At 34.8% G+C, this 72089-nt stretch overlaps 1 pseudogene; it reads left to right on the top strand.

Annotated features, from left to right (window-relative positions):
- Positions 1–33354: 33354 nt before the first annotated feature.
- Positions 33355–57188, top strand: LOC100916587 (annotated as a pseudogene).
- Positions 57189–72089: the final 14901 nt, after the last annotated feature.

Raw genomic sequence — 72089 nt, 5'->3', positions numbered from 1 at the left:
ATGATGTTAATAATTGAAAAGAGTTCTATCAACTGTTACCTTTGTCTTGATTAAGCTTGGGTGAGAGGAAAGTAAAACTTCCTTCAGAGTTGGCAACTGAGGCAGGGATATTCTCTAATCTTTTGTATCTTTTCTTAATTTCTTAACGAAAGAAACCCCCAGTTTTCTCATTTTTGACGTGCTCTAGGCTGGAGTCTTTCATATCACAGAGTTCAGTGGTACATGAAGGTAATGGAATATTATGGTTCTATAAAAAATGACGAACAAGCTGATTTTAGAAAGGCCTGGGAAGATTTGATGATGCTGAGTGAAAGAAGTGGAACTAGGAATCCACTGTACAAAATAGTAGCAAGAATATATGATGATCACCTATGAAAGATTTGGTTCTTCTCAGTGGTTCAGTGATCCAAAATAATCCCAATAGACTTTGGACAGAAAATGCCATCTGCAACCAGAAAAAGAACTATGGAGAGTGAGTGTAAATGAACACATGCTATGTTCACTTTTTTTTTTTTAATCTTTCCCATGGTTTTTCCTTTTTGTTATGATTTTTCTTTTCCAAAATGATTCATAAAGCAATGTATATCAAGATAATCTAATAAGTAAATGAATAAAAAAGAAAAAGCCAAGTCCATCACAGTTGATCATCACATAATCTTGTTACAGCTGTGTGCAATGTTCTTTCTCTTAGGTCTATTGACTTAGAATCAGTTCATGTAAGTCATTCCTGGCTTTTCTGAAATAAGACTGCTCTTCATTTCTTATAGAACAATAATATTCCATAACATTCATACCATCACTTATTCAGCCATTCTCCAACTGATGAACATCTATTCAATTTCCAGTTCCTTATGACTACAAAGAGGGCTTCTACAAAATTTTTTGCACATGTAGGACCTTTTTTCCTTGGTTTATGTTCTCTTAGGGATATAAACCCGGTAGAGACACTACTGGAACAAAGGGTATGCACAATTTGTTAGCCCTTTGGGCCTAGTTCTAAATTGCTCTCCAGAATGATTGGATCAGTTTTCACACCTCCATGCACAATGCATTAGTGCCCCAGAAAACCGCATGTGGTAAAGCAAAAAGAACACAGATCTTGGAATTTTAGATCCTTGGATTAAATTATGCCTCTGCTGCTTTCCACTTGTGTAAACTTTGAAATAAGTCACTCAATTTTCCATCTGTGAAATAAGAGGTTTAGAGTAGATGGCCTCTGAAATCTCTTTTAGCTAATAAGTCTTCTTTGTCACCTCCTGGTGCCTCTAATTCTTTATGTTCTTTCTCCTTCCTTAAATATTTCATCTGTAATGAATTTAAATATTGACCTACCTCCATCATGGAAGATATTTGCAAGTAGGATCTAATTTTCTCTGTTATCACTGAAGTCTAATATAATGCCTTAAATATAATGTCTCCTTAATTAATGATTGCTGAATGAATGAATAAACAAATTAGTGAATGAATGAATGAAGTCAAAGGATAATGACAAAGATCTTAGTTTTCATGTAATTTAAAGCCTTTGTCTTCTAAATGAGAAAATGGGGAACCAGAAAAATGCAATGCCTTCTTCAGGACATAATTTGTAAAGGGTTGTAGTATCTTGACTCCTACTTGATTTTCAGCTCCATATCTATTCATACCATGAGATTATATAGTCTTTAAAAATAGAATTCTATTAATTTAAAAATAACTTCTACTAAAACATTTCCTGAAAAATCTATTAATTTTCAAAAGAAGTAACAGCAGGCTACCAATCATTATTTAAACCATTCAGATTTAAATAAACTGAAGCAGAAAACTGATTACACCAGGGTCAATCACCAACTAAATGACATTGTAGATAAACACTAGATTTGTAGCCATGAAGACCAGCTTTCAAATCTAATCTCTGATATGTACTAATTCCATAATAATGGTGGTCAAGTCATTTCATAAAAATGTGGATAATAAGAAGACCTGTATCCCAGAATCCTCACTTATTAGGGAGGATAAAAGAAATAATATTTGTAAAGCGTTTTTCAAACTTTAAAGAGCTAGGTAAATGTTAACTAACTATATAAATGTTTATTACTACTTCTGCTATTACTATTAGAGCACTGCTACTGCTACTACTCCTACTAGTACTACTACTACTACTACTACCACTTATGTAATTTTTATTTGCTGACCTTCCAAGACAGTCCATTCTACATTCTATCTTTGGACAGTTGTTCTTGAAGAACATTTCATTAATATTATCTGAAAATGTGCAAATTTAGAAACATCTCTACTCTAAGTGCTCATAAAGATGATTTGTGCCAGATCAGTAGTAGGATCTTTCAAAAGAATATTGCTCAGATTACTCATAATAAGAAACATTGCCTTTTGACTTCAATGTGATAGTGTCATTTTGGTCCTCTGAGTTTGAAGGACAACAACCAATTAATCAATCAATTAATCAATCACTCATGATGAGATTGAAGGCAGCTTTAATAAATGTTTGGTAAACTGAAAAAATCACTAAAAAGATATTTAATCTAGTCCTAAAAGGGGGGAAAATCATCAGGAAAAGTTATAGGAAGAATGAGTTTCAGACATGAAGGAGGATTTGCCCAAATGCCATTGTTGGCAGAATGTGAAATGAGATTGGAAACAATTATATAATTAATATTTCATTTGAATAGTGATGAGGTCCTGAAATAAAGTAGTGACTGTTTAAAAAAGACAGGAAAAGACTCCCTGCAACATGTTAAATCTATTTTTAACATCAATAACTTTGCTTTTGTAACTATAATCGAATATGAAATCATAATTTTGGTCAAAAGTGAGAGAATCCAATCATTTCCTCAAAAAGAAAAAAAAATATGCATCTGCATCTATGTCAACATTGTTACTCTAAAAGGAATTCACATTGTTTTTTTGTCAAACCATTTGAAAATCTATGCGTACTTTTTTCTCCAAAAATTGACCTATAAAAGTAACACAATTTGAAGACAACTGAAAGCATATATAATTGATACAAGGAGGTTAGCTTTCTGTTGGCCTGTAATTTGGCCCTACTGCTGGCCAGTTAGTCTTTATTCCATTAACCAATGATGGAGAGCCACACCAATGAAGGTGTTCTCCAAGCTCTCATAGTTCATTTCTCTAAACTGTCCTCTCTTTTCTCTAATTGCTTCAATACCAAGTTAGTCATTAATCTCTTTTTTAAATGTTTCCTGGCTTCTGTCTCCCAACTAAAGAAAGTAGGCCTATATCCACCTTAATAGTTACTGTCTTTTGAATCTGCTTAGAACGGAAAGAAACTCATATTTGAAAGTAATAAACAAATTTATTATGTAAATAGTATCCAGTTCCCCTGTATTGTTGATATAACACATCAGCATTTAGCATATCTTTTCCAGATGAGAATTGTAAGTTTAGCACAGCTCTGTGAATGTTTTGGACATTCACTCCTCACTCCCACCCTGCATATCCATCCTTAGAAAATATTGTCTTTGCAAATGGTTTCCTAGCAACAGCAAATTTATCATTCACTAGCAGCCAAATGACAGATTGCCATTTAGATGCACTAATTGTGATTTTTTGCTGAGAAGGAAATAGCATCCACTTGAGACAGAGAAGCACCAAATGTAGAGGATCTGTACCTAAAAGGAATTAATGATAAAATCTGTTGGAAAGGAACTAATCATACCCACATACCATAAGGATGGGAATCACTGTTTCATCTTAGCACAACTATCAGAATGCAATGGAATAGCAATAGTTTGCAAACAGTCTCTGAGTATTTGGCTTTGTTATAAAAAGCAAGGGGACTTGAATTTCTGAAAGCCAAGATGGTGAACTAAGCAGTAAAATGTTGTAATTCTCCCATATTCACTTCCAAATAACCATAAAATAATACCTTCCAAACAAATGCTGGAATAATAAAGTCAGCAAAAAACAAACAAACAAAAACAACAACTAGGTGACTCCATGACTCCAAATGTGACTCCAAAAAACTGGAAGATTGGCAGGAAAGGTCTCTCTCACTTGGGTAAAAGGGAAGCCCAGTCCAGGATAGGAAGCATCCCAGCAAGCCACACCTTAGCAAGCAGCGGTACATCCTGAGCCCCAGGGCAGTGGAGAAGGTGAATACCATCACCAGGATTCCCAACATGCCCCAGGTCTGAGAAGCCCACGTGATTTAGAGGAGCCCCACAAAATGAGGATCCCTCTGGAAACCAGTGGTCCTGGGCAAGCTTCCAGGATCCAGAGCTCCATAGTGGAGCAACTCTGACCAAACAGCTCGAGGACCAAACATCCCTGGGCAAACTGTTAGGGCTTGGGTCAGTAACAGACAAGATGCCCACATCCCTCCAGCCTCCACCTGGGGCACGAGACATGGGGAGCCCTTTGGACCTTAGAGCAATGTGAGTGCAGCACTCGGTAAACAGGATTGTAGCCCCTGGCCCAAGAGAGCTGAGGCAGTGCCACTTCCACCCCGGCAATAAACCTTGGATTTAAAAGAGAGGGAAAAGGCCGAATAAGATGAGCCAAAAATAACAAAACGTAGAATCTGACCATAGAAAGTTATGATGAGGCCGTGGAAGATCAATTCACAAACTCAGAAGAGGACAACAATGTAGAAACATCCAAAGGGCTATGTAACTGATCTAGAAATGCCACCAATAGATCTGTATCCAAAGAAAAGATCATAAAAAGGGACAATGACCCACATGTACAAAATATTTACAGCAGCTCTTTTTGTGATTGTGAAGAATTGGAAATTGAAGGGATGCTCATCAATTGTGGGAATGACTGAACAAATTGTGATATACAGATATAATAAAATGCTGTCATGCTATAAGAAATGATCAGGAGGATTTCAGAGAAACCTGGAAAAACTTACATGAACTAACGCTGAATGATGTGAATAGAACTAGGAGAATATTGTGCACAGAAATAGCAACATTATCCAAGACTAGTGCAAAAGACTCACGATGGAAATAAAGGTTATACACATCCAGAGAAAGAATGATGAACTCTGAATTAGATCAAAGCATCTTTTTCACTTATTATTTTTAATGTTTTTTTCTGTTGATCTTTTTCTTCTTTCACACTGTGACTAATATGGAAACATTTTTTACATGAAAGCACATATATAATCGATAGCAAACTCCCTACCATTTTCTGAGGAAGGGAGGGGAGCAAGGGAAGGAGAAAAAGTTGGCACTCAAAATCTTGTAGGAATGAATGCTAAACTTTTTTTTAAACATTCCTTTATTAACTATAAACTCATGCAGATTGGAACTATAAACTTTCTATCTTGCTCAATATCTAATACAGCAAACTCTACAAAGCAGTTATTTAATAAATGCTTGTTGAGTTGATATTCTCATCTATAAAAAGGAAATCATGATATTTCCATAATCTCCAGCAGAGTTAAGAAAACTTTATCAAATTAAATCTTTTATAATAAAATGAAAGTAATATGATTTTGATGTGAAACATTTTTTGTTTTTATTTTAGATCTGGTCCTATTATGTAGTTAGTCAGGACTCCCAGTGTGGAAATATCCTTTACCAAATCAGAGAGACAATTTATCGATCAATTTTAGTCTTTGGAAATCACCAACGAGTACTGAAGGTTAAGTGATTTGCCCATAGTCAGAAAACTTAACAAATATCCCAGACAGAATTAATTTTGGCTTGAAGACTGATTCTTTTCCCACAATGTCTTGGGGTTGCCAATGGAAGACTTAGAGCTCTGAAGTGTGACATAGGTTATTTCATTAGCTATGCTTTCATACTAAGTATTGGCATTTGATGTAGACTAATTCTTTGTTCAAGAAACATCTGATCTTAAAAATCAAGAGTAATTTCTTTTGCACGCTCTGGGTTTACATGTCACTTGAGGCATCCTCTCAGAGCTACCCTGTGCTCTTAATGATCCATGAGACAACTGCCAGATGGTTTACGGGTTTATCCATTAAAAGACACACAGTTTATTAAAAAGAAAAGGGGGAAAAACAAGTTGCTTTCAAAGCAAAATATTACCAGTATGATACCAAAGCAGAGACTTCTTCATCTATGCTAATCACCACTTGCAGTTATATGCTGAATTGGGTCTCAAATGCTTGATAGTTAATCAGGGAGGTAAGTGACGCATGTCAGGAATTCTCATGATTAAATATTTTAAGAGATGGACCTTAATGTCTAAATCTGCCTTGCATTTAAGCCAATCACCACTCATCTCTCACATGAATGAACATATGCCATTATCCTCAGAGGTGCCATGTACTTTGCAAAACTGGTACAGTGTGAGCATTCTCAGGGAGAAACACACAAAAGAAAACGTTCTTGTTTCATCCAAGCTCTGCTGCCTTAGAAACCATTCAGTCTCAATTCCAAGAGCGGGTGAGTTTCTTAGAAGCAGTTATATATTTTTTAATTCATTTATTTATTTGTTTGCTTGCTTATTTATTTGCATTTGAAGATTGTAAAAAAAAAAGCTTAGGGAATGTGAATTTCCTTTTGGGAAAGGCAAAAAAAGTGCCTATTGTGCTTTCTTCTTTAGACAAGCCTGTCACTTTGTGCTATCCCAAGGGTTCTTTATTTTTCCATTTCCTTAGTTTTTAACAGAGACTGAGCCAACCATAAAGAAGTGTGAAAATAATAGAATTGCTTTTCTTTCTTCTTATTCTGTTGTCATTTAATCAGTAGGCATTTATTAATTACCCACAACTTGTCTTGACTTATGCCAACTGCTTATCAAATCTAGCAAGACAGTCTGTAGTTTATTCCAGGAAAAGAATTCTTCAATTTGTAATCCATCCTGCATAAAGACAGGTTAGGAAAGTGAAAAGAACATTCAACTAGCTAGAGTGAGGAAATCTGGCTTCGGTGCTAGTTTCCTTATTAACTAACTCATCTTCATTTTCTTGCCAATAACTAGGGGAGTGGTGACACATGGACATCACCATTTCTTCCATCTAAATGTTTGTGATTTTGTGAAACGGAAAGGAGTGTATGCATCTCAAAAGCATATTAGATTATAAATTTCTCTACAAAAATTATAAACTTCTTTAGCTAAGCCATCATGTTGGAATTATTCAATTTTGTAATTCCCTAAGCACTTGACAATGCATTATGGATATTTTTCTTGCTAAACTTTTAAAAAGATGGCATTTTTTTAACTCGAGGCAGAGGATGTATATTATAAAGAGTTATGAATTGTGAGGTGAGACATGGGTTATTCTTTTGCCTCTACTAATAACTCAATTGTCACTTTGGGCAAGCCAACTAATACCACTCATCCCTAAAGTCCTGACCTATAAAATGATGGGCTGGACTAAATGTTCTCTAAGGTTCTCTTTAGTACCAATACTATATGCATTGAATGTATGTGTAGAGAAGGAATAAAAGAACTCCAGAATTCTATTCCCCATGATGCTTGAGTACCAGAGAGCATCACTATTGAGATGATCATGTCTGGCCACAAATAATGCATTTCACTGGATGAAAGCATTGGTGAGGAGTTTCTTGGAACTGCTGTGGATGCCAGAGGGCATTTTTATCTGAATTGGGGAAAATCACTTTATAATTAGAGTGTGAAGAGAGAAAAGAAATGTATAGAGAGGTATGACCATAGTTTACTTTGTTTTAATAGTATTTTATATGATGATAAATTTAAACAACATTAAGTCCTAGGGATGAATTTGGGGGCTAGATATTATGTAACACAAGGAAACCATCATTACTAAATTATAAGAACAAAGGAAAGACAATTATTGGAATGAAGAAATAGAATAACGAATCACATTGGGCCAGTTTGGGGTGCGGAAGCAGGATAACCTGGCAGAAATAGGGTGATAGGCAACATATGGCAGAGTAAGGGCAGCAGGTTTCAGAATAACTATTGATTGAAACAGTGAGGGAAGAGTCAGAGGGAAGGACAGTGGGGCTCAAGTTAAAATGTGGAAATCTGGGAACAAATGAGCACAATAGGGAACAACGGAGTAAAATTACCAAAAAGAGGTCAAGAAAATATTCTTCCAGGAAAGCAAACATACTTCTCTATATTCCTGATTCTGAATTTATTGTCTAGGTTTCTTAGCCCCAAGCAATGCTTTTCAAAGTCTGAGTGTTTTGAATCATTATAATTGCTTCCCCAAGAGATCATCAGGAATGAATAGTGGTTGTAGGTTCTGAAAAGTCTTAGGATTCTCTTTATCACTTTCCAATTACATTTTTAAAAAGCATTCCTTCTGTTCTTTCCAGGAAGATTCCATTCTCTCTGGTAATCTGCAAAATAGAGAACAATTCTTCCCTCAAGCTTTTTCATCTTCTCTAGTAAAGGGACTAACATGAATTTTCTGCATATATAAATATGACTTCTTATTTCAGAAATATGACCATAAAGCTATTTCTGTTTTGTAGCTCACTGAAAAATTCCCTTTGTTATCCTTATTTACTGAAAAAAAAAGTTCTCCACACTCTACTGTCATGGGTGATAATTCTCAAGATAAACTAGTTGTTTTCCAGCACAAGACAAGTTAGTAGGTCAGCAAGAAAGTCTGTCTAAATCCAGTGAAAGGGGAGCACAGTCCCGCACAGGCTGCATGCAAGCAAGACAAAAGCAGGCCGTGCCCCAGAAAGTCAGCAGAGAATCTAGGTTGTGAATGCAGGTCAGTAGCAATCCCCCAGAATCCTAGGGCCCGCAGACCAGCAGCCAGGTGTCATGGCTTTGGCAAATCAGGTTAGCAGCTAGGCTCTGTGCTCACACGAGAAAAGCTGCAAAGAGGCTCTGTTCCTGTGCAGCAGGACAGCAGAAAGATCCCTTGCACAGGAGGCCAATGGTAAGGCCACAGGTGCCCCTGTTTCTATGCAGAAGAGTGATGGACCCCACAGTCCAGGTGCAAGAAGACACAGATGATGCTCCAGACCTGGGGAGTCGAGCCCACCTTTAAAAGTCATGAAAAAGACTGGAACAAATGAAGGAAAATTTTGAAAAAAGAACCTGGGCATAGAAAGTTGTTATGGTAACAGGGAAGATCAAAACACAAACTCAGAAGACACTCATAGTGTCAAAACAGTCTTAAAGAAAAATAGAATTGGTCTCAAGCCCCAAAAGAGCTCCTGAGAGAGTTCAAAAAGAATATTAATTTTTTATTAAAGAAAGAAGAAAAATTGGGGAAAGAAGAGTGATACAAGAAAATCATTTTAAAAGAGTCAATAATTTGGTAAAGGAAGCACAAAATGGGAGAAAAGATGTACAAATTATTCACTGAAGAATCTTTAAAAAGTAGAATTAAAAAGTGGAAAAGATGGTACAAAAGTCACTGAAGAAAAGAATTCCTTAAAAAGTAGAATTGGGAAAGCAGAGTCCAGATGATTGAGAAAAAGCAGCTACTTACCTGAGCTCTTCCTCAAACCCTTCCAAACAGCTAAATAATATCATAAAACAATTCTATAGCAGCAGAATCCACAAAAGGATGATGTGAAGTAATTTTCCATTCAAAGACAATTAAGAAGTTCAACAGAAAAGGATTGTAAAATCTTAATAAGAGTAGGATACAGTCCAGCACAGACCACACATGCCAGCAAAGATCCAATCCCTGAAAAAGAGGAGCATGCCTTGGGAGTGACAAAGCCTCCAAGAAAAATGTGAATTGGTCTCAGGCCATGGAAGAGCTAAAAAGAGAGTTTGAAAAATTGGTAAGAGACATGAGATGATATAAGAAAATCATTTTAAAAAGATCAATATTTTGGCAAAAGAAACACACAAAAAGTGAAGAAAATAACATCTTAAATTCAAAGTAGAACAAATGATAGGAGCTCCAAAAAGTAAAAATGGAGAATTCCTTAAAAATCATCATTAGGCAAATGGAAAGAGAAGCACAGAAATTCATTGTAGGAAAAAAATAACTCTTTCAAAAGTAGAGTGGGTCAAATGAAAAAAAAGGAGATACAAAAGCTAACTGAAGAAAATAATATCTTAAAAATTAGAATCGAAAAAATGGAAGCCAAAGACTTTATGTGAAATTAAGAAACAACAAAACAAAACCAAAGGAATGAAAAAGTAGATGACAATGTGAAATACCTCACTGGATAAACAACTGACCTGGAAAATAGAAACAGGAGAAATAATTTAAGAATTATTGGACTCCCTGAAAATCATGATAGAAAAAATCTTAAACAGCATCTTTCAACAAATTATCAAGACAAAATTCTCTGATATTATAGATCTAGAGGTTAAAATCAAAATTTAAAGAATCTACTAAATCACTCTCTAATACAGATGCCAAAATGAGAATTCCCATGAATATTAATACCAAATTCCCAAACTTCCAGGTCAGGAAGAAAATATTGCAAGTGGCTAGAAACAAGCAATTCAAATATCATAAAATTGAGATTTAGCAACTTCTGCATTTCAGAAGGCTTTAAATATGATATTTGAGAGGCAAAGAAACTAGGATTACTACTGAGAATCACCTTTCCAGCAAAACTGAGTATAATCCTTCATCAGGGGAAAATGGATATTCAATGAAATAGAAAACTTTCAAGCACTCGTGATGAAAAGATCAGAGCTGAGTAGAATATATGACTTTCATATACAAGACTCAAAAGGAACATAAAAAAGTAAATGGAAGGGGAAATTTAAGAGACTTAATAAGGTTAAACTGTTTACACTCCTACTCAAAAAGATGAAACTTATAACTCATAAGAACTTTTCATTATTAAGGCAATTAGAAGGAATATATAACATAAGGCACATGTGTGAGTTGAATATGAAAAATGATAACATAAAAAGATAAAATTAAGAAGTGAGAAAGAAAAGTACAGAGAGAGAGAAAAGGAAAGTTAAAATAAGTAAATTTCCTGCCTTAAAAGAGGCAAGAGAAGATTTTTACAATTGGCTTAAAGAGGGAATATATTCAATTAGTTATAGAAATCTAGCTTACCTACAAGAAAGGAGGAAGGGAAAAGGGAAATGAGAAGGGGGTGATAATAAGAAAGGCAGATTGAGCAAGAGGTTAGTTAGAAGCAAAACACTTTTGATGAGTGGTAGGATTACAGGAAAGAGAGAACAGAATAAATGGGATAGGAATAAGATGGAGGGAAATAGTAATAGCAACTGGGGGGAGAAGAAAGCAAGTTTCTCTAATAAAGGCTTCTTTTCTCAAACATATAGAACTGAACCAAATTAATAAAAACACTATCCATATCCCAACTGATAAATGTTCCAAAGATATGAACATTTTTCAGATGAAGGTAATGTAAGCTTTCTATAGGCATATAGGACAAATACTCTAACTCACCATTGATAGACACTATATATATATGGTTTTACCCCATACCTATTAGATTGGTTAATAGAGCAGAAAAGCAAAACAAATGTTAGAAAAGATGTAGGGAAAAGGAGATATTTAATGCCTTGTTGGTGCAGTTGTGACTTGATACAACCATTCTGTAGGAAAATTTGAAGCTATGCCAAAAAGGGCTATAAAACTATGCATATACTACAACTAAATCTGTATACCAAAAGAGACTTTTTAAAAAGGAAAATGATCTATATATACAAAAATATTATGGTAGTTTTTTCCTAGAGGCAAAAATAGGAAATTGAGGAGATGTCCATCAAGTGGGGAATGGTTTAACAAATTATTGTATGTGATTATGATAGAATATTTTTCTGCTATAACAAATGGTGAGTTGGATGATCTCAGAAAAACCTAGACTTACTTAAACTGATGAAAAATGAAATTTACTATGTATAATTGTAATAGAAACATAAGATAATTAGCTGTAAATGACTTAGCTGTTCTCAGGAATACAATAAATCAAGACAATTTTGAATAACTTATGATGAAAAATGCTATCCATCCCCAGAAAAAAGAACTGATGGCCTCTGAATACAGATTGAAGCAACTTTATTCAATTCTATTTTTCTTTAGTTTCCTTTTTCTTTCTTCTATTTTTGGTCTATGTTTTCTTTGACAACAGGACTATAAGATAAATGTCTTGTATGACTACACATGTATAATCTATATTGAATTGTACTTACCTTCTAAATGGCAATAGAGGTGAGGAAGAAACAAGGGAGAGTATTTGGAGCTCAAAAATGAAAAAATATTTTTCTTAAAGGAATGTTAAAAATTGTTTTTACATATGATGGGAAAATAAAATATTAAATTCAAAAAATAAGGAAAAGGAAAAAATAGAAGTGAATAAGTGGAAGTTAATGACTCCTTGAGACATTCTGACACAATATCAAATGAATGAAAAAATATAAAAAATATGAAATATCTCCTTGGGAAAAAAAAAAGCTAATCTGGAAAAGAGACCAAGGAGAGATAATTTAAGAATTGTTGAACTTCTTGAAACATGGCCACAAAAAAGGAACTTGACATTTTTTTCCTAGACATTATCAAGGAAAACTCACCTGATATCCTAGAATTAGAGGGTAAAGTAATTCACTAATAATCTCCTGACAGAGATCCCAAAATTGAAAACTTCCAGAAATATCATAGCCAAATTCCAAAGATCCCAGGTCAAGGGGAAAATATTGCAAGCATCCAGAAATAAATAATTCACATATAACAGCAACCCCATCTGGATAACTCAAGATTTAGCAGTTTTTACATTAAAGGATCTGAGGATTTGGAATATTATATTTCAGAGAGCAAAGGAGCTAGAATTATAATCAAGAATCACCTGTCCAGCCAAAGTGAGTATAATCTTTCAGCAGAAAAAAGGATATTCAATGACAAAGAAGAATTTCAAGTGTTCCTAATTAAAAGGCTAAAGTTTAATAGAAAATTTGACTTTCAATTACAAGACTCAAGAGAAGCATAACAATATAAATATGAAAAAGAAATCAGAAGGGATTAAATAAATATAAAATGCTTACTTTTCTACTTAGTCACTACTAAGAACTTTATTATTATTAGGGAAGTGCATATTGACATAGATAATGGGTATGAGTTGTCTATAATAGGATGATATCAAAAAAATAAAATTAAGAGCTGAAAAAGAATGATTCACTGGGAGAAGAGGTCAGGACAGGATAAAGTGTGATCACTTATCTCACATAAAAGAGATGAGAAAGAGCATTTACAGTAAAGGGGAAAATGGGGGTAGTTGTGACAGACAATGGTTGTAACCTCCTCTCATTGGAATTTGTTAAAAGAGGGAATGGCATACACACTCCTTCTGGTATAGAAACATATTTTACCCTGAAGAGACGTAGGAAGCAAAGGAAATAAGAGAAGGGGTGTGTTTGTGAAAGAAAGAAGAGTAAGTTGAGGGAGATAGTGATTGGAACTAAAACGCTGGTAAGGTGGGAGAAGGTGATGGGGTGAGGAGAAAGAGAGAGAGAGAAAGAGAGAGAGAGAGAGAGAGAGAGAGAGAGAGAGAGAGAGAGAGAGATAAAAAGAGGGAAAATAAAAAATATATAATTATACACAGTAAACATATTTGTGGGAAAAAATATAGTGAGTTTCTTTGATAAAAGCCTCATTTCTCAAATACATAGAGAAATGAATCACATTTATAAGAATACAAGCCATTCTCCAATTGATAGATGATGAAAGGATATTAACAGGCAGTGTTCAGATGAAGAAATCATAGCTATTTATAGTCATGTGAAAAAAAGTACTCAATCATTATTGATTCTATAGAGGAATGCAAATTAAAACAACTCTGAAATACCACTCATATATTTCATATTGGCTAATATGACAGAAAAGGAAATCAACAGATCCTGAAGAGAATTTGGAAAAATTGGGACACTAACATTTTCTTGGCAGAATTGTGAACTAAGCTGACCCCTTTGGAATACAATTTGGAATTAGGCAAAAAGGGCTATAAAATGTGCAAATCCTTTGATCCAGAAATACCACTCACTACTAGATCTGTATGCCAGAAAGATCAAAGAAAAGATAAAAGAACTTATTTGTACAAAAATATTTATACCAGTTCTTTTCATAGTGTCAAAGAATTTGAAATTTAGGGATACCCATCATAAAGAGAATGGCTCAACGATTATGGGACATTATTGGGATGGATTATTATTGTGTTATGACAAATAATGAGCACAACAGCTTCAGAAAAAAATTGGACTTACATGAACAAATACCAAGTGAAATGAGAACCAGAAGAATATCATATGTAGTAAGGACAATATTGTAACTATGAAAACTGTGAAAGACTGAGGTATTCTCATGATCCAAGATAGTCCAAAAGACCTGTGATGAAAAATGTCATCCACTTCCAGAAAAAGAATTGAAGAACTCTAAATGATGATTGAAGAGTTACTTTTTAAAATTCCTTTATTATTAGCAATATAGCTAATATTGAAATATGTTTTGCCTGACTTCACATGTGTAATAGATATCAAATTATATTCTTAAGGATGGGGATGGGATGGAAGGAAAGGAATTAATTTGAAACTCAAAATGTTTTAAATATTAAACATTTTTATATATGATAGAGAAATAATTAATGAAAATAGAGTAAAGTAATTTAAGAAGAGATAAAGAAATCCTAACCAGGTAATACCCTCCCTTCAAAAAATTCCAAATAAATTCTTTGAACATTCTATACATCCCAGTGTTGAATGCAACACATGGTATGTCACTGTTCCATCTTCTCTTCATATCTACCTTTTTCATGATTTTTGTAGGATCATATCACATACTTCTCATACATGTTTTTTTTAATTTATTCCTTTTATATATAGTCAATAGATAGAAATTGCTCTATATTTTCTACCCATATATTTCCTTTATCCTTGCTTGATTCAAACTTTTTATTCTTTAGAGAATATGGTATTCTTTGATTCTTAACCAGACAGTATCAATACAAGAACAGTCACTGGTTTGTTTCAGGGGGTGGTGGGTAACACTGCACAGTTTCCCAAACACAGTTCATTTTGATCTCTGTTTTTTATTCCTTTCTGTGTCTAGCTCTCTGTCAATCTGCTCTGTCTCTATACGACGTGTATTCATTGATAAACTTAATTATCTGTTTCAATATAGATATCACAACTTAACATTTCATGAGTGGCTTTATTATACAAACCTGAGCCACTGAAAACTTCTCTAATAATAACTAACATTTATATTCGTTTTAAATTCTTTTCAAACATTATTGTATTTAATTCTCACAACTCTTGTGAAATAAATGCTACAGTAATTATTAACTCCAATTTTGCAGAGGAAGAACCTGAGGATTAGAAAATTTAAATCTGTGTATTAAAGTCTTGTCTGAATTTACAAGTAATACTGGATGTGACGTATGAATCCACGTCTCTGCTGAATCCAAACACAACATTCCCTCTGCTATACCACACTATCTCACACTAGGAGAATTTATTTCCATACATTCCCTCAATCAGCTGCAGAAGGGAGAGTCCCTCTGAAGTTCATTAAAAGTACCTAACAATGCGATATACAAGACACTGCTCCATGTTGTACATCTTAATTGATTAGGATTTTATGAGATGCTAGAAAAGTTCTTTAAAGCTGCCAGATTAATGTAGGATTTAGGAGTTTCAAAAGGGATCAAATGATCTAGGAGTCATTAATTCAAGTCCTCTGGGGCTTCTCTCTTTCCTCCAGCTCCTTCTGTGGAGGTATTTGTTTACTCTGGAGTCCTTACAGTCAAAGGAAAATGGAGCAATGGACAATTACCCATTTCAATAGTCAAATAGGAGTATAGAAGAGTTATCATCTCCCTACCCCTGGTCCTCCTACCTCTCTTAATGCAGCCTAGGAGTACATTAAATTTCTTGGATCTCAGTAAATTATTCTAGAACTCAATCAATCAATCAATGACTTTTTAAGCACTAGCTATGTGACAGCCACTGTACCAGGCCCTGAGGAAACAAAAACAGAAAAGAACAAAACTGTTTCTGTTCCCACACAGCTTATAATCTAACTGGGGAAGATATCACATATAAATATAAGCAAAAAGATATAAAAATAGAAACAAGATCACTTTGGGAGAAGGCACCAATAGCTGCAGCTATTGGGAAAGGTTTTATATAGAAATTTGTACTTGAGTTGAAGCTTGAAGGAAACTAGTGATTCCAAGAGGCAGAAGTGAGGAGAGAAAGCATTTCAGGACCTAGGGAGAACCCCTGTGAAGGCAGAAAGATGGGAAATGGAGAGACAAGTGGGAGGAACCTTAGGAAAGCCAGTTTGACTGGATTACATGTGTATGAAATGTGGATGAAAGGTAGGTATGGAAGTAAAGTGGGAAAGGTAAGCTGAGGCTAATTTGGGACATGCTTTAAAGGCCAAAAAGAGGGGTTTATATTTCTTTTTAGGAGTAATAGGGAGAATTGGAGATGACTGAATGGGAGAACAACATGTGCAGACCTTGTTTGAGTTTTTTTTTAACTTGATAATTATTTCATACCTAGTGAGAAGGCACAGAGAGAGATGGAATATTATGTGAGAGAAAGAATAGAGAGACCAGTTTCACTAGATACTGCTCCACATGATTATTAGATCATGTTGAAGATAAAAGAGAATAATATGTAATAATTATGGAATAGTGGGTTGGGGCAAAATGTAAAGCAATTTATATGCCACAGAGAGGAGTTTATATTAAGCCTAGAAGGAATAAAAATCCCCAATGTCTATTGAGTTGGGTATGAGATAGGGATGAACAAAAACTTTTTCGCATGTGTAATACAACTTGTCTGAGTTAAATGCCTTCTTATCTTAATATTAATAAGGTAAATATTGGTAATAAAATTTTGTGGAACACTATGTAGGCAGCCAACGCTTAGAAGCACGGGATCTGTCCTGGTCTAAAGTTGACTTGAATTTTAATGACATAGTTGTATGACAAGCAAGGATGGGGGGGGTAATCATACCGTGCCAATTAAATGAAGATGCAAAATACACCTGGAAGAAAAGTCACTGACAGACTGCATCATCCGTTATGTTTCATTGCTGATCCATTTGGTCACTTGGAAAGGTTCCACAGGAAAGGAGAAAGAGGGGTTTGAAAACTGGCCATTTTTGAGCTGAGTGACTAAAAAGCATTTTGGAGAATGTTCTTGGAGAGTGCCATGCAAGCCACACAGTCAGCGATCAAGCAGTCAAGATTTTCAAAGGTGAGCTGAGGAGCATGAAATGCTGAAGGTTTCGTTTCACACTCCCTAAAAGAGAGAGCAAACCCGATTCAATTAAGATAATAAGCAGAAGAGGGACTCCCATTTATTTTCTACAAGAAAAAAATGTATTTAATCTTTCATAATTGTCAGTCTACCAAAAAGGTCAGTCTCAGTTGCGAAAATCCTGGTTAGATTAGTCAGCCTTAGCAAAAATCAAGGTCACTAGAGAGAAATCAAGAGCACAGGATAAAACAGAAAAGAAGGATGAATTATGCACTAAAATGCCTTAGTCTCCTCTCTTTGGAAGAATAATTCCTCATGAAACTAAAAGGATTGGTATAAATGAAGATCTTCAAAAGGATATTCCTAGGACCTAACCAGGAGGCTGCTGAGAGTGAATTTTTCTTAAAACCCTTCCTTCTGAATTCCCTCCTCATAGAGACCATTTAATGATAGGCAGGATAATTGCTAGTTTGAATAAGGAAAAACAAGTTCATTCCAAGAGACAGACTTCAAGAAGTCATTTATATGAAGGAAATTATGTGGTTTGGATCTATGAGGTAAACATTTGGCTTAGGTAAATTTTTAGAGGCTGGAGAGGAAGAAAAGTTTTTAAGAGTTAAGGTGCCAACTTGCACTTGATAAGGGATTATGCAGAGAACTGTGTTACTGTATGTGGAAAAGAGGAAGTAGTTCCTAATAGAATTATTAAGTACACAAATTTGCCACCTACTATGAATTCACCTCAACCAATTCCCCATCACAAACCATTTGCAAAATACAAAGAAGGACACATAATATTAGCAGGAAAACTAGAAGAACAGATCTCCAGGCACAGCAGAGAGTAAAAAGTAAAAGCTCCAGAGAAATTTCTCAATTCCACTGACCCAAGTATCATGTGATACTTACATATCAAGATCCTAGACAAATATTTATTTCTTTTAGGCTCCAAAAGGGTAGTTGCTTGTGGTGCAGCTGATAGAATTATAGAAATGAGGATGGATATCAAAGGATAATTAAAACCATCACAGAAGTGCAAGACATTGGGAATTTCAATGTAAACCAGATATTTCTCTCCGTCCTTATGATTTAGATACTTTTTCACTTGTTGTAGTAATGGTGAAGACGAGGCCAAAGAAAAGGGAGGATGAGGAAGAGGAAGAGAAGGAGAAGAGAAAAGAAAATAGTTATAATTAGGAACTTTGTGGTTTAGTGCAAATTCCCTAGGTAGTGATAGTATGGATAACACCCTGAATTCAGGTCTATTCTCTCATAGGTGATGGCTTATTTCAAAGGGATTCTGGACATTATAATCACAGGGGTTTCTAAAAAAGATAAGGATTAGGAGAGGAACGGTGAGGTGACAGGATCCAAGAGGTAAAAATCTATAGATGGTCACATTGTTGTGTAATGCTGGTTAGTAGAGGATCATGAGAAAATGTGCAAGGAAATTTTGCCACAGAAGGCAAATTCAATGTGTTCATTTCCCACTATCCGCCAATGTCATTGCTCTGGTGAAAAGCTGTTCATCATCATCATCAATAAGTTTTTTTTTAATTATTATTATTCATTTTTACTTTCCTTTTTTTAAATTTTGATTTCTGAATTTTCTTTTATCCTCCAGTTACTACCTATCCATTGACAATACTAGAAACATGATATCAATTATACATGTCTAAATAATGTAAAATATTTCCATATAAACCATGTTTTTAAAAAAAGGAAAAATAAATGAAAAAATTAGGCTTTAATCTGTACTCAAGGTTAATTAATTCTCTCTATAGAGGTGGAAAATATTTTCCAACATTAAACCTTTGAATTATCTTAAATTATTCTCTTCATCAGAATAGCAAAGTCATTCAGAGTTAATCATCCTACAGATTTTTTTTTTTTAGTTGTGGTGGTTGTTGTCAATGTTTTCCTGGTTCTAATCAATTCACTTTGTATTGGTTCATTTAAGTCTCCTCAGTTTCTTTTTTCTTTGTTTTTTTGATAGCACAGTATCTTCAATCACAATCAAATATCACAGTTTATTTAGTCATTTCCCAAAGGATGGACATCTCTCCAATGTTCAATTCTTTGACATTACAAACCCCCCCCCCAAAAAAAAATTGATGTATTTGTCTCCATATTGGTTCCTTTCCCTTGTCTTTCAGTTCTTTGGAATATACTATGCTAATAAGCCTAGATATGGCAAGTGATGAAAGCCTATCTTTAAACCTATCCCTTTTGTGGTTTTCAAAGGAAGAAACTCAAGCTATCAACAACCATGTGGGAAAAAATGCATAATAGAAAAATAGAATTTAAAGCAAAATCCTATTTCATATCCATCAAATTGGCAATGATGACAAAAAATAATAAATGTCATAGGATTTACAAGAAAAAGGCACATCACTCCACTGTTTGCAAAGCAAGCTGTGCGTTGTTCCAATTGTTCCATTCTGTAAAGCAACTCGGAACTGTGTCCCAAAATGTACTAAATAACATATAGCATTTGACCCAGTTATAACACTGCCAGTTCTATACATCCAAATAAATCAAAGGGAGAGGAAAAACATTGGTAAGTACCAAAAATATGTAGCACTTCTTTTTGATACTGGAAAAAATTGGATATTATTGGTAATTGGTTAAACAAATTGTGGTCTATGAATATAATGTAGAATTTCAGAGGAAACTGATAAAAAATCTGAATTGATGCAGAGTGAATTTCATAAAACTAATAGTTTATGGTAATACTAGTGTGGCAGATAAAAATAATTTTTAAAGATGTCATTGGAAGTAATTTAAAAATACAAGTTCAAACAATAGAGACGGTTCACTGATGGTATAGGTATGAAATCTGTATTGAACAGGTTGCTCAAATGCCAGATTGGGCTTGATTGAAGAACTCCCTTTTTTGTGAGTCCAGAACCAGTTTTTCCTTCATGCCTTGACTATATTCTTTGAGGATGTTTTCTCTCTTTGGTATGTTTCTGTGTCTATGTGCATGTGCTCAATGCATGACTCCACTTTCAGTAGGAAACATTGTTCCTATAGGTTCAGTCTTTGGTAATATGTTCAGTGGGAGTATGGGAAGGGATTAAGAGAAATATAGTTTCCTCCTCTTCCCAAAGTGATTCCCTTTCATAGTCAGGGTTTATCTCCACTTCTGGCTCTAGTTTCCAAATGGACAAACTCTAAACTCTCATTCTTCTGTCATTGGATTGGCCAGTTACAGAGAGATGATTAGCTTGTTTGATTTGCCAATCATGCTCTTCTCTTCCTAACCCAATTAGAGCAATTTAGATAAAGACATAATAGGTTATAGACACATCTTGTAAATCTACCAAAACTTAAGCCTGTGTGATCATGTAGTCATATTAGTTGAATGAAAAAGGAGATCACAATTACTCTCCTTTACCAACACACACTATGATCATTTTCCAATAAGGAAAATGAAACTCAGAAAGAATAAGTGATTTATCAGAGGTTCCAAAAGTAAGCAGCAAAATTGGGATTCTGTTTCCAAGTCCAGTGGTCTTTTCATTGCAACATGCCCAAGTTCTTACTCTCCCCAGGGACCAGTTCCCTCATCTATAAATTGAGCATGATAGTTATGAAAACCAAATTAGATAATTATGCAAAATGCCTTATAAAACTTGTTTGCTCTAAAAGTATTAACTACTTAAAGCAAACTAGTCATTTGAACCTATTTTGTACACTACAGCTATTGATCTAAATTGGTTAGTCATTTTCCAATTTACTAAGCTCAAAAGGAGAATGGTATAGTACAAGTGAAAGACTTTATGATTAGTGAGATTTGGGGCCAGTATACAAATATTTTTAGACCCTACTTGATTGGGGATTTTAACCTGTGGTCCATGAACTTATGTTGTTATATTTTTTCTCCATATTTATATTTCAGTACCATTGTTTTTCTTCCAATTCTATGAATGTTATTTTATGAACTTAAAAATATTTTGAAATAGAGTCCATTGGCTTTATCAGACTCACTGAAAAGTGTTTCAGAACTCCTCTATTAAAAGAAAAAGTTGGAATATATGTTAATTTTTTTCCCTTCATGCTATGAAACAGCTTTTGCTAAGTTAATTCAGACTACTCCAAGATTCTCACTCAAAATCAGAATGTCATCAATATAAGGAGGGCACGTATTTCATGTCACCATTAAATCCCTTCCAATTTATTTAAAATTTTGCTGTTTCTTTCCCTATGAGGAAAAAAAAGACAACTTCAATGTATGCTTACCTTGATCCTGAATTCACTTAAATGTTCTCTACATGGTATTACAGAAACAGATTTTAAATGGCTTTTGCAGATCATCATAATTTTTCATTCACTGTAAACATTTATTTTCTGAGTTTTAAGCATTTCAGAAAATTCAGAGTTTTATGTATATAACAGATGGTTCAATTTGCTTTACAAAGTTCAGTGTATCTGGGGATAATTGGTGGTGAATAGCAAGGTAATGTGATTGAACAATGATTGTTTCTACCACATAAATAAAACATACCTGCAAAAAATGTTCCCAGCAAGAGTTAATTGCTCCACTAGGAATAACACATAACAGCTGAAAACGTACTGATAGAGCCATTAGTCTGCTAACTCACTTAAAATTGTGTTGTTGTTTTTTTTCAACTTATGATCATATGTCCATAAACAAAAACAAGTTATTGAACTAACTTGATTCTCTGCCTGCTTTAAGGGAAGCAACATATGTAAGTCAAAGCCATAGGAAGACATCTTAAAGACAAAAGCAGAATCCCAGATATTTATGTTTTTTCACTCCTGTCTTTCATTATAATTTAACTGTGTAAGCATTCATGAAACATATATTACAGGCCAAGTTTTTGCAACATGAATGCAAAAATGAAATATTACCAGTTCTCAAATGGCTTAATTTCTATTGGAGTTAAGTAACATATATATGTTATTATTTATTTGCAAAAAACCAATCTGAAAAAATACAATTTGAGAAAAAATCGTATTTGCCAAAGGCTTCTGTACCACTTTTTGTACTACTAAGTAGTGTAAGATGAGCTTTGAAAAAAAGCAGATGTGAGAAGAAAGAAAATTTATGCTTATGTTAGCGTTATGCTTTTTTGGGACCAGTGCTTCATCATTATTAGAAATAATAAACTCTTTTATTTTTAGATAAATAAATATTTATTTATATTTTAGATGCTAATTTATTTTGTAGATTTATATTTTAGATGCTAAAATTTTTGCAAAAGTTAGGAAACATAAAGATCAAAATAATAACAGGGCAAGATGACATGCTATAGAACAACCACTTCCAATAATTAGTAATGTGTTGGGGCTATCGCTTTGGTAAAGAAAGCAGGAATCACATATAGTGGCAGGAAGTGGAAGAATAATTAAGAAGAAAAGATAGAGCAAACTGGTTGACAAAAAAATAAATAATTTATTGAATATTAAAGCAAGGGCTGAAACAATTGTGCTGACAATTTATGGTTAATTAAATCAGACGGTTATACCCTAGTATTATAAGGTATTATAAGATATAAAGTATATAAGTATATCCAATCAAAGGGCTTTAGTTTGAATCCTAACTGAGCCACTTAACACTTCAATGACTTTGGGAAAATCCCTTCATAACTTCTTTGGACTGAAATTTCTTCATTAAAATGAAAAGCTTAGAATAAATGATGTCTGAAGTTCCTTCCAACATTAAATCCTATGTCATCCAATTCTTTTATTTTTACATATGAAAAAACTAGAGGGCGAGAGAGTTTGATTCACTAAATGTGGATGTTTGAGGTGCTCAAAAAAATTTAAGAGATTGGAAGAAGTCATGGGATTAAAAATTTGAAGGAATAACTGAACAATGCAGAGGGAATAAAGGTAACATCTTGTGTTCTAGAACTCAAGCAGAATAACCAAAAGGCTTTTGCTTGGGGATAGTAGAGCTACTGTCATTGATAAATAAATCTTTAATTGGGTAGATTGAAGTTGTCACAGAATTGACTCTCTGCATTGGCTCTTGCTGACTTTAATCTGCACCCCAGGGATTACAACTTCACCTTGGGCATAGTTTAGATTACCTTGCTTTTAGCTAATGGCTTTGTCATTATTTTCAAAACTCGTCTCTCTAAATTCTAAATATTAACTTGCAACATCCAATCACCTGAAACTTTGAGTTGCTGAGCCTCTCTAGGCTAGGATCTTTTAGTGGATCAGTCTACCTGTGAATAATTAATATTTCTCCAATTATTTAGATCTGTTTTTTTCTGTGAAAAGTATTTTGAAATTGAAGTCAAGATTGTCCTTGAATTTCTCTTGACATATAAATGCCCAAGTATTTTATATTCTCTATAATTATTTTAAATGGGATTTCTTGAAATAAGATGGTTGGACTACATTTTTTAATCACAGCTTTCAGGCAGTCCAATAATACTTAAATAATCTCTTCTCAATCTGTTTTTCATGTTAGTTTTTTTTTCCTTTGAGATATTTTACATATTTTCTATTTTTCATACTTTTTATTTTTTCCCTTGATTTCTCATGATGCTGTTAGCTTTCACTTGCCCAATTCTAGCTCTTAAAGTATCATTTTCTTCTGTAAGCTATTGTACCTTTTTTCCAGTTGTTCAATTTTGCTTTTTAAGGAATTTATTTATTTACTGTTTTCTTTGGCTTTTTTCTAAGTTAAATTTATTCTCTTTTCACAATTTCTTATGTCATTCTTTCCTTATTTTTCTTCTACCACTCATATCTTTTATTAGCTCTTTCAGGAATTCTTGTTGAGCTTCTGTGCAATTTTTAAATTTTTTTTTGAGATTTCATTTATGTCTTCCTCTTAGTTTATGTCTTTATCTACACTGACTCTAGAGTAGTTTTTGTGGTCATGTTCTTTATTTTTGTTTGCATTTTTCATCTTTTTTGCTTGATGTTAAACTTTATGTTAAAGCTAGGCTCTGCTCACCTGATGTTCGGTGATGTCCAAAGCTTTAGTTTTTTCTGTGGTGCTGTTTTCAGAACTAGTTCTCCCATGGAGGAGGAGTCCATAAGGTTTTTGAACTTGTGAAGTGACATGATTCAGGGACAGGTGTGATCACCATTTCTTTTTCTATGCTCCAGCTTTTACCCTGGAAGGGTGCCTGCTCTCTTGTAGCAGCAAATGTGAGGGTGCCTCTCAAGGTAGAGGGTGTTCAGTGAAGGCTTGAACATTACTGAAGTCTTTTCAAGGCTGCTTTTCACCTTTGGGGTCTGCCTGATTCAGCCAACTTTCACCTGTTCTAAAAAGTTGTTGTGTACGCAGTGGTCACTCCCAGAAAGCCATTTGGCAGCTGGACTAAGCCAGGCTGAGGGTAATGACTGGGTCTGGAATCCATCAGTGAGTTGGCGGGGAGGGGTGTCTCTACCCCCAGCACACAAAAACTTCCCCTGGTATAATGGACAGATGGGGATAACAGCTACAAAGCAGGTCCTATGAAGTGCTCAGAGCCATCCAAGATGTCAAAGTCTTTCACTTCATCCCAGACCATCACCAGTCATTGTGACTGTGTCTTATCACTGGACTGTGATGATTCTAGAAGAGAGAATGAAGCTGATAACTTTGTGAGACTCTGTCTCCCTGAAGCTCAATTTATGTACAAATCACAAGGCATCACTTTTTTTAACCTGTCTCAAATTTCTGTGGCAGCCCCCATGTGATGAAGCTACAGGGGTGGGTACACTGAGAGCTGCAGTCACTGCCCTGCACAGGTGGTCCTGGACATGGACTTCTCTGCTCAGAACGAGGAAGCAGCAGCCCCATCGGGTGTCTGAGCAACTTTAAAGATTCCACTGCTCATCTCCTGGCATGAGGAATGAGCTAGAAAAGGGTCCTAAATAGTGTTTGTTGTGCGGGAAGCAGCACATAGGGATTCTCCTCTGAGATGCAAACACAACAAAGTGCACAGAATTTTTGCAGAGATAATTCTCCTCACCACTAGGGCATGTGTGTACACTAATGGACAACACAAAATCTAATAGACTCAAAAGACAAACAGCTCTTGTTGTTCTTAGAGAATAGCAGCACTGAGAGGAATGTGAAGCTGGTACAGATTTTACAATCAAAACTAATCTAATCAGCAAGCTTGCACGTCTGTCAAAAAGTAATAAATGACAGATTCATGACAATGTCATTATCCTTTGCAGAAATGTGCCATGACATCATCATCAGTATGTCTGTTACCCCCATGGCAAACCCTGATGAAGCCAAAGAAAAATTTCATGAAAATTAGGATATCAAAGTGCCAAAACAGCAGAGGCTTATGATTCTGGGTGACTTTAAGATCAGAGGAGACACAGACTATTGGACATGGCAGGGAGCCCTGATGGGTAATGGGATTAGAAAGAACAATAGCAATGATCACTTATCCTTGAAGATTTGTGCATTTTATGACCTCATCACCAACACTGTCTTCCTAAATGCAACAAAACTTACCTAAATGCAATAAATTAGGATGTACCCTCACAGCAATCATTGTCATTTACTAGACTATGTCATTGCAAGGAAAAGAGAAAGACAGGCTATGAGATTATGAGAGGGGATGTGAGGATCTGAGTGCTGGACTGATCACAGACTTATCCTGCCTAAGCTATGCATTCACATTCAGCAAAATATCAGCTCCATGACAAGACAGGTACCAGAAGACTTAATGTCAACAGATTAGGGTGCTGTGCCAGCTTTGAATAATTCCTTGTTAAAGTGGAGGGAAAGCTGAGTCAACACTTAGTTGGCAACAGTAGAGAAGAAAAGGAGTGGACAATTTCAGAGATTTGCTGTACAGCACTACATTTATTCATCTGGGATGGGATACTCACAAACGTTAAAAATGGTTTGCCAAAAATGATGGGAGAATTCAGAAGGTGATTAACAAACACATAAAAATGAGAACTTCCTAAAGTTTTATCACGAAATTACTTCTGCTGTCTCTATGAAAAGTATTTAACTCTGTCAGAAGTAAAGTGCAAGTGAAGTTTAAAGAGATGCAATGTGCATGGTTCAGTAGAAAGGCAGGATGAAATTCAGTTTCATGCTGATTGCAATGAAATCAAATTTTATTACGTCCTGAAAGCTATTTAAGGGCCAAAGACCTATGAGGCATCTCAAATACTCGGTGTTGATGAAGGCACATTGATTGCTGATAAGAACATGGTCTTGGAGAGATGGACTGAATGCTTCTAAAGTACTCTAAAGAGACCATCAATCAGTGTTGAAGTCATTGACCACATATCTCAAGTTCAAGTCAATCATACCCTAGCTGAACTTCTTACCTTAAAAATATATTTTGAATGCTATTAGGTTCCTCTCAAAGCACCTGAGGCTGATTCTATTCCAGCTGAGATTTGCAGTGCAGAGTCAAGGAAGTTCACTACTCATACAAAATCTGACAGAAATCTTCCCTGTTAAATGGCAAGAGGAGTATTTCCAGAAGTTCAAGGATGTCTCCATTGTCTATCTAAAGTTGTCCTGGGACAGTAACAGTTGGGGTCCCTCTGTAAATCATTGCTGGCAAGATTCTCCTTGATAGACTAATCCTTTTCCCAAAAGATGGTCATCTACTCCAGAGCCTGGGTAGTTCAGAAAGGGCTGAGGAATGGTCCCTGTTGTTGCCATTCAATAACTCGAGGAGAAATGCCAGGAGAACAACAGAGGTCTGTAGACAATGTTCAGTGCTCTAATGGAGGTCTTTGATAGAGGCAGTCATGGAAGCTTATAGAAAATTATGGCAAAATTTGGTTTCCCAGAGAAGCTCATCAGCCTGATACATTAGTTTCATAAGGGCACGGCTATCCAGGTTCTGGATAATGGACAATGCTCCCATGCTTTCCCAGTCATCAGTGGTTTGAAGCAGGATTATGTGCTCTCTCATGGTTTCTAGAATGATTTTTTCAGTGAAGTCAGAGACCCTTCTACAAGAACGAAAATGTCAAAGTCAGCTACTGCACCAAAGGAAAGTTATTTAACTTGAAAGAGCTATACCCCAAAACTAATGTGAAGGTGAAGTGGGACTCTTTGCTCACAGATGGCTGCACACAAAATGCTGCTTCTGAGGAGGAGACACAACAAAGTATACATGGATTCTCTGCTGCTTGTGCTAATTTTGACTGAACAATGAACACCAAGAAAACGGGTTCTCTTCCAGTTTACACCACACATCTGTACATGAAATCCTCAGTTTCACCAGTGGAGACATTTTGGATACAGTGGATAAGTTCACTAATGGTGTCAGAATACTTTTCGGGGATGGACACATAGATGATGGGTTTGATGTAGCCATTCCAGAGCAAGTTCAATATGGGAGAAAAAGAGAATTAGGCTGAGCACAACTGAAGGTGACACGTGAATGTTGGACAGTACACCGGCCCCATACCAGGAGCCTGAATCGTTCCCTTTGAATTGTCTCAGGAAGGTTCTGATCATCTGGCAACATAAAATACCAGACACTGAGGTCCCTTCTCCGACTAACCTGCAGGCATTGCAGCTCTACTGCAGAGAATGTGGGCCATGTGGTTTACATGCCAAAGTACACCAGTCTGAAATTGTTGGGTGCAAACACTCCTGTGGAATCAGAAGAAGGGACCCTCTGAAGAACTTTGGGATTTACTGTAAGTCATGGAAGGCAGGGGCACAGACTGCCCATGTGCTGTGCTCTGTGGGGAAAGCAGGACCTCAAAAGAAAAATGGGATGTATAACTTAGAGATCTCCACTCCAAGTATTCATATGGACTATCTGAACCTGAACTGTGGTGGAGTCTTTCTGGATCGTATTAGTCTGGGGAGTCACAATCAGACCCATGGTACCTTGACCCCCAACAGAATGATTCACTTTGGTCCTCTTTGAGAGGACCAAAAGTTCTCTAGAACTGCAATCAAGGCTCCTGTTTCCCTGGAGCCATAACTGCTCCTCTGCTATCTGGAATTGTGACTCCGGCCTGCATTTAGACAATGGAACGGGAAAATCAGTTTTCTAGTTGTCTCAGGGCCCAAGACAAGGCCCCCTGCAACCTCTTTCTGACCAGTTGCCTAATTTCTCTACGGGCCTGTGGACCTGGAGCCCTGAAGCAGCTGCTGCTGATGTTAAAGAGTCTTCTAGTGCCCACAGTTGATGAGGATGATGATGAGAATGCTCTTTAATCAATCCCCATCCTGCTATCACAGACCTTCCTTCAAAGTTGGTCCCGAAACAAATTCTCACTCTTGCCTTCTTTTTGGTTTTATCACTGCAGAACTTGATCTGAGTCCTTGTTCTAAAGTTTTTTCTGGAGGGGAATTTGATGGGGTCATTGCCTCTACTCTGTTAGCTCACCTCTTGCCTCTCTTCAATGCAATGTTCCTTTGTAAATTATATCCCTTATGATCCTGTGTGAGACAATAGTAACTCTAATAATCGCCAGCATTTAAACAGAATTTTTTATTAAAGTTTTTTATTTTCAAATTATATTTTCCTTAAGTCAGGAGGACCTGAGTTTTAAATCTGGTCTTAATTTATTAATTAATACTTAATACTTCCTAGCCGTGTGACCCTAGGCAAGTCACTTAACCCAATTGCCTCAGCAAAATAAAAACAAAAACAAAAAGTAAACACACACACAAAAAATATGCAGGGATAATTTTTCAACATTGATCCTTGTAAAACCTGTGTTCCAAATTTTCCCTGCCTCTCCCCTACCCCCTCCTTAGATGGCAAGTAATCCAAAAATATATGTTAAATCCAATATATGCATACATATTTATACAATTATCTTGTTGCACACAAAAAAGTCAGATCAAAAAGGAAAAAAATGAGATAGAAAATAAAATGCAACCAAACAACAAGAAAAAGAGTGAAAATGCTATGTTGTGATCCACACTCAATCCCCAAAGTTTCTCTCTGGATGTAGATGATTCTCTTCATCACAAGACCATTGATTCTGGCCTGAATCACCTTGAAGTCAAAAAGAGCCCCATCCATCAGAACTGATCATCGTATAATCTTGTCTTGCCATTACACAGAATGTTAAGGTTTGCAAAGAGCATTTTCCAATTTATTTTCTTTCTTATTCAAATCTGGAAGTTGCTTTTATTTTCACTTTAGAAGCTGAGGCAGAGACAGTTTAAATTACTTGCCCAGGTTTTAATAGTTAAGGCCTAAAATGGTATTTGAATTCAGATCTTCCTGACTCCAGATCCATCATTATGTCCAATGTAGCACCTAGACTGCTACATCAAGGAAATAATATGTTCTAGGAGTCAAACAACAGTCTCAAGTTAAAAAAAAAAAATGAAGGTTAAAGGATAAAAGAGGAAGAAGTTAAAAATAGGACAAGGAAATAAGCGTCATAAGACTTCTGTACCACCAGAAGTACTATATTTTCACACCCTAAGACATTTCCCTTCTTTTGTTCACGCCATATTTTGGAACACTGAACCATAAGCATTGTTGCAAACATTAAGGTTTCACGCTATTTTGGCAGATGTCAAACTCTGGATTTACTATGATTGTGCCTTGCCAACTCTTTGAGGCTGAGGTGGTGGTTCCGAAGACTTAAAAGACTCCCCAGTAAAATGGTGAGAGCTAATGGCACCCTAGACAATTAAATACAGCAACTTTAATGGTCATCTGATGGGCGTACTGCTTCCCGCTGCCCTTAATGGAACAGGATTAAAAGTAGTGGTACAGGGTCAGACCAAGACTGGAGTCATAAACTTCACTATCCCAATTCCCAGCTGCCTATCCAGGAAAAGGGAAATAGTTTGGATGTTGAAAATGTTTGTTTTTTGATATATTTTCCAATTACATCCTCTACATTTTTATTATATATTTTTTTTCTACTATAAAGACCATGGAATCTTAGTCTCAGAGTTTGTGAGATAGAAGAGAACTTTGAGTGATCTTATCAAAAGTTTAAGGCTCCACATCATCCATTTTTGATCCCTCCACAATTTTATCACCTTGTAAAGCAATCCAGCTACTGTCTTATTGCCTTGCTATGTGATTTGTCTAGTATAATTCTTGCATGACAATACTACCTCCCATAAACCTGTTCTTCCTTATTTTTTCAGTGTTCATATGTTTAGTTATTTTATAGATGAGGAAAGTGGAACCTCAGAGAAGTTAAATAATTTGCAGAAGGTCATACAGGTAATAAATGGTCAAGTCACTATATGAGCCTATTTTGTTAGAATCCAAATCTAGTACTTTTAGAACTATAGCTTTTTTCCTCCTTATAAGTCATATAATTAATACTACCTGGGAAAGGGGGCATGGGTGGTGGTGGGGAGAACAGAGAAAAGGAAAATGGAAGTTCTGAGCAATACTCAGAGTATAAATCCTTTGAGACAACATTAATGTCATTAAATATATTTACCACATGTTTCAAAAGATTACTATTTTGATAATACAATCTTTGTACAACTCCCTGCATGAATTTCAAGTTTCATCTTCATTTCCCAACACCTGAATGCTCAATATATAGTGAAGGAAATATTTTAAACAAAAATCTTGTTTTCTTCTGAAATGCTCTGATTCACTAACTTGGACAATCTGAATCAAAGTCAGTGGTACTTGGTTAAGATCGTGTATTTTAAGATCAGCACGAGACAGGAATTCAGGTTAGGGGAAAATCGTCAGTCTTTATTCTCAGTGAAGAAGGATCGGAGGTGGAAGAGAATCGGCGATAGCAATGTGTGCAGCTGAGTCAAGAAGCTAGCTCGACCAGCAGCCACACAACCAGCAGCTCGGAGTCTCGAACTCAGCCCAATCTCTCCCAGCTTGTCTTCTTCCCTCTCTCTCTGCCTCCACCCACCAAAATCGTCATTTCCTATACAACACATCAGGACTTGCAAGGAGAGTGGGCAGGACCATTCTTAATCCATCATGTATATTAATAGAGTATAGCCCAATTACTATCTAGCCTCATGTACTTGGGACCTCAGTGCATCAGCTCAAACCTCAGCCCATTACATTTCCCGCTTTCTTTTATTTTAGAACACCGGTGGTCATGCCATTCCTGACACCTCAGGGAGGTCAGAGCCCCCAAGGGGAGGTGATCACAGCCTCCCTAACTTCTCAGGGAAGGAGGTGAAAGCACCGAAAAGGAGGTGATCACAGCCTCCCTGACTTCTCAGAAAAGGTGGTGAAAGCACTAAAAGGAGATGATCACGCCCTACCTGACATCTCAGGAAGGAGATAGAAAAGCACCAAAGGGAAATGGGGTTGCTAGCGGTTTCTGGGCTGAAGGGTCTGTAATATGCACAAACCCATCAGCATGGAGGTATTACACAAGCACATAGCAATAACGCAGAGAGCTATTAGGGATGACCCTCCCTCAGTCAGTGCAGGCTCATGTGGTGTAACAAACATGAATTGTACACACAAGTAGCAGATAGCATAACAATATAAATCAACATGGTGTTGGAAAGATCACCAGAAGTCCTAGAAAGGTGGGTATGTAAACAACAGTCACACATACACCTTCTTCAGCAGCCAGAGATAGTCAAAACCAATCTATTGTCCATTGTTTCACATGTCAGAATCCAATGATCCCCTGAGTTTTTGAAGTCCTGAAAAAGCTTTTTATGTGTTAGGGAATCAATGATTCCAGCAGATTTTGAAGTGTTGTAACAGTCTTATCATTTCTCCAGAGAATCAATGATTCCTGAGAGTTTTCAAGATCCCTATGTCTCAGAGAATCCAATGATTCCTGAGAGTTTTCAAGTCCTATGGCTCAGAGAATCCAATGATTCCTGAGGGTTTTCAAATCCTATGTCTCAGAGAATCCAATGATTCCTGAGAGTTTTCAAATCCTATGGCTCAGAGAATCCAATGATTCCTGAGGGTTTTGAGTCTAGGCTCAGAGAATCCAATGATTCCTGAGGGTTTTGAAGTCCGACAATCTTTGATGTCCATGAGTCAAACGCCATAACTGCCACGCTCTTTCAATGGTGAGCACAATCAGCACAGCACCACACCCGATATTTCTTGGGTCTTCTCCTTTGTTTCAAAGGTCTGCTCCGTCTCTCTGCGATGGACAAGGCGAATATGGCTCGTTGGCACCCATCTGATTCCTTCTCCACCTGTGAGATACAAGCAAACCCTCTCCCAAAGCAGTTAGCCTATCTGGTCCTTTCCATTCACCACTTTCTGGGTCTCTCCACATCACCTGGCAATTATCTAAAGATAGTGGAGCTGCTCGCACTGAACACTGACCTTCCGGTGGGTTATAAAACCTGTCAGCCGGAGCCAGTGCATCTTTGTCAAAAATCAAGAAGTTAATAGTATAAAGAGCTAGATTTAGAAGTTCTCTAGGGTTACCTGTGGTTCCCCCTTTCTTTTGTTTTTGGAGTAGTGTCTTAATATCTGTTTCTCCTCTCCACTATTGCCTGTCCTTGAGTTAAAAGGTATGCCGTGGTGTGTAAAATCTTATACATGTGCACAAAAGTGTGCAAAAATGTTTCAAGTATAAGCAGGACCATTGTCTGTTTTTATTACTTGTAGGCACACCCATAATGGCAAATGCTTGTATGAGGAATTCAGTGACCACTCGGGCTGTCTCTTTTGCTGCTGGCATTGCAAAAGTGAATCCTGAAAAGGTGTCTACCACAACATGGATGAAAGACGACCAAAAGATTTATAATGGGTCACATCCATTTGCCAGATTTCATTGGGTCTCAAACCACGAGGGTTCTTCCCTGGAGGGCAGTGTAGGAGCGTGGAAAGGAAGGCAAGCCGTACAGGCTTTTACTATGCTCTAGCTTCCTCTTTTTATTCCAAATTGTAAACGTAAAGCTCGAGCAGCCTGATGATATTTAGAATGAGATGCCTGAGCTTCTTGGAACAAAGGGGTATTGACCAACATAGTTAGAAGGCTATCTGCCTTTGAATTGCCATCAAATATGGGACCTGGAAGTCCACTATGAGAATGGACATGTAATATATAGATCTTACCTGGATGCTTTCTCACTTGCTCTTGAAGTTTCTTAAAGAGCTGATATATATTAGAGGCTGCAAATTTTATTTGGGCTGTGGCAATTCTTTGTACCACACCTACTGAATAGGCCGAATCAGATATTATATTTATGTCTCCTGGATAATAAGTAAGAGCTAGAATGATTGCGTACAATTCATTCTGCTGAGTGGACTGAAAAGGAGTTCTGACTACTCTCTTTATAGTTAGATCATGAGAGTAGGGGTGTCGGCTTAGTGGCGCGGGTGGTCGCCGTCACCTGAAGCTCTCGCTCCATCTGCCCCCCTTTCCTGAGCCGCCGCAGGTGTTTCCCTGCCCCCTCGGGGGGGCTTGGAGAGCGGGAGCCGCGGCGCAGGATGAGCACCATGTTCGCGGACACCCTTCTCATCGTTTTCATCTCCGTGTGCACGGCGCTGCTGGCCGAGGGTATTACTTGGGTGCTGGTTTACAGGACGGACAAGTATAAGAGATTAAAAGCTGAAGTGGAAAAGCAGAGCAAAAAATTGGAAAAGAAGAAGGAAACAATAACAGAATCAGCTGGCCGCCAGCAAAAGAAGAAAATAGAGAGGCAGGAGGAAAAACTGAAGAATAACAACAGGGATCTGTCAATGGTTCGAATGAAATCTATGTTTGCTATTGGCTTTTGTTTTACTGCCCTGATGGGAATGTTTAACTCTATATTTGATGGCAGGGTGGTGGCAGTACTTGTTCATTTGCATAGGTTACAATATTACTCAATTCTCAATGCTATACCCAAGATAATTTTTATAATTGAAAGGAGCTCATGTCATGTCATTGTAAGGAAACAGCTTTTCTCTAGCTAACAATATTCCTCCATTCTCTTTAAATGTGTTTCTATCACTAATATTTATCCACACAAAATGTTCTATTTCCAATTAAAGCATTTTTCTCATCAAACATATGTGTTGTCATATAAATACACACACACTCACTCTCTCTCTTTCTCTCACTAAAAATATGTTTAAGTTGAGTCTCTCAAAGATAGAATCAAGCCCCCAAAGATAAAATTGATAAGTGAAAAACAAACTCAGAGTAGAGCTTACCATATTCATTCTCTTTCCCTTCCTCCTCCCTCCTCCCCTCTGGGATTTTGACCCTCTTGGGACTTGCACATGATAGATATACTGAGATCTTTGATCTCATTAGCATGTTTTGCAATTCAATTTCTGTTCCCATCTAGGTAAAATAGATTAGTCTGCATAGATATGAAGTTTCAGCATCTAGGTCAGTGTACCAACATATTGTAAGTCAAAATGGGGCATTTTAGCTCTTGATTCCATTAAAATAAAAGGGAGGAGGAGATAAAGGACTTTGAGAGGTTAGTTATTTAGTAAAACCCTTGCTCCTTAGACAGAATTACTCCTAAATTGGATAGATGTGAATCTCTTCTATTTTTTAAAGAGCCCCTAGGGAAAGGGATTCTGTAATCTTCCTGGCTAACCTTTTTCATTACTTAAAAACACAATTTCAGCAAGTTATTCTTTAACCAAAATGTGCAGTTTTTGTTCATTTCTTCTTGCTTTGTCCTTGGTGAAAATGGAAGAACACGTCTCCAGTCAAGGATTCTTGTCACTCCTATAGCAACATTCTATTTCTCTCCCAAAGCAGCTTTCCTTGTGATAAATTGGCTCCTTTCTGTAATCCAGGTAATTTATACCTCAAATTTCAGAACCTCAGTAGTTTCCAAACACCATTTTGAAGCAATCACCTAAAATCCTTTTTAAATGACCTTCCGATATGGTTCTTTCTATTCTTTCTATTGCAGTAGCATTTCCTTTACTGCTGTCATTGGTAGGTTGTGTGGTAGATAGTACATGGATCCTGGAGTGAAAGAACACCTAAATTCAAAGCCAACCTCAGACGCTAACTAGTTGTGTCAACATGAGCACATCACTTGCAATTTGCCTCAATTTCTTCATCTACAAAATAGAGATAACAATAGAATCTTCCTCCCCAGGTTTGAGTCTCACCTAAGATAATAATTGTAAAGTGCTTAGCACATAGTAAATTATATATAAATATTGCCTGTCATTATTATCATTATTCTTATACCCTATACAGTCACAGTGAACCTGGAATACCAACCAATTAGCCTAAATTATATTTTCATTAAAATGTTTTTATATTGTAATAATCCCCTTAATTTTTTTCCCTTTCATTTTTCCTTTCTTCAATTTCACATAAAATCCCTCAATTTCTGTGTCACAGTGAACTTTAGAAAACCCTAAAAATCTTTAACTGAATTAGTTTTTTTTTTTTTTTTTTTTTTTTTTCTGGAATTGAGCGGTCTACAATAAGAAGTGGGAAGGTGAAAGTAGAAAGGTTTTTGTATGGGATTTAATTGTCTTTTTTATAATTTGTCAGCAGTTTCCTATTTTCTTTTGCCTTTTTCTCGTTTATAAACATTTCAACCCTGGCCCAGGTTTTGCCTACTTGGAGTTTGACACTTGTAGACTGAACAGATGGATGATCCCTAGTCTTCTTTGAGGCTATGACTCTTAAGGGAAAATCTACTGTCTTTAGCCCTTCAACAAATCTTAGTTTCCAACAAGAAATAAAACTGTTTTAAAGACACTTAATACAGCGGGGCAACTGCTAGGCCAGTAATTTAATGAAAAACAAGCTTCAATAGAGAGGATTACATAGAAAATGTTGATGTGGGATAAGTTTCTTAAAAATTGGTTATATGTACATAGGGGTATGATGTAGAAAACAGTCTGACTACAAGCCTTGATCTGATGAAGAGTAAAGGAAGAGGTGATCCCTCTAATGGTGTTACATTGTAGTGAGGTTGTTGGGAGCTAGTGAAAGAATACCAGGTAATAAAAGTATTGAAAATATGGAATGGAGAACTTTCTTCCCCTGCCATACAACCAAATATTCATACCCTGGTGCAAAGCCCAATTTTCCCCATGCCACTTTTAAAGCTCTAACTTCTCACTCCACTTTTTTTCTTATGGCCTTATTCAGAAAAATTGGTTGAAACAATAAAATGAGACAGATTTTGGTTAATATAGACCTCTGAAGGAATACAGAATATATTTTAGAATGATATTGTCCATTTACCTTTACGACTTAACGATGCTGAAGTATTGCTATAATCTTTCAAGGATCTATGAATTTTCAGTGTCAGTATATTCTTTATTAATCTAGTTCACAATGCTTATACAATTTAGGACTTCATCTCAAAGAGTTTACTTGGTGAAGAATTCCTCTCATCTTAGGTAGGCTGATGGTTTGGTATACAGGCATATGACAAGTGACAGATTGTTGTTGCTTAGTCATGTCTAATTCTGCATGACTCATTTGGGTTTTTTTTTTTTTTTTTGGCAAATATATTGGAGTGGTTATTATTGAACATTGTACTAGAAATGTTAGCTTTAGCAATAAGAAAAGAAAAAGAGAATTAGAATAGGTAAGGAGGAAATAAAACCATCATTCTTTGCAGATGATATGATGATATACTTAGAAAATCCTAGAAAACCATCTAAAAACCTACTGGAAACAATCAACATCTTTAACAAATTTGCAGGATATAAAATAAAGCCACAAAATCCTTAGCATTTTATATATTACTGACAAAGCCCATCAGCAAGAGATAGAAAGAAAAATTCCATTTAAAATTACTACAGGCAAAATAAAATATTTTTGTGTCTACCCGCCAAGACAAAGCAAAGAACTATATGAACACAATTACAAAATACTTCTCACACAAGTAGAATGAGATCTACACAATTGGAAAAATATCATTTACTCATAGGTAGGTCAAGCTAATCTAATGACAATCCTGCCCAAATTGATCTACTTGTTCAGTGCCATATCAATCAAACTGCCAAAAAATTACTTTATGGAACTCAAAAAAATAATAACAAAATTCATCTGGAAGAACAAAAGGTCAAGAAGATCAAGGGAATTAATAAAAAAAAAAAATACAAAGGATGGTGGCTTAGCAGAAACAAACCAAAAACTAAATTATAAAACAGCAGTCATCAAAAACATTTGATATTGGCTAAGAAAGAGAGCGGTGGAGCAGTGTAATAGATCAGATATACACAACCCAATAATCAAGGACTATCGTCTAGTATTTGTTAAACTCCCAAACTCCAGTTTCTGGAATGACAATTCACTATTTGAAAAAAATTGCTCGGGAACTGGAAAATAATATGTCAGAAACTCAGCATGGACCTCTATCTCACACTTCATACCAAAATAAGATCAATATGGGTACATGAATGGGCATAAAGGATGATACCATGAATAAATTAGGAGTGCAAGGAAAAATTTACCTATCAAATCTTTGGAGAAGAGAGGAATTTACGGCAAAAGAACTAGAGTACAGTATGAAAGGAGAAATGGAAAATTTTGATTATATCAGATAAAAAAGTTTTTACACAAACAAAACCAATAGAAACAAGATTAAAAGGGAAGTACAAACCTGGGGAAAAATCTTTACAGCCAGTGTTTCTGAGAAAGGTCTTGTTTTAAATATATATATATATATATATATATATATATATATATATATATATATAAAGAACGTATCAAATTTATAAAAATACAAGTCATTCCCCAATTGATAAATGGTCAAAAGGTATAAACAGACAATTTTTAGATGATGAAATAAAAGCCATCTACAGTCACATGAAAAAATCCTCTAAATCACTATTGATTAGAGAAATGCACATTAAAATACCTCTGAAGTACCACCTCTGAGATTGGCAAAGATGACAGGAAAGATAATGATAAATGTAGGAGAGGATGTGGGAAAATGGGGACACTGATTCATTGTTGGTGAAGTTGTGAAATGATCCAACCATTCTGGATAGCAATTTGGAATTATGCCCAAAGAACTCTAAAACTGTGCATACTCTTTGACACAGTAGTACCCCTACTTGGTCTGTATCCCAAGGAAATCATAAAGGAGGGGGAAAAAAAACCCACATGTGCAAAAATATTTGCAGCAGCTCTTTTTGTGGTGGCAAAGAATTGGAAAATGAGCAGATGTCCATCAATTGGGGAATGACTGCACAAGTTGTGGTATATGAAGATAATGGAATATTGTTGTTCTAATAAAAAAAGATGAACAAGCTGATTTTTAAAAGGCCTGGAGGGGCGGAGCCAAGATGGCGGAGAAGACACACGCGACTTTCTAAGCTCTTCTCTTACCCTCTTTATCAATATTATATCGAGCCTCAAAAATAGTCTTGACTCTCAATTCGTAAAGATAAAAGTAGAACAACCACCGGCCGAAGAAAATCCAAAGTCTCGCCAAAAAAGGTTGCTTCCGGGGACGGGGGAGATCGGCGCAGACGGGGAGAGAAATTAGGTTCCGAGGAGGTCTCAACCGAGGGTGAAGGCAAAACTAAAACAAGCGCAGCCCCAACCCGGTTCGGGCTTTTCCGGGGAGTTGTGATCCTGCACGGCAGGGGACGAGGGGTTAGCCTCCAATCTGCACAGGGGAGCTCAGCTTGGAGGCATGGTTTTCCAGGGCCATTTGCATCAGGCAGAGACGATGGGCAGAGGTTGGGCGGTCTGCGGTCGTGGTCGCGGTCGGGTCTGCGTCAGCTGCAATACCACAGTCCCACAGGAGGCTTGGCCCCGGGGCAGTGACACTTTCACCCCTTATCTCTAGCCAAGGGCAATCGATAATCCACCAGCCCTACTAAGCAGTTTGATAGCTTGGCCAGTGCTAAATCCAATTCCTGTTGGGGGAAGGAAAACTCCCAGCACCCCCAAACCTCGAGCCGGAAATCGGTTTACATCTTTCCCTGCTCTGCAGAGGAAGCTGGAACCCCCAGCCTAGGAGACCACCCTAAAGGCTTTAAACATGAATAAAAAGAAAAAAAAACCAACAGCTTCTATGCAGAAAAAACAGGTCACAAACCTGAAGAGACCTAAACAGCAAAAAAATCATCAGACTGTCCTCCCATAATACTTCCCAAGAAGAACCATTAAAACCAAAAAAAAGAAATAAATGGGGAAATGGAAAAAGCCAAAAAAAATAACCCCTAAAAAAATTGAAAAAAAAAAAATTCACTAAAAAATTTGGGAAGGGAAAAACAAAAACCAAAAAAGAGGATCCTGTTGAAAAACAAAAACACTAAGAAAGTAGGATCTGTGAAGAAAAAAAATAATTCACTAAAAAAAAAAATTAGTGAAAAAAAAACCACAACCAAAACAATACATTCAAAAACCAATTGACATATACAGAAAAAGAAAAACTAAAAAAAAAAAATTTTTAAAAATTAAACAACAAATTAAACAAATTCAAAAACCAAAATATCAAGAAAAACAAAAAGAAAACTGAAAACACGTTTTTACTTAAACACAGCAAAAAATCAGGAGAATAATCTGAATTATTGATTTCAAAACATAAAAAAAAGCCAATACTATTTTAAAAATCATCAAAAAACTCCCAATTAAAAATCAAAAAAATAGGATTAAAAATTCATCAAACCTTCTGAAAAAACCCAAAAAAAAAACCCCAAAAAAAAAATTTCAAAATGGGAAAAAAAAATTTTACAACACCAAAAAACCATTTAAATACCACAAAAAATACCCAAACCCCCTCTACATTAAAAAAAACCAATAAATTTCCAAACACAAAACAATCAGCAAAAAAAACACTAGCAAACATTTTCTTCCAAAGAAAAGGAATTTAAAACAAAGAAATTTTTTTTCAAAAAAAACCAGAACTAAACAAAAAAGATCTCCAACCAAAACTCAAAATCAAAAAAAAAATAATTTTTAAATTTATTTCTGGGGATATAAAAAAAATAATTATAAAAATTATTAAAAAAAAAAATAATATGGAAAAATGAGCAAAAAGGGAAAGGAAAAAAAAAAACCACTCCCCAAAACAAAAACTTTCTATCAAAAAGGGGAAAAGGGAATCTTACCTCATCAAGTTCTAAAAAAAAAAATTGACATTTTTTTAAAAAATTCCTCCCCTTTAAAAACAAGGGAAAAGGGAAAAAAAAAATAAAAGGGAAAAAAAACTCAAAAAGGGTTATAAAAATAATATCTTAAAAAATACATAAAATTTAAAAAAAATTGGGGAGGGAAAAAAGAAACACAATCTTTTTAATGGCAAAAACAATTTATAATTTAACCTAATTAAGGATAACCCCCCAAAAAAAACAAAAATATCAAAACAAACCCTCTATTTTTTACAAAAACACAAAAGGGGGAAATAATAAAGTAAAAACACAAACTTTATCTTCATGAATCAAAAATGCCATCCTTCCAAATCACAAAAAAAGAAAAACATCTAATTAAAAAAAAAATAACTACATCCTCTAAAAGCTAAACAAAAAAAATAATATTATATACACCGTGGTTGGATCAACTTTAAAGGAAAGTTAAAAGTTGCAAGAAAAAAACAAAAAATTAAATGGAATCTCAACCTTGCACCTCAGAAAACAACCAAACCACAAAAAAAAAGAAAAAATTAAAAATAAAAAATAGAAAAAATAGGTATGGGTCTTTAGAAAAGAAAAAAAGGGAAATACTTTTTCTCACATTCATGGAACCTACAAAAACCAAATTTTAGGACAAAAACTCCAAAAAATAAAAACAGAAAAGAAAAGCCTTTTCAAAGTCAAAAAACACATTCAACAAAAAGTTGGGAAAGCCAAAAAAATTGAAACTAAAACAATCAAAAAAATTAAAGGAACACAAATTAAATACATTAAAATTTTACCAAATAAACAAGATGAAACATCATACCAAAAGGGGATACCAAAGCGGGAATAAGAAACTTTATATCCAAACTTGAAAAAACAAGAAAAAAAATTAAGAATTGGGCCCTAAAAAAAACTAAAAAAACCAAATTAAAAACCCCAATAAATACTAATTGAAATTAAAAAAAAAGAAATTAAAAAAAAGAAAAAAACATTAAAATTAAAAAATGGTTTTCATAAAAACCAAAAAAAAACCTTTGGAAACATTAAAAAAAGGAGGGAAAAAAAAAAGTAGTCTTAAAAAAGAAAAAAAACTTTCCAAAAGAAGAAAAAGAGAAAAAATTTAAGAATTTAAATAAATTTATAACCTAAGAAAAAGGAACACCCCAAAATACAACTCCAATTCAGAAAAAAACCTTTGAAATCCCATTTCAAAAAAAAAAACACAATTAAACAACTCCCAAAAAAAAAAATCCCGGGCAATGGAAATGGAATTTTACCCTTTTTAAAACAATTTCCCCAACATATAAAATTTGAAAAAAAAAAGGGCCCCTTCCCCAACAAACATCTACATAAAAACCAAGGGAAAACAGAAAAAAAAAACCAATCTCCCCAAAAAAGATAAACTTAAAAAATATTGCAAAAAACTACAAAAATCATCTCCAAATAAACACAATCAAAATTTAAAAAGCAGGGTTTCAATAAAAAACTATCAAATAATGGCCATAAAAAAAACAAAACCAAGTCATCTCAAAAAAAAACATTTAAAATCCAAATCCATTCCCTTTAAAAATTAGAAAAAAAAAATTTCCAAAATAATCAACACTATTTTAAACCATCAGAAGACAAGAAGGAAAAACAACCCCCCAAAAAACCGGGAAAACAAAAAATATCACACATTTAAATTGGGGAAACAACCCAATAAAGGAAAAAAAAATAAAAAAAAAGAGAAAACACCCTTCCGTACATATTATAAAAACCCCAAATTCCAAAAGAAAAATAACCACAACACAAAGTTATTTAAAAAAACCCCAAATCATCAGCATTCAAACACCAATAAAATCCAACATCGGTTAAAAAAAACCGCACATAATAAAAATAAAATCATCGAAAAAACGCTTTAGGCAAAAAAACCACCAAAATTTCCCATCAACCAATTGAAAAAAAATGCCCCTTTGGAAGCCAAAAATAAAAAAACAATTACCAAACTAATCATTTAAATCCAATAACCCCCAAAAACAAAACCTAAAAAAAAAAAAAATTCGGAAAACAAAAAAAGTTTAAAAAATGAAAAAAACCAAATAGGAAAAAAGCAAAAATTTTAACGCGCAAAAACATTTGGTATTTTAAAAAAGTTAGTTGATCAGTGGAATGATTGCAAGGGATAAAAACAACAAAATGAACCTAGTCTTTGAAAATCCAAAGATCCCAGCTTTTGGGATAAGAACTTACTTTAAAAAAAATTTAAAATTAAACATTATGGAGAAACTAGGCATTGACCATACTTAAGCCGACAACAAGATAAGGTTAAAAATGGATTCAAGGACCTGGCAAAGAATAAATTATTTAAAAATTAGAGGAACATAGGATAGTTTCCTTTCAGACCTGTGGAAGGGGAAGATCTTTTAAAAAGAGAACAGAGATCAACTGATCACAAAATAGAAAAATTTAATTATACCAAACTGAAAAGTTTTTGCAAAAAAAACTAATGCAGACAAATTAGAAGGGAAGCAATAAACTGGGAAAATATTTTTTACAGTCAAAGGTTCTGATAAAGGCCTCATTTAAAATATATAGAAATTAACCTAATTTATAAAAAAATCAAGCCATTCTCCAATTGAAAATGGTCGGAATGAACAGACAACTCAGATGAAGGAACTGAAACTATTTCTAGTCATAGAAAAATGCTCCAAATCAATTAATCAGAGAAAAAATTAAGACAACCTAAGATACACACAACCCTGTCAGATTGGCTAAGATGACAGGGAAAAATAATGATGATTGTTGGGGGATGGGAAAACTGGGACATTGATTCATTGTTGGTGGGTTGTGAAGAATCCAACCATTTTGGAGTAGTTTGGAACTATGCTCAAAAAAGTTATCAAACTTGATACCTTTGATCCACAGTTTACTACTGGGATTATATCGCAAAGAGATTATAAAGAAGGGAAAGGGACCTTATTGTGCACGAATGTTTGTGGCAGCCCCTTTTGTAGTGGCTAGAAACTGGAAACTGAAAGTCCACAGTTGGAGAATGGTGAATAAATTTGGTATATGAAAATTATGGAATATTACTTTCTGTAAGAAATGACCAACAGGATGATTTCAGAAAGGCCTGGAGAGACTTACTGAATGTTGAGTGAAATGGCAGGACCAGGGATCATTATATACTTCAACAACAATTTTAGATGATGACCAGTTCTGATGGATCAGGGCCATCCTCAGCAACAAGATCAAAAATATTTTCTAATGGAGCAGAATGAACTCAACTAGCTACCCAGAAAAAAACTTGGAGATGACTAAAAACCATTACATTGAATTCCCAATCCTATATTTATGCACACATGCATTTTTATTTCCTTCACAAGCAATTTACAATAATGCAGAGTTGATTTTTTTGTAAGCAAAATAATGTTTTTATGTATACTTATTGTGTATCTGTTATATTTTAATATATTTAAATTTACTTCATCCTGCATCTAGGGGGGGTGGGGGGGGGGTAAGAGGTGAAAAATTGGAACAAGAGGTTTGGCAATTGTTAATCCTGTAAAGTTACCCATGTATATATCCTGTAAATAAAAGGCTATTAAATTAAAAAAAAAAATAAAAAGGCCTAGAAAGATTTATATCAACTGATGCTGAGCTAAACAAGCAGAACCAGGAATACATTGTATACAATAACAACAAAAATGTGTGATAATCAACTATGAAAGACTTGGTTCTTCTCAGTGGTTCAGTGATCCAACAGTCCCAACAAACTTTGGATAGAAAATGCCATCTGCATCCAGAAAAAGAACTATGGAGATTAAATATAAATCAACACATGCTATGCCCACTTCTTTTTTGTTTTATTTTTTTCACTTTTGTTCTTATTTTTTTCTCCCAACATGATTCATAAAGCAATGAATATTAAAATAAATAAATGAATTAAAAAAAACATACTAGAGTGGTTTGCCATTTTTTTCTCCAGTTCATTTTACAGATGAGAAAACTGAGGCAAACAAGCATAAGTGATGACAAACTTAAGAAAAGTGCTGACTCTTGTGATATAAAATAACTTTAAAAAAAATATGGAATAATCCTTCACACATTTTATGACAGCTTTAAGTAACAACAACAACAGCAATTGTTGTTATAATGCACTTATGGCAATAAACACTTATAATGTACTTGTGGTAAGGCAGTTTGGTACAAAGAGAAGATTGTGGAATTTGGAGTTAAAATATTAGTGATTAGATCTTGTGATTTCTCATCCTCAGTTTCTCTGTGCATATACTTAAAGCATTAGAATAGTTGATCTTTAAAATCATATCTAGCTCTAAACACCTTCATATTAACTGAATATTTTTGCCCCAAAGTAGTTAATTTATTTAGGTTTGAAACAGGTGCAAATATAGTAAATTCATTTAAATATTCTGAATCTGCTGAAAATAATCACTTATGATAGTTGTATAAATGACAAAACACTCTCTACTCAACACAAACCATGTGCAAGGTACTATATTAGATATTGGAATACAATGACAAAATGGAAACATTTCTTTCCCCTTATATCTTAATCTTAACTTCTTAAATTCTACAGAAGAGATGGACTATGTATAATCAAAAGCTCAAACAACTCTATTATTTCATTAATATATTCAGTCACTCAGAATACAATTCTTACATGCTTATCTATTCAATGCTTTTTTTCATCCATGCCCTCTGGGAATTCCTAAATTAAGAATTACCCAACATATTGTGTCAATGCACTGTGGAGTGGTCTCCTGGTTTTCTGGTAATGCAAGGAAAATGATGGAGTATTCAAACTATCTTTTATCATGAGATTATCCTATTTTCTTTTACAATTATATATTTTCCTGATGGGATTCTTTAGTTCTTCAAAGATCTTTTATTATTATTATTATTATTATTATTATTATTATTATTATTGTATTCTACAGCCAGTGCCCATGTATCTACTTCTTCACTGCCTTTTCAAAGGGATGAAATTTCAATTCTTCAAAGAGCCATAAGATACCATCAGCAAAATACATGTATTAAAATCATGAATCTTTGCTTCTGAGATAATTCTGAGATAGTTTTAGGTTTAAGAGTTTTGCAATTTCCAGAAAACAATCCAATATTCTCTTCTCATCCTTTTAAATTCTGAGTCCCAGGTATACTTACTGTCAGACAAATTTAAGAAGATTCCTATAGAGTAATAAAACATAATCTGGATAATAGATAATGTGCTATTTTTTGTTTGCTTGCTTCTTTTTAATTTAATAGGTTGTTTTGGTAAAAAATAATAATAATAATAATAAAAAATCCATGACCAATGGTCACCCTATTGATGATGAACATTTCTTCATTTTTTTAAAAATCGTTCCTCAGAAAGCACATCCAATTGGTTAATAGAACTAATATTGCAGACCTTTTAGCAAAGGAGAAACTATAGGAAATTGCACCAGACTCTAACCCATACTTTAAGATCCAAGGATCACTGCCATGTCAAAATGAGGTATCAAGTTTAAGAATTTTTGCAGGATAAGTACACAAATAAGTCAATACAGGATTATTTGAATATATATATATATATATATATATATATATATATATATATATATATAAAAGCATTAATAAGGGAATCAAGGAAGATCTAATGAAAGAGATATCACCAAAGCTTTGCCAGGATAAAAAGCGGGACTGAAAGGGATATGGGAAGGCAAGGGAAAATAACAGAATTCTTTCTGTAATCTTTTATTAATTGCAAATTAACATGTCCTATTATTAATTGGAGTAAAACCTGTCCCATGGGTTGTGAAAATTTACTTCAGAATCCTAAATATTTTTGGGATCAAAAATCAGGAGAAAAATCACAAATGCCCCTGACTACTTGGCAACATGTAAATTCTCTTAGTCCTCGATCAGTCTATGATGTATGCCCTAAATATACATTAATCTAACGTTTGACTTAGTTCATCTATAAAATTTGTTTGATGAAGTTTGTTTCCTTAGAATATATATGTACATTATATATTCTAAGGAAACAAACTTTGCCACTATGTATAAAAAATTATATTGTATTGACTTATTTGTATAAAATTTTTCCATAAAAATTCTTAAAACTAATACCTCTTTTTCAATTGACAGTGATCCTTGTTTGGTTTTCGAATTGTGGGTCAACAGAGTGCAAATTCTGATAGTTTCTTCTTTGCTGAAAGGCTTGTGATATAGATTTAGTAACAAATTGAGTATATATATATATATATATATATATACACATACCTATGAGATTATAACTGTTTAACTAAATTCAATTTTTATGTTAAAGGAAATATGGGATTATGGAGGTATCTTCTTTTTAACTTTTAGGATCTGAGAGGTATGTACAAGATTGCAATATGCAAATCAAACATTTCTCCATCATTTTGCATACAAAAAGCCTTGTCAGAATCTGCATAATGATTCAGGTTTCCTTGGAGGTCTGAACCTAAATTTGAGCATAAGAAAATAAACAAACAAACAAACAACAACAAAAAACTAATTTTTTTATCTCCATAATTTCTGCATTGTAGTAAATATATATTTGGTAGCAATTACCCATTACATGAAATCAGAGAGGAGTTATTTCTCTCATGACAGCAGAGATTGTGGATATAGCCAGTTCCAAGATTGTAAGTTACAGAAACACACCTCTAAACTCCATTTTTATAACTGTAATGGATTTTTAAAAATATAAAAATAAGTACACACATATACACCACATGATATAAAGCAGCAGCATATATTATCTTCCTTTACCCTGGTCAGTAATTTAGTTCTGTCCTTAAAGAATGAATAAGATACAGAATAGTTTAGGAAACCAATCACACCCAGAACTTCAGTTTGCATACAAATAATAAGTTCCTATCCCTTCCATTTTTTCTCCAATGTATTTCATTTTCCCCTCATTTTTCTTTCCTCCTAAAAACCTGATACAAGACAAAATTCACACCCTTAGCTTCCTCAGAGATTCAGAGGATATTAGACCTCAGAATTAATGTCTATTTTTTCTCTCCCTAGTAGAATGCAAAAATATTGTCACTCTTTAGCCCCTCCATTGTCCAAAGACATTTATCAATGTTTCTCTTTAGCGTTTACATTTCAAAGTTTCTTCCATATTTTAAACTTTTATTAGGAATTCCTAAAAGTCATATTTTATTAATTAATTAATAGACATAATAATAAAGATAAATAGATAATTCATTCGTATTGACAGGAAAACTTAATATGAAATAAAATATCTCCTTCTCTGTCAAAAAGTCATTCTGACAGTAAGAAAGCCCAGTTCCCACCCCCCCATCCCCAAACAATTCCAGAAATATCCTGAATTTTCTGTTGTTGGTTGGTACTCTGTAATCTGGGCTGTCTGGTACTTCCTGGTCAAGATAATACTATATATAGTGAAGGAAAAATGGGAGAGAGAAGCTAGGATGTGCCCTGAGTTCCCCCCTTTTTCCTCGGAAACAACATTAAAGTGAGCATCTTAAAAAATTCTGAGTGACAGAATCTACAGAAAATGAACAATTTATCAGCCCAAGATAACTTAGAAGGATTTAGTAAAGGTCTCTGTCTCTTGGATAAATGCACATGGTATCTGGGAAATCCAGCAGGAAGCTGTTAGCCAAAGCATAGGACAGAATTCAAAGCCCTGGGGGTTTGGTCAGCAGGCCACTGGCCTAGCAGGCCGGCTGTGAGACCACCTGCCCCCGAACAGCAAGCTGGCCCAGACTCCAGGGCACAAAAGACATGACTACTCTGAGCCATCCAAGTGCAGTAGACGCATTGCTGGCCCCAGAGGCACCAGCCCAGAGGGCCAATGGCCAGCTCTTTGTACCCCAGGTGCAGAGCTCAACTTAAAAATAGGGGAAAGTGAATGAGAGATAGAGATAGACACAGAGAAAGAGAGACAGAGACAGAAACAGAAAGAAAGAGAGGGGGAGGAGAGAGACAGAGACAGAGACAGACATACACAGGGAGACAGAGAAAAAAAGAGACAAAGAGATGGAGAGTCAGAGACAGAATGAGAGAGGGAAAGAAAGAGAGAGCGAGCTCTCTGACCATAGAGAGCTCTATTGTATCAGGAAAGATGCAACCACAAACTCAGAAGAGAATGACAGTCTCAAAATGCCTACATGGGAAACCTCACAGGTGAATATAAATTGTCTCAAGCTCAAAAAGTCATCTTGTAAAAGCTCAGAAAGGATCAAGTAAAAACCTTGAAGTCAAGAGAACGTGAGTTCAAATTCAGCCTCAGACACTAATTGTTTGACCCAGTTAACTCTACTTGCCTCACCAAAAATAAAAATAAATAAATAAAAGAAATAGAAGAATAATTGGGAAATGAACTGAGAATGATACAAAAGAATTACAAAAAAGAATCAATAGTTTGGAAAAGGAACACAAAAATTAACTGAAGAAAACAATGTCTTAAAAATATAAGAAAGGACAAATGGAAAAGGAGATGCAAAAGATATCTGAAGAAAATTCTTTCTTGACAATTAGAATTAGGCAAGTGGAAGCTGATTATTCTATGAGATATCAAGAATCAATCAAACCAAATCAAAAGAAGGAAAATAAAATAAAAAAACTATAAAACATCTCATTGGAAAAACAATGAATCTGGAAAATGGATCAAGAAGAAATTTTTTTTTAAAAGTCTGGAAAGCATCTTTCAAGAAATTTTGAAGGGAAACTGCCCCAATATCCTAAAACCATATGGTCAAATATTTGAAAAAACTACCAATCACCTCCTTAAAGTGATCCAAAAATCAAAATTCCCTGGAAAATTGTAGTCACATTCCAGAAATACCAGGTCACACTGCAAGCAATCAGGAAAAAAAAAATCAGTTGCAGCTTCAACATTAAAGGATCAGAGGGCTTGGGACAAGGTATTATGGAAGGCAGAGAAGCTTGGATTACAAGCAAGCAGAAAATACCTAGCAAAAATGAACATCATCTTTCAAAGGAAAAGATGGTCATTCACAGAAATAGAGGATTGACAGATTTTCCTGGTGAAAAGATCAGAGCTGAACAAAAAATTATCTTCAAATACAAGATTCAAAAGAAGAATGAAAAGGTAAATAGGGAAGAAAAAATGTTATAAAATTGGGGGCAGGATTATACTGGGAGAAGAGGAAACAGGAAACACATTACATGAAGAGGCATAAAAAAACCTATTATAGTAAAGAGAAAGAAGGAATAGGTTAATCATTGTTTGAATCTTACTCTCATAGGATTTGGCTAAAACAGAATAAAACACACACTCAATTGGGTAGAGACTTCTATATTACGTTATAGGAAAGTAGAAGAGGAACAGCAAAAGAAAAGGGAGGATGAAGCTGACAGAAAAAAGGACAGATTTGGGTAAGAAGCAAAACACCAGAGAGGAAGGACAGGGAAAAAATAAGAGAATAGTTTACAAAAGGTGGTGGGAGGGGTGGAGGTGGGCTAATAAAATGTAAGGAAATACATAGTTACAAAGTATAACTGTGAATATGAATGGGATGAATTCTCCAATAAAATGAAAGTGAATAGCAGAGTGGATTAAAAATCAGAATCCTACAATATGTTGTAAGCAAGAAACATATATGAAGCAGAGAGAAAACACAGATAAAGGCAAGAGGCTGGAGTGAAATATATTATGCTATAGTTTAAAAAAAAAAAAAAAAGCTAGGCCGACAATCCCAATGCTAAACAAAGCAAGAACAAAAATAGATCTAATTAAAAGACACAAAGAAAGAAACGATGTCATTTTAAAAGGTACTATAAATAATGAATTGACATCAATAGTAAACATATATGCAGCAAGTTTCATATCATATAAATTCTTAGAGAAGTTAAGTGAGCTATAGGAAGAGATAGAAAAAACTGTATTAGTGGGGGATTTTAACCTTCCCTTTTTAGAATTAGATAAATTTAATGACAAAATAAACAAGAAAAAAGTTAAGGAGGTGAATAGAATTTTAGAAAAGTGAAATATGATAGATTTGTGGAGAAAAATGAATGGGAATAGAAAGAAATATATCTTTTTCTCAGTGGTGCATGGCTCTATACAACAACTGACCATGTATTAGGACATAAAACTTCACAATCAAATACAAAAAGGCAGAAATATTAACTGCATCCTTTTCAGATCATAATGCAATAAAAATTACATGTGATAGAGGACCTTGGAAATATAGACTACAGACAAATTGAATACTAAAAAATTTAAAGAATGAGTGGTCAAATAATAAATCATAGAAATCTTTCATCAAAGAGAATGGAAATAATGAGACAACAAAACAAAATTTATAGGAGGCAGCCAAAGTAGTAGTAAAGGGAAATTTTATGTCTCTGGATGTTTTCAGTAACAAAGAGCAGATCAGGAACCAGGCATACAACTAGAAAAAGTAAGAAAAGAATGAATTAAAAATCTCCAATTAAATACCAGATTATAAACGTTTGATTATCAAAGGAGAGATCAACAAAATGGAAATTAAGAAAACTATTGAACTAATAAATAAAAATAAGAACTGGTTTCATTAAAAAATATAAATTAAATAAACTTTGGATTAATTCAATTTTTAAAAAGAAAGAAGACAATCAAATTACCAGTATCAAAAATGAAAAGGGTTAATCCACCACCAATAAAAAGAAAATTAAAGCAATAATCCAAAACTATTTTGCCCAGTTGTGTGCCAATATAGCTAACAATTTAATAGAATGGATGAATATTTGCAAAAATGTAAGTTGCCGAGATAAACTTCTGTTTATTATGGGTGAAGAAGAAGCTCTAACAAATTCCTTCACAAAATATTGGGCTGCTTTCAAAACTATGGAGAGTCAAAAGTGAGACAGAAAATTGTAAACCAGTTTCCTAAATAAATATCAACACAAGCATTTTAAATTAAATATTAGCAAAGAGACTACAGCAATTTATTATGAGGCTATTATACTATGACAAGGTAGAATTTATACCAAAAATGCAGGGTTAACTCACTAATAGATAAATAATTAGCATGATTAACCATATCAATAACAAAACAAACAGATGTTATTATCTCAAAAGATTCAGAAAAAGCTTTTGACAAAATACAGTACCCATTTCTATTAAAGACATTAGTGAGCATAAGAATAAATGGAATTTTCCTTAAAATGATGAACAGCATATATCTAAAATCTAATGGGGACAAGATAGAAGCCTCAATAAAATCAAAGTAAAACAAGGATACACACTGTCATCACTATTATTCAATTTTGTACTAGAAACATTAGTATTAGCAATAAGAGAAGAAAAAGAAATTGAAGCTATTAGAATAGGTAATGAGGAAACAAAACTATCACTCTTTGAAGATGATATGATGCTACCCTTAGAGAATCTTGGAGCATTATTTAAAAAAAAAATCTACTTGAAATAATTAAACATTAGAAAACTTGTCGAATGTTAAATAAACCCAAATATATCATTAGCATTTTGATATTTACCAAAGTAGCTCAAAAAGAAGACATATAAAAAGAAATTCCATTTAAAATAATTATAGATAATATAAAATTTCGGGGAGTCTGCTTGCCAAGATAAACTCAGGAACTACATGAAGACAATTACAAAATACTTTTCAAACACATAAGTCATATCTAAACAACTGGAAAATATCAATTACTCATGGGTAGGCTGAGCTAATATAATAAAAATGACAATTCTGCTTAATTTAATGTATGCATGCAGTAACATATCCAAATCCCCAAATTTTTTATAGAACTAGAAAAATAATAATAAAATTCATTTTGAAGAACAAAAGATCAAGGGAATCAATGAAAAAATGCAAAGTAGAGCAGCTTAGCTATACCAGATCTAAACCTATTTTATAAAGCAGCAACTATCAAAGCTCTTTGGTACTTGCTAAGAAAGAGTGGTAGATCAATGGAAGATGTTAAATACACAAGACACAGTTGCAAATGACTATATTAATCTAGTATTTGATAAAAGCAAAAACTCTAGCTTCTGAATAAAAACTCACTATTGACAAAAACTACTGGGAAAATTAGACATAATATGGCAGGAACTAGGCAGAAACCAACATCTCACAACCTATCCCAAGATAAGCTCAAAATGGAGTACTTGATTTAGACATAAAGGGTAATACCATATGCAAATTAGAAGAGCAAGGAATAAGTTACTTGTCAGATCTATGGAAAAGGGAAGGATTTTGACCAAATGATGGGGAATAGTATAAATGCAAATGGAAAATTTTGACTACATTAAATTAAAAAAAAAAACTTTTTTGCACAAACAAAATCAATACAGTATTAGAACCAGGATTAGAAGGAAAGCAGAAAAATGGGAAACAACTTTATAGGCACTGCTTCTGATAAAGGCTTCATTTCTGAAATATATAGAGAACTAAGTCAAATTTATAAAAATAAAAGTCAGTCTACAATTAAGAAATGGTCAAAGGATATGAAAAAAGCAGTTTTCCTATAAAGAATAAAAAATCCTTTAAATCACTATTGATTAGAGAAATGCACATTTAAAGAATTCTAAGGTACCATGTCATATTTATCAGATTTACTAATATGACAGGTTCAGGCCTTTAGACATCCTTTTGGGGAATTCCTCAAAGGGATGAAAGAATTGACTGATTCTTCTGTCCTTGATAATTCTCCAGTCTGGTATCTTTATAACTGAGAATGGGACCTTTAGGAACTTTCATGTTTGAATTTCACTAGAAGATACTAGAATCCTTTTTAAAGCCCTAAATGGAATCTTAAGTAAATGAAAATTATATAGAAAACTAGATTGAAAAAACAAACAAGCAATAAACCTAAAAAGCCATTAATCAACCAAAATCACTGAACCTATATAGAGTCTCAGAACTGTGGTGAACTTCAGTTCTGTAATTGGCATACAAATGAAACAGTCATGAAGAACAACAGTAAAAAGGTGAAGAAGCAAATCCTCTCTTCACTAGAGCCAGGGTCAACCACTTCCTGATTTTATAATGCTTTTCTACTAGCAAGTCTGTCACATTTTTTTCTCCATTCAGCGCTGAAGTTATTTTTCTTTTAATAAATATATTTTATATCTATCAAGTGGATTATATAAGATTTCTTTTCACTTTAATAAATGTTCGTTTCAACTACTTTTTACTGAAAATTTGATTTTTTTGAAATGCCTGACAGTTTAAAATTGTTTTCCCTTTAATTGTATACAAGAGCTGTGGCATTTTGGTGAACCTGTTTCTTTAGTGTAAATGTTAATAACATCTCTGCATAAACAAAATTTCTTGAAGTGTAGACAAACAATTTCACTGAGAGCCTTTTGAACTGAGGTGAAAACATAGTTGTCAATCAAAATAATGGCTAAAGATCCTATAAGAAAACTGTGGATTTGCAAAGGATTTTGCAAGCAGGTCATGTATATATTTTATATGTATAAAGCTAAAATTATAATTTGTAGAAAACTAATATCAACATCTCAAGGAAAGTAGAGTGCCCTGCTCATGTTAAGACCTGTGAGCAAGATAACTTAATGGAATTCAGGGGAACTACATTGCTTTGGGCTTCTTAATAACTGGAACAGATCAACAGATTGGGAGATTTAATTCTAAGGTCAAATAGAAGAATATTCATACAAGAAAATTTTAACTCATTGCAGACTTTAGATGATTTTTGTGTAAAAAAATTTAAAAAGTCAAAATAATTATCGTCCTAAGTCTACCTATCCCGTTAGTCTTTTTTAAAAGTCTTTTTAGCATTTCAAGTATCTAATTTCATTTTATGAGTATTGTCTTTACAATGAAAAAGGCAACTCTTCCATACAATTAAGAGATGGTATTCTATAGTAATCCTGGCTAAAAAAATTAATAGTATAATACAGAAATTCATACTTTGTGTGTGTTTGAGCATGCATGAGTATGTGTGTAGGGGGACATGTGTAAGTGTGTGTGATGGTTCTGCTATGGCAATCTGAGAAAGCTTGTGGATCCCTTTTAAGAAAAGGTATATGATAAAATAGAATATGAAGAAATAAATTAATTTAAACACAACTATCAACATAGATATACACATATTAGTATATACAGGTACACATATTTAAGAAAATTCATAGATCTCGGGTTAAGAATCCCTGGTTTGGAGGGAAAATAGAAGAACGCTGAAGATACAGAATTGAGATAAATGTGGAAGGTAAATTCAATTATTCCTTAAATGTCAGCCAGCAGATTGGTGCTTCTTCCTCTATAGGTCAAGAAAAGCAATATAGTAAGCATTATTTTAGAAGCTTCGGTTGATTTTCTGATGCTTCCACGATAAAATGCAAACGATTTGGCAGCAAATTGTTCATAATCTGGCTCCAAGGATCTCACATAATTCCCTCATATACCTGCTACTCCAAGCCAAACCGGCCCACTGCTGTTCTCTATATGAAATATTCTATTTACTGCCTCTGAGCATTTGCCTAGATTGATCTCCTTGCCTAAGTATCAGCGCATTGGAGATACTCTCTACAGGAGTATAAATTCACCAGCATCTATCCCTGTAAGGCCCAAGGGAGCCAGAGAATTATTTTTTTTCTTTCATCTTTAGATGAAAGAGAAGGGACTAAATCTCATGAAAGGAAAGAAATGACAAATTAGGAGAGGACAGAGATCTTCTTCAAGGCGATAAAGGAGAAATAGATCTTCTGAAGGATTAGTACACTGCTGATGAGCAATGCAGCATCCCCTGGAGCGGATGATGAAGACTGTCACTATCTTGTCTGCCAGGAAGGACTGTGGCTCTACTTTTCCTGTCTCCACCCTTTCCTGGGAGAATAAGTATCAGTTATAAAGCTTATCTCTGTTTCCTTAAAGCTTCATTTTTATATTTCTTTTTACCTAGTCTCTACAAGCTGGTAGACTAAGATAAATCTGTAGTCAGTGTAAAGCATCCTAAGTCTATACATATTTTCTGTTTTCAAAAGTAGTTAAGGAGGAGGTTATAAGAAGATACAGAGTATGAAAGGGAGCTGTTCAGTCCAATGTCATGGCTCCATTTGGGGTTTTCTTGGCAAAGATACTGCCGTGGTTTTAGCACTTCCTTTTATAGCTCATTTTACAAAAGAGAAAATTGAGGTAATTAGGGTTAAGTGACTTAGGGAAGGTTGTAACCTTATCTAGTTATCTGGTAAACAAAATTTCTTGAAGTGTGGACAAACTTTCACTGATAGCTTTTTGAACTGAGGTGAAAATACCATAGTCACTCAAAATAATGGCTAAAGATCCTATAAGAAAAAGCCATATTTGAACTCAGGTTTTTCTATCTTTAAGCCCCACTTTCTATCCATATTTCTTTCTATCTATGTTTTCTATCCACTTTGGAACCTAGCTGTCCCATCACCTAATTACTTTTAAAATTCCTATATTGCTTTTTTTCCTATCTTTTGAGATACAAATACTTACATCATAGCTTTCTTGATACATGACCAAATATTCTACATTTATTTTGAGGTTTTTGTTGTTTGTTTTGTTTTGTTTTTTGTTTTTGCTGAGGCAACTGGGGTTAATGACTTGCCTAGGGTCACACAGCTAGGAAGTGTTAAGTGTCTGAGAACAGATTTGAACTCAGGTCCTCCAGACTTCAGGGCTGGTGCTCTAACTGCTACACCACCTAGTTGACCCCTATTTTGAGTGTTGTTACATTTTTTAATCTTTCTCTCTTATATCTATATATCTATATCTACCTACATCTATCTATCTATCTATCTATCTATCTATCTATATATGTAGAGGGCTGGAACTCTGAAAAGGTGTTCTTGAATCTAAGATAGCAGAGTACTTAAAGTTAAATACCTGCTCAATATGAGATAATGGTTCTATAAGCATATATTTAGATGATAGATGATGAGATGGCTCTCCTCAAGATTGGGACCTGCTGAATGTGGTGTGGTGAGGTAATCTTAAGGAAGGGTTAGAGGGCTGAAGGAGAGGGTCAGACTTGCTCTACCAGAAGCACTCTCAGGAGGGAAGACTCCAGGCCCTGACTCCAGAGTCCAGGATCCATCTTTGATGAGTCTTATGGCAGCTTGCCTGCCTCCTTCACTTCTCCTCCTAAAGACCAAGGACTTTGACTGATCCTGACTCCTTCCAAAGAGCTAACCCAGACATTACGTGTGTGTGTGTGTGTGTGTATGTAAGTATAAATATATATATATATAATTCCTTTAATATAATGAAAGTGTCTTTAGTACAAGGACATTTCATTTTTTTTTAATTCTTAAATTATAAGAGAATGGGGTATAGAGGGCTTAAGTGTAGTTTCACTAGAAATGCTTATTAGGTAGCAAACTTAAGATTCAGAAGAATTGTAGGAATAAAAACTACAAGTCAGGAAGTCAGGGAAGTAAAAAGACAGTGCAGTGAAGAAGTAGAGTGCTTTAATAAACTATGCTAAATTAGTTAATGAATTCTTGTCCTTTGTTTTCGAAAAGAACTAACATGACATCATGATGTGGGAATCAGTGTTTCTAACTGTGGCTAATCAGATCAATATAAGGATGGCAACAGTCTACCACAGATCAAGCACAGAGTCCAGATGAACATTTGGAGGAGAAGTTGGAGTTGAAGGATGGCAATTCTGCCTTCTTTAATGTGGGCAAGCCTTGATGGGCAACAGTCCTAAGATGGTGTCTCCTAAGTCTCCCAATCAATTCCAAAGTCCTTCAGAGACAGGAGGATGTCCTTGTATCTGTCTCTTCTGCCCTCCATGGGAGTGTTTGCCTTTTGAGAGATTTCCATAAAATAGGCTTTTGAGCAAATGTACTTTTGGCATTTGAACAATGTGGCTGGCTTATCAGAGTTGTGCTTTCTGCAGAGAGTTTGAATGTTTAGCAGTTCAACTAAAAAACAAAAACATAACAAATAAACAAAACCCAGGGATCTTGGTGCCCAGGTTCTAATCTTGCCAAATGATTCTCGGAATCTTCCTAAGACGCCCCAAATGGAAGCAAGGGTTTCCCAGCATGGGTACCCAGGTCAGGTCTCACAGACCTACAACAATGAGCTCAGCAGAACGGTTCTGGGTCCCTCGGTCTGGCAGCAGTGGAACCCCTTCTCTCACAATCCTTGTTCAGAACCCTCCACAATCCTGAGCCAGCTCTTGAAATGCGTACCCCAGCCTCTCCTTGTGCAGACCCGGCTGGAGAGCAAACCGCCAGGAGCACAGCATTGAGAATGTCTCTGTCTGCTGTCACTGAGGGTCCCACATGTGGGTGATGAGCCTAGTACTCCCCCTGGCCCAGAGAAGGAAGTTAATCAATGTTTATCAATTGAAATAATGTGACAGAAACAAGACTGGCTTTAGAATCAGCAGGTTCGACTCTAAGTCTTTTTACCAGTATGACCTTGGACAAACCAATTAATCTCTCTGGGCCTAAGTAACTTCATCTATAAATTGGATGACATTTAAGGTCTCTTTTAGTCCTATTTGTTTAATCATTTTAAAGTTCTACATATAAGTCCTTGACCATTACAAAAAGTATTTTAGGTAAATCATTAAATATGGAAATGAGTTGTAGCTATAGTTTTACACACACACACACACACACACACACATACACACTATAGAAAAAATCATAATATTTATATCAAAGTCCCTGGCTTTGTCTTGACAAATTCATCAGAAATAGATTTCTAATTATTAGTCTTTACCTGACTAGAGAACATTTGTTAAATGTTTATGATGTTCAAAACAACATCAACAACAAGTCCTCTGATAATGGCCCCTTTTTTAAAATCTGAATTCACACATTTTTGCTAGTTACATAGAACATAGTAACTGGATGTCTGCAGATTTTCTGTTTTGGTTTCAAATCCCATTCATATTCAATTTTCATTAAAACAAATTGTGAATGTTTCCCTTTACAAATCAGGTTTAAGCTGATGATTCTAAGATGACTGTCTACAGTTGTCCTCTATTTCTTTGAGATTGACAAGGTTTAATTCTTGCTTTTCCTAACATTAACTCAAGCCATTCCTTTACTTTTCAAGATCTTTAGTCTGTATCTGTTGCCTATGAATTGAAATTTGGATTAAGAAACTAAGGGGATTATTTTATATTTTTACTCCACCAATAAGAAATACAATAAATGAAAATAAAGTTTAAAAATTGGAAGGCTAAGAAACTTTTTTTAAGATGTTTGGTATTAGATTTATTTTATTTAGATGCTATTAACTCTGACTTTAGGAAAATGTGCTGACTGCGTCTCTCCTAGGTTCAAGCTGGTGTGACCTGTTTTTCTCTCTCTGCTATTTCCTACTGCACCACCCACGTTCAAGGTAGTAAATTAGCCACCTGCACACCTAATGGAGAGGTTTCCTGAATCTTAAAGAACATTTTGCAGACTACTTCAAAACAGTATCAGAGGCTTTCGGTTGCAAATTCTATGTCTGTCTGTATAAATTTTGGGGAAACTTTTTAAGATTCAGGTTCCAAATACTACATAATCTCCTTTTGACACTGAATAATGGCGTATAATGACAAAAAAGGAACCGTACACTCTGTAAACTGTGGAAGAATGGACAGATGGTAAACTACACTGAGTGTTTTATCAGCAGACTGCCATCCTTTGACTGGAGGCCAATAAAGAGTATTTGGAGTATTCGAGGTATAATAGAGGGGCGAAGGAAAGGCAAGATGCCAGTGACAAAGCACCAGGGAAATCTTGATCAGAGCTCCTGAAAAAAGATAAAATAGGACAAGTACAGTTCAGTAATAAAGGTAGGGCTTGCTAAGGGGCTATTCACAATGTTAGCACATACTTCAACTAAGATTTTTATTAAGTACACACTGAGACCAATAGATAAAATTCTGGATATGGAGATAAGTGGGAACCAAGGGTGTTGGATTAAATTATCCACTACAGCTGAGTGATTAGCTTTCTGATGACAAAACAAAAATCTCCAAAGTTTGTTTCAGCCTTACATTTTCATCCCCAAGCAGTATTTTTCTACTTTGAAAAAGTACTGGTTCTCGTAGACAGTTGGAAATCATTTTTATTTGGTTCCTGTCTGTTGAGAATTTTAAGGATATGTTTTGTTGACTTTTCTTGATTCAACAAGAAGGGATTCAATTCTACCTCTATAAAATAAAATCCAAAAAATAACATGGTCAAATTAGGACAGCTTTCCTAGCAATATCTCCTGATCAAATGGAGAAACAATAATATTAAAAATATTGAATCTGTTAGATTTTTATACTACTGTGTATAAACTGTGAAGTGACTTGAATAAAGAAGCCACTGAAGTTCATCTGTTCATAGAAGAAATGTTCATTTAATGCTCCCTATATGCAGTGCTCTGTACTAGATATTAAAGATGTAAAAAGAATTACAATCCTGCCTTAATGGAACTTTTAGTCTAAAGAAGAGGACAAAAATACATATATTGGCATTCTTATACCACTACTGCTACTACTACTATTAATAATAATAGCTATTATTTATGAAGCATCTTAAGAGATGGAAAGCATTTTATAAATATTATCTTATTTGATCATCAAGATAACCCTGGTAGGTAAGTTCTATTATTATCACATTTTATATAAAAGGAAATTGAGGCCCAGAGAAGTTAAAGGACTTCCAGAACAGTTACTATATGTTGGAAGCAGGAAATAAATAAATCTTCCTTATCATATATCCTATGCATTATATACTGTACCTGTAATAACTCGTATTTATATGGTAATATTACACTTGCCAAAATACTTTCTACACAAAAAACTCGGTAAAAAGGAAATGATAGTGCAAATTTCAAAACTTTACAGATGAAAATATGGCAGAAAATGAGGCATATGAAACCTTCCAGTCCTTCCACTAATATTCATTGTAGCTAGGATTCAAACCCAGCTACATTGGACATGATATCAAGATTTGAAAAAAGCCATTGCTATTATTCAATTCAAAGCTATCAAACTTATACAGAAGTGGGGGCCACTATAAGGATTCCTGTGGTCTGCAAATGAACAGTTTTAAATGTAATTTTTTTTATATTTTATAGTATTTTTATTTGTTTTGTTCAATTTTTCTAGATACATTCAAATCTGGTTCAGGTGCAGCTGGGGTGCTGTGGATCACATGAAACTTCTCAAAGGATTGGCATATACTGGGGGGTCGGAGCCAAGATGGCGGAGAAGACACACGCGTCTTTCTAAGCTCTTCTCTTACCCTCTTTATCAATATTATATCGAGCCTCAAAAATAGTCTTGACTGCTACAATTCGTAAAGATAAGAAGTAGAACAACTCACCGGCCGAAGAAAATCTGCAGTCTCGCCAAAAAAGGTTGGTTCCGGGGCCAGGGGGGAGATCGGCGCAGACTGGGAGAGAAATTAGGTTCCGAGGAGAGTCTCAAACCGAGGGTGAAAGCACAGATCTCAGCACAAGCGCGCAGCCCCAACCCGCAGTACGGGCTTTTCCTTGGGGCAGTTGTGATCCTGCACGGCAGGAGGACGCAGCCCGGGTTAGCCTCCAATCTGCACAGTGGGGAGCTCGGCTTGGGGCCATAGAGCTTTCCAGGGCCGATTTGCATCAGGCAGAGACGCTGGGCAGAGTTTGTGGCTGTCTGCGGTCTGCAGTCTGCCCTCAGCTGCTAATACTCACAGTCCCACAAGAGGCTCTGGCCTGGGGCAGTGACACTTTCACCACTTAGTCTCTAGCCGAGGGCAATCGATAATCCACTCAGCCCTACTAAGCAGTTTGATAGCTCGGCCAGTGCTGAATCCACTTCCTGTTGGGGGAAGGGAAAACTCTCACCCAGAGCACTCCCATACCTCGGAGCCGGAAATCGGTTTACATCTTTCCCTGCTCTGCAGAGGAAGCTGGTAACCCCCTTGCCTAGGAGACCTACCCTAAAGGCTTTAAAACATGAATAAAAAGATGAAAAGAACGATCGGATCGACAGCTTCTATGCAGAAAAAGAGCAGGTCAGCAAACCTGAAGAGACCTCAAACAGCAAAAATGCATCAGACTGTCCTCCTTTACATAATGCTCTCACAGAAGAGACCATTAAAAGTCTCAAAAGAGAGTTAGAAGATAAATGGGGAAAGGAAAGAGAAGCCTTACAAGAGAGCAACAACTTCCTGAAATACAAATTGGAAAAAGTAAAAAAATCTCAGGAAAGTAAGAATTGTGAATTGGAAAAAATAAAGAATTCACTAGAAAGTAGGATTTGTGAATTGGAAAAGACAAAGAACACTCAAGAAAGTAGGATCTGTGAATTGGAAAAAGAAAATAATTCACTAAAAAAAAATTAGTGAAATGGAAAAAAATTCCATAGACCAAAACAATACATTTAAAACTCAATTGGACATATACAGAAAGAAGTAAAAAAAGCTAATGAAGAAAATAATTCTTTAAAAATTAGAACTGAACAAATAGAAACTAATGATTCATTGAGACAGCAAGAATCAGTCAAGTAAAACCAAAAAATTGACAAACTGGAAAAAACCATGAATTATCTACTTGCAAAAACGACACACTTGGAAAATAGATCTAGGAGAGATAATCTGAGGATTATTGGACTTTCCGAAAACTATGATGAAAAAAAGAGCCTAGATACTATTTTACAAGAAATCATCAAAGAGAACTGCCCAGATGTAATAGAATCAGAAGGTAAAATAGGCATTGAAAGAATTCATCGAACACCTTCTGAAAGAAACCCTAAAATAAAACCCCAAGGAATATTGTGGCCAAATTTCAGAACTATCAGATTAATGAAAAAATTTTACAAGCAGCAAAAAAAAAACCATTTACATACCGAGGTGCCACAATAAGGATCACCCAAGATCTGGCTGCCTCTACATTAAAGGAAAGAAAGGCCTGGAATATGATATTCCAAAAGGCACAAGAACTTGGGATGCAGCCAAGAATAAACTACCCAGCTAAGCTGAGCATTTTCTTCCAGGGAAGAAGATGGACATTTAATGAAACAAATGAATTCCATTTGTTTCTGAAGAAAAAACCAGAACTAAACAAAAAATTTGATCTCCAACCATAGAACTCAAGAGATGCAGAAAAGGTAAAAATAACTCTTGAGAATTGTATTTCTGTTGTGGATATACAAAAAGAATACATGTATAATTTGATTGTACTGATATAACATAAAAATGGAAGTAGATATGGAAAAGGGATGATGGCAGAATAAGGTGGGAAGGAGGGATAAAAAGAGGGAAACCACATCCCACAAAGAGGCAAAGGAAACTTATCATATCTGAGGGAATTTAGAGAGGGGAGGAACATTGTGTGAATCTTACCTCATCAGAGTTGGCTCAAAGAAAAATAATTGACATTTGTTTTAGAGAAAATTCTCCTCACCTCATTAAAAAACAGGGAGAGGAAAAGGAAAAGAAAAAGAGTAATAAGGGAAGGAAGGGAAAAGACTCAAAGGGGGAGGGAGGGATTATAAAGAGGGTAAGCATCGTGTTACAAGAGGGGTACATAAGTTTAAAAGGGGGAAAGAGAGTTGGGGAGGCAAGAATAAGTAAAGCACAATCTGGGGTTATTAGGATGGTAGGAAATACAGATTTAGTAATTCTAACCGTAAATGTGAATGGGATGAATTCCCCCATAAAGCGGAGGCAGATAGCAGACTGGATCAAAAATCAGAACTCTACAATATGTTGTTTACATGAAACACATTTAAAGCAGGGAGATACATATAGAATAAAGGTAAAAGGCTGGAGCAAAATCTATTATGGTTCAGGTGAAGTCAAAAAAGCAGGGGTAGCCATCCTTATCTCAGATCAAGCAAAAGTAAAAATTGATCTAATTAAAAGAGATAAGGACGTAAACTACATCCTGCTAAAGGGTAGCATAAACAACGAAGCAATATCAATATTAAACATATATGCACCAAGTGGTATGGCATCCAACTTCCTAAAGGAGAAGTTAAGAGAGTTGCAAGAAGAAATAGACAACAAAACTGTAATCATAGGAGATCTCAACCTTGCACTCTCAGAATTAGACAAATCAAACCACAAAACAAATAAGAAAGAAATTAAAGAAGTAAATAGAATATTAGAAAAAATAGGTATGTTGGATCTTTGGAGAAAATTGAATGGAGATAGAAAGGAATATACTTTCTTCTCAGCAGTTCATGGAACCTATTCAAAAATTGACCGTATATTAGGACATAAAGACCTCAAAATTAAATGCAAGAAAGCAGAAATAGTAAATGCTTTCTTTTCAGATCATGATGCAATAAAAACTACATTCAACAAAAAATTAGGGGGAAAGAGACCAAAAAGTAATTGGAAACTAAACAATCTCATCTTAAAGAATGATTGGGTGAAGCAGCAAATTATAGATACAATTAATAATTTCACTCAAGATAATGACAATGATGAGACATCATACCAAAATTTGTGGGATGCAGCCAAAGCGGTAACAAGGGGGAATTTTATATCCTTAGAGGCTTACTTGAATAAAACAGAGAAAGAAAAGATTAATGAATTGGGCTTGCAACTAAAAAAAACTAAAAAAAGACCAAATTAAAAACTCCCAATCAAATACTAAATTGGAAATTCTAAAATTAAAAGGAGAAATTAAAAATATTGAAAGTAAAAAAACTATTGAACTAATTAATAAAACTAAGAGTTGGTTCTATGAAAAAGCCAATAAAATAGATAAGCCTTTGGTAAATCTGATTAGAAAAAGGAGGGAGGAAAATGAAATTAGTAGTCTTAAAATGAAAAGGAGAACTTTCCACCAATGAAGAGGAAATTAGAGAAATAATAAGTGAGTTATTTTGCTCAACTTTATGCCAATAAATTTGATAACCTAAGTGAAATGGATGACTACCTCCAAAAATATAGACTTCCCAGACTAACAGAGGAGGAAGTAAATTGTTTGAATAGTCCCATTTCAGAAAAAGAAATAGAACAGGCAATTAAACAACTCCCTAAGAAAAAAATCCCCAGGACCAGATGGATTTACATGTGAATTTTACCAAACATTTAAAGAACAATTGGCCCCAATGCTATATAAATTATTTGATAAAATGGCAATGAAGGAGTCCTACCAAATTCCTTCTATGACACAGACATGGTACTGATACCTAAACCAGGTAGGCTGAAAACAGAGAAAGAAAATTATAGACCAATCTCCCTAATGAATATTGATGCTAAAATCTTAAATAAGATATTAGCAAAAAGACTACAGAAAATCATCTCCAAGATAATACACTATGATCAAGTAGGATTTATACCAGGAATGCAGGGCTGGTTCAATATTAGGAAAACTATCAATATAATTGGCCATGTTAATAACCAAATTAACAAAAACCATATGATCATCTCAATAGATGCAGAAAAAGCATTTGATAAAATCCAACATCCATTCCTATTAATAACACTTGAGAGTATAGGAATAAATGGACTTTTCCTTAAAATAATCAGCAGCATCTATTTAAAACCATCAGTAAGCATCATATGTAATGGAGACAAACTGCAACCATTCCCTAATAAGATCTGGAGGAAACAAGGTTGCCCACTATCACCGTTACTATTTAATATTGTATTAGAAACGCTAGCTATAGCAATAAGAGCTGAGAAAGAGATTAAAGGAATAAGAATAGGCATTGAGGAAACCAAATTATCACTCTTTGCCGATGACATGATGGTATACTTAGAGAACCCCAGAGATTCTGCTAAAAATTTATTAGAAATAATCCACAACTTTAGCAAAGTTGCTGGTTATAAAATAAACCCACATAAGTCATCAGCATTCTTATATATCACTAACAAAATCCAACAGTCAGAGTTACAAAGAGAAATTCCATTTAAAGTAACTACTGATAATATAAAATATTTAGGAATCATCTGCCAAGGAAAATCAGAAACTTTATGAGCAAGATTACAGACCACTTTTCACACAAATTAAGTCTGATCTAACCAATTGAAAATATTAAATGCCTTGGATAGGGCGAGCAAATATAATAAAGATGACAATATTACCTAAACTAATCTATTTATTTAGCGCTATACCAATCAGACTCCAAAAAACTATTTTAATGACCTAGAAAAAAACAACAAAGTTCATATGGAAAAAAAAGGTCAAGAATTTCAAGGAATTAATGAAAAAAAATCAAATGAAGGTGGCTTAGCTGTACCAGATCTAAAATTATATTATAGAGCAGCACTTACCAAAACTATTTGGTATTGGCTAAGGAATAGATTAGTTGATCAGTGGAATAGATTAGGGTCAAGGGATAAAACAGTCAACAAATATAGCAACCTAGTCTTTGATCAAACCCAAAGATCCCAGCTTTGGGATAAGAATTTACTGTTTGATAAAAATTGTGGGAAAATTGGAAACTAATAAGGCAGAAACTCAGGCATTGATCCATACTTAACACCGTACACCAAGATAAGGTCAAAATGGGTTCATGACCTAGGCATAAAGAATGAAATTATTAATAAATTAGAGGAACACAGGATAGTTTACCTCTCAGACCTGTGGAAGGGGAAGGTCTTAATGACCAAAGCAGAACTAGAGATCATTACTGATCACAAAATAGAAAATTTCGATTATACCAAACTGAAAAGTTTTTGTACAAACAAAACTAATGCAGACAAGATTAGAAGGGAAGCAATAAACTGGGAAAATATTTTTACAGTCAAAGGTTCTGATAAAGGCCCTCATTTCCAAAAATATATAGAGAATTAACTCTAATTTATAAAAAATCAAGCCATTCTCCAATTGAAAAATGGTCAAAAGATATGAACAGACAATTCTCAGATGAAGAAATTGAAACTATTTCTAGTCATATGAAAAGATGCTCCAAGTCATTATTAATCAGAGAAATGCAAATTAAGACAACTCTAAGATACCACTACACACCTGTCAGATTGGCTAAGATGACAGCAAAAATAATGATGATTGTTGAGGGATGCGGAAAACTGGGACATTGATGCATTGTTGGTAGAGTTGTGAACGAATCCAACCATTTTGGAGAGTAGTTTGGAACTATGCTCAAAAAGTCATCAAACTGTGCATACCCTTTGATCCAGCAGTGTTACTACTGGGATTATATCCCAAAGAGATTATAAAGAAGGGAAAGGGACCTGTATGTGCACGAATGTTTGTGGCAGCCCTTTTCGTAGTGGCTAAAAACTGGAAACTGAATGGATGTCCATCAGTTGGAGAATGGCTGAATAAATTGTGGTATATGAATATTATGGAATATTACTGTTCTGTAAGAAATGACCAACAGGATGATTTCAGAAAGGCCTGGAGAGACTTACACGAACTGATGCTGAGTGAAATGAGCAGGACCAGGAGATCATTATATACTTCAACAACAATACTATATGATGACCAGTTCTGATGGACCAGGCCATCCTCAGCAACGAGATCAACCAAATCATTTCTAATGGAGCAGTAATGAACTGAACTAGCTATGCCCAGAAAAAGAACTCTGGGAGATGACTAAAAACCATTACATTGAATTCCTAATCCCTATATTTATGCACACCTGCATTTTTGATTTCCTTCACAAGCTAATTGTACAATATTTCTAATCCCTATTCTTTTTGTACAGCAAAATAACGTTTTGGTCATGTATACTTATTGTGTATCTAATTTATATTTTAATATATTTAACATCTACTGGTCATCCTGCCATCTAGGGGAGGGGGTGGGGGGGGTAAGAGGTGAAAAATTGGAACAAGAGGTTTGGCAATTGTTAATGCTGTAAAGTTACCCATGTATATATCCTGTAAATAAAAGGCTATTAAATTAAAAAAAAAAAAAAAAAAGGATTGGCATATAGTCTACTGGTTTAATTCTACCACACTAAATTGAAAGTGTAATAAGAAAGTTGAATAGTACTATGGAAGTTTATGGAAAGAGAGGTTGCTTCTACATATTAAAAATCAATCAGCAAAGATTTTTCAAGTGGTTTCTCCTTTTAGGCAATGTGAACACAAAACTGTGGATAGAAAGAAATAGAAAAGGGGCTTAGTTTTGGGGGGGGTGAGAAGGGATGGGAGGAATAGCATAAAAATAAATAGGTAGTTAGCAGGAGAGCACATTCTTTTTGTTATCTCTATCAACAAAGGTGATAATATGGACATAAATATGAGACACTGAATAAACTTACATTGTTAAATTGAAGTGGGAAAGATTGAGTTTGAGCTGGATCTTAACAGATGGGCTTAACTCAAGTAGGAAATGCTAGCAAGGTTTGGCATACAATGGAAAACAAAATACTTAAATTAGGATTTTGAGAAAGTTTTTAACAAAATTGAAATTATTAATGATCTAGAGATCCTTTGAAACAAAGAAAGGAAATCACAGTGTGTTTAGTGAAAAAGTCATCTAATGGTGTATGAGAGCCTTCAAGGAAAAGGTCCTGCCTCATTTGTAGCTGAATTCCCAGAACTGCCCAAAGATGTGTGGTTGTTCTATTGTTCAGCCATCCCTGATTCTTCATGATCCCATGGAACACAGAACACCAACAGGGTTCAGGAGATTTTCTAAGTAAAGCCACCAGAGTGGTTTCCATTTCCTTCTCCAGTGGATTAGTGCAAGCAAATATTAAGTGATTTTCCTAGTCCCATCATGTGTAAGTGTCTGAGGCTGAATTTGAATTCATATTATCCTGACCCTAAGCCTAGTGCTCTATCCACCTAGATACTGCCTGAGCGGACACATAACAAAGGCATTAAGCTGACCAAAATATTGGTCAATTGAGATGAGGTGAAATGTGTGTTGGGGTCATATTATATACTGTACCTGTAATAACTCATATTTATATGGTAATATTACATTTGACAAAATACTATGCGAGGCTAAGGAAGATTTTTGGGTTTATTTGTTTTATTTTGTTTGATAGTAAAGAGTCATTAGGGTAAGAGACATTCCAGGATCTGAATTATGAAAGGGCTAGTGAAAATAGATGGACATGCAAATATAACTGACCTGAAATAATATGTATTACTTAATTGTTAAAATACACAGACAGATACTTATAAACTCTGGGTTACTCAAATGTATGGTGGAATTAAGAGAAAGTATAAAGTCTGTAAAGCAGAACTATAGGGGAAAGAGTTTTTAATCTTGCACATATTAAATTCAAAGTATGTACGAAATGTGCAACTAGATTACTGAGAGAGAGTTCAGAAATATAAATAAGGGATTATCTACATAAAAGAAATATTTAAATCCATGGAGGAAGATAAGTTCAGTAAATGAAAGATTATAGAAAGAGAAGGAATAAATAAAACCTCGATACTTAACAATATTAAAAGGGCAAGAATTTCATTGCAAAAATAGAGAAAGTCTTGAATGTGAGATGAATCTATTTGACACAATGCACATGGGGTCCTGCTTAGTTTTACTTGATGAGAAACAAAGCAGTTCTTTGAAAGTGTCCACAAGGACCATCTGTTCTTACTAACAATTCAGATAATTTCCCTGAGAAAGAGCTATGCAGGTTTTTATAGAAATATTGAAACATACTCATTTAGATTTTTACATATCATATATATATATATATATATATATATATATATATATATATATATATAAACAGATAAATATCCAAGCACCTTTTACAATCTTCTACTAAGTTAATGATGCATTACAATCTGCATTGGTAGATGAAGTTCACACTTTGACATAAATCACATAATCTTGACTCACACATATACTCAAAGACTGATATTATCATAAGTTTTCTATCAACTCAATTTGAGAACATTTTTATATTTGGTGACTACTATACTCAGCACCGTATCAAGCTCTTTTTCCATTTTTACCCAAATAAAGCATTGTCCATGATAATTCCAAATACCCTTAGAGAGAAAGTGGAAGAGGTTAGTCTTGGTTCAGTCTGGTCGCTCATGTTCAACACTGTACCAAAATGAGAAACTCATAGATCGTTCAACAAATAATGGAAAGGTGATTTACTTATCCATAGCAAAGAAGCAGGGATATTGTACCCTTGTATTGCACAAGGCTTTGTATCATCTATGAGTCGCATTGTGAATTGAATCAGGTGAGTGACTCCACTTCTCTCGAGTGTGAGTTACGTTTGATGGGCCACTGACCAAGCATCTGAGAGCATCATGAGCTCCCGAATTGTTTTGTACTTAGGCAATAAGGAAGCCATGTAAACAGCTCCTCAGTTGTTTTGTACTTAGGCAATCAGGAAGCCATGTAATCCTTTATTGCCTCGTGCAATTACATTCATAGACTGGTTTCAATAATTTTTAAGAAAAAACTTAATCTATTGACAAAGGGAGTTGAAATATTGGTTCCACCAATGTGCTTAGCTCTCTTCTAGCTTAATGCCTTGAATGACATTAATAATTAGAAGATTAGTGTACAGTATTTTCTATGTGACAGCACTTATCAAAGAAACATGTAATAACTTATGCATGGGAGATAACTCAGCGGAAGAGATTTTTTAAGACTACATTTTACTCCTAGTTAAATGAGTTTAGTCTTTTTTTTTTAACTCATTTCCATAATCAACAAAGAATAAAAGTTGGTAGATTTTATTTTCTGCACATTTTAATTAGTAATGTAAAGATATGTACTGCAGGAAATAATTTGCAAAAATCTTTTTCTCATTTTTTCATAGTTTCATCAAATTCCCTCTATTTATATGCATATGATTCTCATAGATTGCATTAAGCTTCAGAATAGCATAAGGCCTATCCAGTAGAAATCATGCTTATGTAAAAAAGAATGGCTTAATGATTCTTACAGGAAAATGAAATAGGTGAAGTACACTTATTGTACAGGCTGACATAAAGTCAGATGATCATTTAATTGAGTTAATGCATCAGCATTTGGACAGCTATTGCAAATGGATAGAGTTAGATCAACTCTTTTATGAAAATAATCTATAAATATAAACTTAAAAGCACATTGCCTAAACTTCTAATCACTCTAGTGATGTTAAGGCCAAATATTTGGGCAAGTTGCAAAAAAAAAAAATCCAACAACCCAACATTATCTATAATTTCCCCCTACTGCCATTTATTATATGCTTACATTATTCATTTTACTATACAATAAAGTAGCAAAAGAAGTGAAAAATTTATTCACTAGTTAACTTCTGAAAAAAATGTTGATAAGTTCACTGTCATCTATGTCCCAGATCCTGAAGTTTTAACTTTACTTTTTCTTAGGAATAATCCTTTCTCTCTTGCCTACATTGTGTCTCTATCCAACATTTCCTTTGGGAATATGTTAACCTTACTTGTTTTGTTCCTGCCTAAGTTTCCTTTTGGAATATCATAATATACAACTTATTATACATAATTAAGTTTCTATAAATATATGAAAAGGGGGTCCACAATTTCTATATGAGAGTTCAGGTTAATTTGATCTATTGATCTACTTACCAAAATTGACCGAACAATTAAGAACCAGGAAAACACAGATTCTCCATTAGCCAGCATCATACTATCCATACATGGAAACATCAATTACAGCAAAAGGAGAAGTTTTGAATACTGTGGCTAAGTGCACTTACCTTTGCAGTATACTTTTCAGGGGTGTATTTATCAATTCATTCAATGTGTGTGATATACACATTGGCAAAGGGAGAGAAGAATTAAACTGACTAGCAAAATGAAAGTCTCCAGAGCCATTGTGCTAAACTCATTGTTGTATGCTTGTGAAACCACTTCTGTGTCATGCCAGAAAACTATCATTTATATTTGAATTGTCTCGGGAAGCTTCTGCAGATCATCTGGCAAGATAAGAGACTGGACCCTGAGGTTCTTTTTGAGTTGATTGCCAAGATGTAAGCCCTGCTACAGAGAACACTTCTCTGATAGGTTGGCCACACTTGGAATACTAAATATGTTTTCCTAAAAAATCTTTTTTTATGGAGAACTTACATAAGACAAGTGCCCACATGGAAATCAAAAGAAACAGATACAAGGACACACTCAAGTTCTCTCTGAAGAACTTTGGAATTGATTGTAAGATAGGGGAGATATGGCCCCAGGAATTCCCAGTGTGACCTGGCCACATCAAAGAAGGTAGTGTGCAATATGAGCAAAGCAGAATTCCAGGAACTCAAAACAAGTGTGAAATGCACAGATTCAGAGACCTTTCCACTCCCAAAGTTCACATGGACTATTTGTGTTTGTGCTGTGGGAGAGGTTTCCCTGCTCATATTGCTCTGATCAGTCACAGTAAGACACAATGTACCTTGAGCCCAAGAGAGCAATATCATTTAAATTCTCTTCAAGCACAAAGGACAATAACAAACTCAAACCAAAAATCTATATATATGTCTGTCTGTCTCTGTCTTGCTGTATGTAGATTCCATTTAGAAGATATTCTTTATTTTCTTTCTCAAACAGTAAAAACACATATAAAAGAAATATATAATCCCATAAATAACCTGTTCCCCCTATTTCTTCATTTTCTCCCCTAGTGCTACTTTGCTAGAAAATCTTTGGAAAGAAATAAAGTTGACATTTTGGGGAATAAGCTCCCCATATTTTCTTAGCATCCTACTTATTTTAGGACCAATATGGGCCTCTAGGATAATAATACCATGATAAGGCTTTGGAATACTTCACAAAGGGGAATTTGTATTTGGGGCTGCTATAAAGGCAACACCCTCCCTACCTAAAACCACAATCTAGTAGAAGGCAAAGTTCTGAAAAACTCTTCTGAAATACAATTTTATTTCATGACCAAGATGCTGTTTCCCTTCTTTTCAGGAAGTAAGGCCCATAATTCTTTATCTTCCTCCAGAATGGTGAATTATAAACTATTCAAAGCTTCTACTTTTTCTTACGCCATGTGATTCCTTTTTCTCTTTGGGCTGAGTAATCCTTATTCTGGGAACTTTTGAGATGTTTTGCCTTTCCATGATTACAATTGTTGGGGTAAAGGGGATTCCCTTGGAGAGGAAATGTTGATAAATAGATACTCCATTGCCAGGAATTTAGTACACTCTCTGGTTAGATCTCTTTCCACATAATTATTTTAGAAACCTTTCTTCTATCTTTAATAGATTCAAATCTCAGGAGTTAGCTTCATCCTACCAATTAATAATTTAATACTAAGACTCAATCCATTCTCAATTATTTACAAATAAATG

Source organism: Sarcophilus harrisii, chromosome 6 (assembly GCF_902635505.1).
Source record: "Sarcophilus harrisii chromosome 6, mSarHar1.11, whole genome shotgun sequence".
NCBI lineage: Eukaryota > Metazoa > Chordata > Mammalia > Dasyuromorphia > Dasyuridae > Sarcophilus > Sarcophilus harrisii.
This window is presented reverse-complemented; position numbering and strand designations above follow the sequence as displayed.